General features: G+C 46.4%; 1 protein-coding gene, 2 long non-coding RNA genes and 2 pseudogenes across 3 annotated transcripts; 2 read left to right on the forward strand and 3 right to left on the reverse strand.

Moving 5' to 3' along the window:
- Nucleotides 1-24968: 24968 nt before the first annotated feature.
- Nucleotides 24969-34364, reverse strand: LOC132658754 (uncharacterized). Its single transcript, XR_009598751.1, has 3 exons — nt 28080-34364; nt 27888-27989; nt 24969-25592 (listed from the first exon to the last, which is right to left on the reverse strand). It is a non-coding gene; the product is annotated as an uncharacterized LOC132658754 (long non-coding RNA).
- Nucleotides 34365-41609: 7245 nt separating this feature from the next.
- Nucleotides 41610-50806, forward strand: LOC114111456 (uncharacterized). Its single transcript, XR_003587481.3, has 3 exons — nt 41610-41810; nt 46340-46508; nt 49208-50806. It is a non-coding gene; the product is annotated as an uncharacterized LOC114111456 (long non-coding RNA).
- LOC101112202 (heat shock transcription factor, X-linked member 3-like) lies at nt 45406-46799 on the reverse strand (annotated as a pseudogene).
- Nucleotides 50807-52034: 1228 nt separating the features above from the next.
- LOC114111435 (melanoma-associated antigen 10-like) lies at nt 52035-52823 on the reverse strand (annotated as a pseudogene).
- A 3340-nt stretch (nt 52824-56163) lies between these two features.
- On the forward strand, nt 56164-57856 carry LOC114111334 (melanoma-associated antigen 10-like). The gene is made up of 2 exons (XM_027963102.2): nt 56164-56258; nt 56609-57856. Exon 2 carries the CDS (start codon nt 56629-56631, stop codon nt 57412-57414), a length of 786 nt encoding a protein of 261 aa, XP_027818903.1. The 5' UTR covers nt 56164-56258; nt 56609-56628; the 3' UTR covers nt 57415-57856.
- The last annotated feature ends 14233 nt before the right edge of the window (nt 57857-72089 follow it).

Below are 72089 nucleotides of genomic sequence, written 5' to 3' on the forward strand. Positions count from 1 at the left end.
GTTCACTGGAATGGGAAAATTTAATTTAGATGACCATTATACTACTGTGGACAAGAATCCCTAGGAAGAAATGAGGTAACCCTCATAGTCAACAAAGGAGTCCAAAATGCAATATTTGGGTGCAGTCTCAAAAATGACAGAATGATCTCTGTTCATCTATAAGACAAACTATTCAATTTCACAGTAATCCAAGTCTATGCCCCAATCACTAATGTTGAAGAAGTTGAAGCTGAACAGTTCTATGATGACCTATAAGATCTTCTAGAACTAACACCCCACCCCCCACCAATGTCCTTTTCATCATAAGGGACTGGAATGTGAAAGTAGGAAGTCAAGAGACACCTGTAATAATTGGCAAGTTTGGCCTTGGAGTACAAAATGAAGAAGGGCAAAGGCTAACAGATTGCCAAGAGAATGCATTGGTCATAGCAAACACCCTCTTCAAATAACACAAGAGATAACTTTATACATGAACATCACCAGATGGTCAATACCGAAATCATATTGATTATATTCTTTGCAGCCAAAGATGGAGGAGCTCTACACAGTCAGTAAAAACAAGAAGAGGAGCCAACTGTGGCTCAGACCATGAACTCCTTATTATAAAACTCAGACTTAAATTGAAGAAAGTAGGGAAAACCATTAGACCATTCAAGTATAACCTAAATCAAATCCTTTATGATTACACAGTGGAAGTGACAAATAGATTTAAGGGATTAGATCTGATAGACAGAGTGCCTGAAGAACTATGAAAAGAGGTTCATGACATTGTACAGGAGGCAGTGATCAAGACCATCTCCAAGAAAAAGAAAAGCAAAAAGGCAAAATGGTTGTCTGAGGACATCTTACAAACACCTGAGGAAAGAAGAAAAGCTAAAGGCAGAGGGAAAAAGGAAAGATATTCCTATTTGAATGTAGAGTTCCAAAGAATAGCAATGAGAGATAAGAAATCCTTCCTCAGTTATCAAAGCAAAGAAATAGAGGAAAACAAAAGAATGGGAAAGACTAGAGATCCCTTAAGAAAATTAGGGATATCAAGGGAACATTTCATGCAAAGATGGGCACAATAAAGGACAGAAATGTTATGGACTTAACAGAAGCAGAAGATATTTTAAAAAGGTGGCAAGAATACACAGAAGAACTGTACAAAAAATATATTCATGACCCAGATAACCACAGTGGTGTGATCACTGACCTAGAGCCAGACATCCTGGAACATGAAGTGAAGTGGGCCTTAGAAACATCAGTACAAACAAAGCTAGTGGAGGCGATGGAATTCCACTTGAGCTATTTCATATCCTGAAACATGATGCTGTTAAAGTGCTGCACTCAAGATGCCAGCAAACCTGGAAAACTCAGCAGTGGCCACCAGACTGGGAAAGGTCAGTTTTCATTTGAATCCCAAAGAAAGGCAATGCCAAAGAATGTTCATTACCACACAATTGCACTCATGTCACATGCTAGCAAAGTAATGCTCAAAATTCTCCAAACCAGGCTTCAACAGTACATGAACTGAGAACTTCCAGATGTTCAAGCAGGATTCAGAAAAGGCAGAGGAAGCAGATATCAAATTGCCAACATTCATTGGATCAGGGAGACTCTAAACATTTTCATGTTTTAATTTTGTTGTTAGTATTGGTGTTCTTGTTTTTGTTTGTTCTCTGTAATGAAATGAAAGCGAAAAGTGAAAGTCCCTCAGTCTTATCCAACTCTTTGCTATCCGATGGACTATACAATCCATAGAATTCTCCAGGCCAGTATATTGGAGTGGGTAGCACTTCCCTTCTCCAGGGGATCTTCCCGACCCAGGAACTGAACACCGGGGTCTCCTGCATTGCAGGCAGATTCTTTACCATGACTAAAATTTCAGTTTGGAAAGAACTTTGTGTTTGTGGACTGTGTAGAGACAGTTGTGGTGCCACGGTGAGAGATCAGAGAGAGGAAGACAAGATTTAGAGTCACTGAAATCATCTCAATGAGAGGTGATAAAAACTCGAATGAAGAAGTAGCATGGAGATGCAAACAGCAGATTCAGGGGAATTTTATGATTCCCAGGTGGCACTAGTGATAAGGAACTCGTCTGCCATTGCAGGAGACCTAAAAGATGCAAGTTCAATCCTTGAGTCAGGAAGATGCCCTAGAGGAGGGCACAGCAACCTACTGTAGTATTCTTGCCCAGAGAATCCCATGGACAGAGGAGCTTGGTGGGCTATGGTCCACAGCTTCGCGAAGAGTCAGACACAATGGAAGTGACTTAGCACAGCACATAATAGAATAGATTTGGTGAATATTTGGCTCTTGCAGAGAGGGAAAGAAAAGAAACGATGGCCAGGATTCTGTTCCATGAGCCCCAGCTGAGTGGCGTCACTATTGACTGAAGGTGGAGCAAGTGTGGGAGCAGCTGGGAGGAAACTAGTTCAGTTTAACCACAGTCAGCCCTCTATATCTACAGGTTCCACATCTGCAGATTTAACCAAGTGTAGATTAACAATATGTGAAAAAAAAAATCCAGAAACTTCCACAAAGCAAAACTTGAATTTGCCATACTTTGCTAACTATTTACATAGAATTTACATTATACTTACAAGCATTTCCATAGCATTTACACTGTATTAGATATTGTAACTAATCTAGAGCTTATTTAAAGTACACAGGAGGATGTGCAAATACTATGTCACTTGATATAAGGGACTTCAGCATCCTCAGATTTTGGTATCTGGGGGGTCCTGGAGCCAATTCCCTGCATATACCAAATGATGACTGTACTAAGTTTGAGAAGTCTATGAAATAGATGTCATACAGATAGTTGGATATATGTGTCTGAAGTTCTCAGGATATTTCAGAACTAGGAACATATATTTGGGAATTATGTGTGTACATTACAGGTCACACTTTGGAACTACATAAAAATAACCAAGGCAGATTTACGATGATCACGGAAGATGGTCAAGAAAGGGGCAGTTCATTTAAGGCAAAAATAATATTTAAGGTAGAAATTAAGGTCACTTAAGGAAAAAAATAACCTGAGATAAAATAATAAGAGATAAGAGAACCAGGAGAATAAGAGACTGAGAAAGTTCAAAAGAGGTTAGAGATCAAGAAGGAGAGAAGAAAGAGAAAAGAGATGCAAAATATTACAAAAGTAACAGAGAACTTAGTAATGAATCGACTCTTTCCTATCCCATTTCTCTTACATCCAGATATGATGCCATGTTTCAAGTTCAGGTGATTAGAAAAATAATAGTAAAATTAACAGAATTAGGAACACAGAAAGAATTAATAGCTTGGGAAGAAAGCAGATGAGTTTCAGTTGGGACATACTAATTCTGAAATGCAATCAGGACACTAATCTCTGAGAAAATCTCAGAAGAAAGATCAGATATGGAAGTTAATATTTGAAAATCATCTATATGAAGGTGTTAGTAAAATCAGTGAAATTTTCATGGAAGAGAATATAAAAAGTGAGGAGGAAAAGAGGTATGCAAAAGTAAAGAGGAAAAGAAGGTATGCAAATGGCCAATAAGCATATGAAAATGTGCTCAACATAGAGTCATTGGAGAAATGCAAATCAAAACACAAAGAGATACTACTTCATATCCACTACAATAGCTATATTCAAAAAGACTGACAATATTAAGTGTCGGTGAAGATATGGGACAAAATGGAACCCCCTCCCCCCACATTGCCAGTGGGAATGTAAAATGGTACAGTTGCTTTGGAGAAGCCAGGCAGTTTCTATGGAAAACAATTTGGCAGTTCCTCAAAAAGTTAAATATAAAGTAGCCATATGACCCAGCAGTTCCACTCCTATGTATCTATCCAAGAGAAATGAAAATGTATGTGCAATAAAATTTTTTACACAAATATTCATAGCAGCACTATTTATAACAGCCAAAAAGGGACAACTCAAGTGTCCACCAACTAGTGAATGACTTAAAAAAATCTGGAATAGCCATTCACTTAAATATTATTTAGCTGTAAAAATATATTTTATTCTTAAAAATTGTTTTGTGAAGGACATTGTCAGAAAAATGAAAAGAGAAATCACAGACTAGGAGAAATATTTGCAATATAGTTTGGATAAAAGACTTGTACCTTAAATATACAAAGATTACTTAAAACTCCATAGAAAGAAAACAATCCAATTTAAGAATGGGCAAAGAATCTGAACACTTTACCAGAAAAAGACATATAGATGGCAAATAAGTATATGAAAAGATGCTCCATATCATGTATAACTAAGGAATTACAAATTAAAACAATAATGAAATATTACTATGTATTATCTGTTGTTGTTATTCACTAATTTGTGCCTGACTCTTTGTGACTCCATGGGCTGCAGCATGCCTGGCTCCTCTGTCCTCCACTATCTCCCAGAATTTGCTCAAACTCATATCTATTTAGTCAGTGATGCCATCCAACCATCTCATCTTCTGTCATCCCCTTCTCCTCCTGCTCTCCATACTTCCCAGCATCAGGGTCTTTACTATGAGTTGGTTCTTTGCATCAAGTGGCCAAAGTATTGGAGCTTCAGCTGCAGCATCATTCCTTCCAATGAATATTCAGGGCTGATCTCCTTCAGAATGGACTGGTTGGATCTCCTTGCAGTCCAAGGGACTCTCAAGAGTCTTCTCCAACACCACAGTTCAAAAGCATCAATTCTTCAACATTCAGCCTTCTTCATGGTCCAACTCTCACATGCATACATGACTACTGGAAAAACCATAGCTTGGACTATGCACTATTAGAATGGCTAAAATTTAAACAACTGAGAACAGCAAATGTTAGAAGTATGTAGAGCAACTAGAACTCCCATTCATCACTGGTGGGAATACAATATGGAATAGCCAATTTGAAGGAGAATTTGGCATTTTCTTACAAAACCAAGCATACACTTACTATATGATCCAGCAATTATGCTCCTTGGTATTTACCCAAACATGTTGAAAACAGGTCCACACAAAAACCTCCACACAGATGTTTATAGCAGCTTTATTCATAATTTTCCAAATTTGGAAACAAGTAAGATGTCCTTCAGTTAGTGTATGGATAAATAAACTGTGGTCTATCCAGACAAATGAATATTCAGCTCAGTTGCTCAGTTGTGTCTGACTGTTTGCGATCCCATGGACGGCAGCACACCAGGCTTCCCTGTCCGTCACCAATTCCTGGAAGTTGCCCAAACTCATGTCTATCAAGTCAGTGATGCCATCCATACATCTCATCCTCTGTCATCCCCTTCTTCTCCTGCCTTCAATCTTTCCCAACATCAGGGTCTTTTCCAATGAATCAATTCTTCACATCATGTGATCAAAGTTATCAGAGCTTCAGCTTCAGCATCTTTCCTTCCAATGAATATTCAGGACTGATTTCCTTTAGGGACTGACTGGCTTGATCTCCTTGCAGTCCAAGGGACTCTCAAGAGTCTTCTCTAAAAGCGCAGTTCAAAACCTCAATTCTTCAGTGCTCAGCTTTCTTTATGGTCCAACTCTCACATCCATACATGACAACTGGAAAAACCATAGCTTTGACTAGATGGACCTTTGTTGGCAAAGTAATGTCTCTGCTTTTTAATATGTTGTCTAGGTTTGTCATAGCTTTTTTTTCCCAAGGAGCAAGCATCTTTTACTATATAGTCCTAAAAGAGAAATGAGCTATCAAGGCATGAAAAGACACGGAGGAACCTTAAATGCATATTACTAAGTAAGAGAAAACAATCTGAAAAGGCTACATACTGTATGATTCCAACTACATGACATTGTGGAAAAGATAAAACCATGGAAACAGTTAAAAAAAAAATCAGTGGTTGCCAGAGGTTCTGGGGGAGAGAAGCACTATACCAAAAATCCCCTGTGCTCCAACTACTCATCAAAACTTTTCCATTATGATATTGTAATCGTGGACACTGTAGTGGCTCAGATGGTAAAGTGTCTGCCTGCAATGCAGGAGGCCTGGGTTCAATCCCTGGGTCAGGAAGACCCCCTGGAGAAGGAAATGGCAACCCATTCTAGTATTCTTGCCTGCAAAATTCCATGGATGGAGGAGTCTGGTAGGCTACAGTCCATGAGGTCGAAAAGAGTCTGACACGACTGAGCAACTTCACTTTATGTATTTGTGAAAACACACAGAACTGTACAACACACAGAGTGAACCCTCATGTAAATTATGAATTTACAAAGCAAATTAGAATCACAAAGATGTAGAAAACATGGGGGTAAAATTGTGCTGTTTAAAAACATTTCCTCCAATGATTTTAGAGTGTCCAAGTAGTTTCATGAACAACTCCTTTATAATTTACAAGGGACAGATAATTTCCATCCTCTAAAAGTAGTTTAGTTAACAAATGAACCACACCAATGCAAGATGTTAGTGGAGAAAACTATGGTCAGAGGAGTAAGAAGAGAGGAGTATATGGGAACTCTGTACTATCTGCTCACTTTCTGTAAAACTAAAACTCTTCTAAAAATAAAAGTCTACTAATTTTACAAAAGTTAAAGAAAGACTGACATACTAGTCCATGTTGAAACAGAGTGAGCCTTGTAAACATTACCTTAACTGTGAGAATCCAGTCACAAAAGAATACATATCCTATGATTCCATTTATTAATACAAGAAAAGTCCAGAGTAGGCAAATCTATGGTGACAAAAAGCAGATTAGTAGTTGCCTAGGACTTAGGCAGAATAAAGGGAACATGCAGAGTGAGACTGCTAATGGCTATAGAGTTTCGTTTGGGGATTTTGAAATTGTTCTAAATTTTTTGGTGATGATTCTGGTGATGGTTGTGAATACACAGCTCCGTGAACATTCTACAACCACGTTAAATGGATGAATTGTATAGTATATGCACTAAATTTCAAGAAATCTTGATACTGTTAATGAATTTGAAAATCTCAATAAAATGGATGATTTCTTAGGTAACTTAGCAAATTAGAATCACAAAGATGTAGAAAACATGGGGGTAAAACTGTGCTGTTTAAAAACATTTCCTCCAATGATTTTAGAGTGTCCAAGTAGTTTCATGAACAACTCCTTTATAATTTACAAGGGACAGATAATTTCCATCCTCTAAAAGTAGTTTCCAGCATACAGGAAAGAAGAAACTAGGCCCCATTCATTTTATAAAGCTAAAGTTATCCTGCCCACAAAACATAATTAATACATGTACTAAACACAGAGAAAACTTAATGTCAGTTAAGAACATAGATGCAAAAATCCTAAACAAAATACCAGCAAATCAAATTCAGCAAGACAAAAATAATACTACAACATAAGCAAAGGATTATTATTTTAGGAGTGCAATTTTATATTAGAATATATAGATATATATTATAGCACAACACTTAGCCAAATGAGAAAACCGCCGTGTATGACAAAGAATATCTTAAATTTCGGTATCAGAACAGAAAATTGGACAAGAGTTCAGTTCAGCTCAGTCTCTCAGTCGTGTCCGACTCTTTGTGACCCCATGAACTGCAGCATGTCAGGCCTCCCTGTTCATCACCAACTCCCTGAGTCTACCTAAACCCATGTCCACTGAGTCGGTGTTGCCATCCAGCCATCTCATCCTCTGTCATCCCCTTCTCCTCCTGCCCTCAATCTTTCCTAGCATCAGGGGCTTTTCAAATGAGTCAGCTCTTTGCATCAGGTGGACAAAATATTGGAGTTTCAGCTTCAACATCAGTCCTTCCAATGAACACCCACAACTGATCTCCTTTAGGATGGACTGGTTGGATCTCTTTGCAGTCCAAGGGGCTCTCAACAGTCTTCTACAACACCACAGTTCAAAAGCATCAATTCTTTGGCACTCAGCTTTCTTTACGGTCCAACTCTCACATCCATACATGGCAACTGGAAAAACCATAGCCTTGACTAGATGGGCCTTTGTTGGCAAAGTAACGTCTCTGCTTTTTAATATGCTGTCTAGGTTGGTCATAACTTTCCTTCCAAGGAGTAAGCGTCTTTCAATTTCATGGCTGCAATTACCATCTGCAATGATTTTGGAGCCCCCCAAAATAAAGTCAGCCACTGTTCCTACTGTCTCCCCATCTATTTGCCATGAATGATGGGACCAGATGCCATGATCTTAGTTTGCTGAATGTCGAGCTTTAAGCCAACTTTCTCACTCTCCTCTTTCACTTTCATCAAGAGACTCTTTAGTTCTTCTTCACTTTCTGCCATAAGGGTGGTGTCATTTGCATATCTGAGGTTATTGATATTTCTTCTAGCAATCTTGATTCCAGCTTGTGCTTCCTCCAGCTCAGCATTTCTCATGATGTACTCTGCATATAAATTAAATAAGCAGGGTGACTGCTTATAAATTGCATATAAATTAAATAAACAGCCTTGACATACTCCTTTTCCTATTTACAACCAGTCTGTTGTTCCATGTCCAGTTCAAACTGTTGCTTCCTGACTTGAATACAGGTTTGTCAAGAGGTGGGTCAGGTGGTCTGATATTCCCATCTCTTTCAGAATTTTCCACAGTTTATTGTGATCCACACAGTCAAAGGCTTTGGCATAGTCAATAAAGCAGAAATAGATGTTTTTCTGGAACTCTCTTGCTTTTTCCATGATCCAATGGATGTTGGCAATTTGATCTCTGGTTCCTCCGCCTTTTCTAAAAACAGTTTGAACATCTGGAAGTTCATAGTTCACGTATTGCTAAAGCCAGGCTTGGAGAATTTTGAGCATTACTTGACTAGCTTATGAGATGAGTGCAATTGTATGGTAGTTTGAGCATTCTTTGGCATTGCCTTTCTTTGGGATTAGATGAAAACTGACCGTTTCCAGTCCTGTGGCCACTGCTGAGTTTTCCAAATTTGCTGGCATATTGAGTGCAGCACTTTCACAGCATCCTCTTTTAGGATTTGAAATAGCTCAACTGGAATTCCATCACCTCCACTAGTTTTGTTTATAGTGATGCTTCCTAAGGCCCACTTGACTCACATTCCAGGATGTTTGGCTCTAGATGAGTATGAGTGATCACACCATTGTGATTATCTGGACAAAGATCTTCATGACCCAGATAATCACTATGGTGTGGACAAGAATAAAGAGTAGAAAAAAGTTCAGTTTTAATAGCAACCAAATAAATGTACAGTTTAAAATAAGATACTAATTCTTTGCAGTCAAATTGGGAAAAGATTCAGTGATATCAAGAATTCAGATGAAAAGGGCATACCCTGCCACTAATATGAGAATTATTATAGGGCAATTTAGCTATATTCATCAAAGGCCTGAAAAATGTATGGAACAATTGCACATCTAGGTATTTATTCAAAAGAAGCAATCGGGGGTTTTTGCAAAGATTTAGCCACAGAATGCTCATCTCTACGTTTTTATATTAGGGAAAAATAATCTAAATGTCTAACAATAGCGAGCTGGTCAAATAAATTGTAGTTTCACACAATGAAATGCTATGTAACCACTGAAGGTGTAGGATAATAAACTTTAAAGAAAGTTCAGAATATATTAAATAAAAAGCTTTATGAAAGAAAATACAGAGTACAGAGAAAAGAGTGAAGGATTTTAATAAAATGTTCATAATGATTACCTCTGAGAGGTAAAATTATGGGTGACATTTATGTCCTTTTTCATTTTCCTTTTTATGTACCTGTGATTTCTACATAGTCTATAAAAATATATTACTTTGATAAAGAAAAATTCAATAAAAGAATAACTTTTAATGTTATGCTCTTTAACTGAGAAGTTCCACTTCTAGAAATTTATTCTGATAGGCATATTGTCACTGAAAGATTCATGTACAAGAACATACATTCTGATAATAACCAAAGAAAAAAAGGAGACCAATCAAATGTCTAGCAATAGTAATTATAAAGTATGACATAACTCTAGTTGTAGTTATAGAATAAAATACTGGGCACCTATTACAAATCATGAGGTAGAAGAATATTTAAGTCATAAAACATTCAGTGAAAAGAGCTGATTATAAAACATTAAATAGAATACGAAGCAAATTTGTTTAAAAACTAAGTAGAAAAAAGACTGGAAAGAAATATACCCAAAATGAACATCAGTTCTGGTTCTCTCCAAGTGATAGGACCACAGGTAATTTGTTGATTTTCATCTTTCTGCATTTTGTACTTTTTCTACAATGTAATTTTATTTTTATTTTTAAAATACTTATTTATTTGGCTGTGCTGGGTCTTAGTTGTGTCATGTGCGATCTCCGATCTTTGTTGTAGCCTGAGAGATCTTTAGCTGTGGCATTCGAACTCTTAGTTGCTGCATGTGGGATCTAGTTCCGTGACCAGGGATTGAACCTGGGGGCCCTGCATTGGGAGTGTGGAGTCCTAGTCAGTGGACCACCAGGCAAGTCCCTACAATACACTTTTAAACTCCAGAAAATAATTTAAATTTGCATTTAAGTAGCAAGGAGAGAGAAAATGTAAAACAATGTAACTATTCTCTTTGCTGCCATCGTGCTGTGAGGCATTTAAGTTTAAGCATGTTGGTATTCCATAACTGAATCCAAGAACTGGTCCTGTTATGAGTGGGAAGGATATAGATTAAAATAAATTAGAAAAGGGGTAATATATTAATGTGATATCTATGTAATTTTAAAACATTTAGAAAAATTACATATGACTCTTCATGAATCACATGATTCATGAACATGAATCACATAATTTTTTAAAAGTATAAACATAGAAAACTTCAGAAACCAATACATGAACACATTTTCAGTAGTGTACAGCTTTGCGACCCTATGGACTGTAGCCTGCCAGACTCCTCTGTCCATGGGATTTCTCAGGCAACAATACTGGAGTGGGTTGTCATTGCCTCCTCCAGGGGATCTTCCAGATCCAGGGATCAAACCCGCATCTCCTGTGTCTCTTGCATTGCAGGTTCTTTACCTGCTGAGCCATCAGGGAAGCCCCAATATCAACACACTAAGAATAGTTAATTTCTGTTGGTATGAACATAGGTGGTTTCTTTTGTGGGTATGATTTGCTATTTTTTTATTTTCCAAAAGCTTCTGCACAACAAAGGAAAATATAAGCAAGGTGAAAAGACAGCCTTCTGAATGGGAGAAAATAATAGCAAATGAAGCAACTGACAAACAACTAATCTCAAAAATATACAAGCAACTTATGCAGCTCAACTCCAGAAAAATAAACGACCCAATCAAAAAATGGGCCAAAGAACTAAATAGACATTTCTCCAAAGAAGACATACGGATGGCTAACAAACACATGAAAAGATGCTCAACATCACTCATTATTAGAGAAATGCAAATCAAAACCACAATGAGGTACCACTTCACACCAGTCAGAATGGCTGCGATCCAAAAATCTGCAAGCAATAAATGCTGGAGAGGGTGTGGAGAAAAGGAACCCTCCTACACTGTTGGTGGGAATGCAAACTAGTACAGCCACTATGGAGAACAGTGTGGAGATTCCTTAAAAATTGCAAATAGAACTACCTTATGACCCAGCAATCCCACTGCTGGGCATACACACCGAGGAAACCAGAATTGAAAGAGACACATGTACCCCAATGTTCATCGCAGCACTGTTTATAATAGCCAGGACATGGAAACAACCTAGATGTCCATCAGCAGATGAATGGATAAGAAAGCTGTGGTACATATACACAATGGAGTATTACTCAGCCGTTAAAAAGAATTCATTTGAATCAGTTCTGATGAGATGGATGAAACTGGAGCCGATTATACAGAGTGAAGTAAGCCAGAAAGAAAAACACCAATACAGTATACTAACACATATATATGGAATTTAGGAAGATGGCAATGACGACCCTGTATGCAAGACAGGGAAAGAGACACAGATGTGTATAACGGACTTTTGGACTCAGAGGAGAGGGAGAGGGTGGGATGATGTGGGAGAATGACATTCTAACATGTATACTATCATGTGAATTGAATCGCCAGTCTATGTCTGACGCAGGATGCAGCATGCTTGGGGCTGGTGCATGGGGATGACCCAGAAAGATGTTATGCGGAGGGAGGTGGGAGGGGGGTTCATGTTTGGGAATGCATGTAAGAATTAAAGATTTTAAAATTTAAAAAATAAAAAACTAAAAAATAAGTAAATAAATAAATAAATAAATAAAACCAAATGATAGAGCTACAGATATTTGGATTCGCTGGTTCGGGAACAGTGGGGACTCATCTGATATGTTTCTGAGACTGTGGGAGAGCCCAGTCAGTTCTGGGTCAGGAGGAAGCATCTGTGACTATCGCTTTCCTTTACAGTCTGTGGGGCTGAACCATGGGGCACTGCTGGTGAAATAATGCAGTGACGTTAGCCTCTCCATTCCATTGTCTGCCAGGGAACCCCCCAGCCTATGCCAACAGCCACACAAATCAGTCTCAGATCTCCAGGCCTTTAGAACCTCTAGTCACGCAGAGCTTCAGGTCAGAAGCATTTCCTTCCCTGCCATGGCCCCCTTCTCTAGCTCTTCTGCAATCTGCCCCCTGTCCTGGCCCTGGCACCGTTGACTGCAAACTCTAGGAGGGTCGGGACTGTGGCTTAGCTCAAATCTTGCCCCGTGCCTGCCATAGCATCAATTAACATTTATGAGACTTTGAAGGGCAGGCAGGTATGAAACAGCATCTTGGTGCCCAGTTTGTGAGTAGAGAGGACAAGGATACCCGCATCGCATCCCAGAAGTCTTTCCTCCTCATAGGAAAGCACAATGCAGCCCTCTACTGGTGATGGTATGGCTACGGTAATTTCATGGGTAAGTGTGCCACCTAGTGGAATGGGGTAGACATGGGCAGTGATAAAAGTAGGTCAAAATAGAAATTAAATGATTCAAACAGATCTCTGAAATAAAAATACACAACTCATCATAAAAACTAGAGCAGTGGGGACCAGATGTCTGTGCAAGGACAGGGTAGCAACAAAGTCAATATGGCATCAATACGCAAACTTACCTGTGACATGATAGGTTTCCTTTGATTCATAGTGAAGGAACACATCCCATGGGCTTATAAATTAACCATCAGTTCAGTTCAGTTCAGTTCAGTCGCTCAGTCGTGTCCGACTCTTTGCAACCCCATGAACTGCAGCACGATTCATGGTACTTGCTCAAGGTTTCTATGGATGCTATGTCACTCCCATAACTTTAGGATTATTCTACCATTTTCAGCATTGTTTCTGTTAGTGAGGAGATGATGGAATTAGTCTATCATAAGAAGTATATAAAGGGAGAAACCTCCTTGGCCAAAAGTTCATATAACAAAAGATATGCAAACAATAGTTTTTTCAATGAAACAAATCAAAATATTTTCTGGGTATCCCAAGCCACTGTGTTCTTAGTAACAAACTTCTAGGGGCAGAAAAACTGAGGTCAAAATTGCACAGCCTTTATATTTTCTTCTTCAAATATAAGTCAAATCATGGCTGTCAAATATCACAGAAAAATCCTCCATTTACCCCACATCAGAATGGACTGAGGCCCTACTGCTCAAGCTCACACATAGCACATCTGAGAGCATGCATGGGGGAAACTGCTCAGAGCTGGCCTGTGTGAACTGATGCCCTCTCTTTCAAGGCAATAAACTGGAAATGGCCAAACTGGATGTAGAGTTCCATGGAACTTCATAGACTTCATGATGCCAAAAGTACTATACACAGCTTGAGAAGCACATTCTGAACAAGTGTCTTTGAACCTCTGAAAGGTGAGGCAAAGCATTTTTTTTTTAAATTGAGCCAGGCAAAATCTTAGCCAGAAGGGCAAAAAAAAATCTGAGGAATTGAAGAGGTAACACCTCTTTTAAAAATTATTATTATTTATTTAGTCTGTACCAAGTGGCTTATAGGATCTTAGTTCTCTGACCAGGGATTGAATCCAGGCCACAGCACTGAAAGTGCTGAGTCAATCACTAGATCCTCAGGGAAGTCCCATCACCTGCTTTTAAACATCAGCACAATGACAAAGCCCACAGTAAAGTTGGACAACCTCCATAACAACTTTCATTCAGATCGTTGCAAGCTGCTGATTGATCTCTCAGTCTTCATTTCAAACTGGCCAAACCTACACATTCTAGCCATATTGATAGTTGTAGAATCTAACTCTGGCCATTCTAAATGGCCATTTCTTCTCTAGCTGCTGTTAAAAAACTTCCAGTGCTTCCAAATTTCCTGTCGAAAACATGGGAGCACCTCAGTATATATTCAGTTCAGTTCAGTCGCTCAGTCATGTCTGACTCTTTGCGACCCCATGAACTGCAGCAAACCAGGCCTCCCTGTCCATCACCAACTCCTAGAGTCCACCCAAACCCATGTCCATCGAGTTGATGATGCCATCCAACCATCTCATCTTCTGTTGTCCCCTTCTCCTCCTGCCCTCAATCTTTCCCAGCATCAGGGGCTTTTCAAATGAGTCAGCTCTTTGCATCAGGTGGACAAAATACTGGAGTTTCAGCTTCAACATCAGTCCTTCCAATGAACACCCAAGACTGATCTCCTTTAGGATGGACTGGTTGGATCTCTTTGCAGTCCAAGGGGCTCTCAACAGTGTTCTCCAACACCACAGTTCAAAAGCATCAATTATTCGGTACTCAGCTTTCTTTATACTCCAACTCTCACATCCATACATGACTACTGGAAAAACCATAGCCTTGACTAGATGGACCTTTGTTGGCAAAGTAATGTCTCTGCTTTTTAATATGCTGTCTAGGTTGGTCATAACTTTCCTTCCAAGAAGTAAGCATCTTTTAATTTCATAGCTGCAATCACCATCTGCAGTGATTTTGGAACCCAGAAAAATAAAGGCAGCCACTGTTTCCACTGTTTCCCCATCTATTTGCCATGAGGTGATGGGACCGGATGCTATAATCTTGGTTTTCTGAATGTTGAGCTTTAAGCCAACTTTTTCACTTTCATCAAGAGGCTCTTTTGTTCTTCACTTTCTGCCGTAAGGGTGGTGTCATTTGCATATCTTAGGTTATTGATATTTCTCCCAGGAATCTTGATTCTAGCTTGTGCTTCCTCCAGCCCAGTGTTTCTCATGATGTACTCTGCATATAAGTTAAATAAGCAGGGTGACAATATACAGCCTTGACGTACTCCTTTTCCTATTTAGAACCAGTCTGTTGTTCCATGTCCAGTTCAAACTGTTGCTTCCTTACCTGCATACAGGTTTCTCAAGAGGCAGGTCAGGTGGTCTGGTATTCCCATCTCTTTCAGAATTTTCCACAGTTTATTGTGATCCACACAGTCAAAGGCTTTGACATAGTCAATAAAGCATAAATAGATGTTTTTCTGGAACTCTCTTGCTTTGCCATGAGGTAATGGGACCAGATCAAGACTAAAGACTTAAGAGCCTCTTGATGAAAGTGAAAGAGGAGAGTGAAAAAGTTGGCTTAAAGCTCAACATTCAGAAAACTAAGATCATGGCATCCAGTCCTATCACTTCATGGCAAAGCAAGAGAGTTCCAGAAAAACATCTATTTATGCTTTATTGACATCTCGATGATCCAGCAGATGTTGGCAATTTGAGCTCTGGTTCCTCTGCTTTTTCTAAAACCAGCTTGAACATCTGGAATTTCACGGTTCATGTATTGCTGAAGCCTGGGTTGGAGAATTTTAAGCATCACTTTACTAGCTTATGAGATGAGTGCAATTGTGTGGTAGTTTGAGCATTCTTTGGCATTGTCTTTCTTTGGGATTGTAATGAAAACTGACCTTTTCCAGTATGTATTCAAGATCCTTCAAAACGTGGTCCCAACCTAACTTCCCAAGCATATTTGACATAATCACCCCATAATGAGTCTGTGCTCCAGCCAAATTAAAATGTTCACTGTTCAAGTGTACATATATTTTCTCACTTCTCTAACAGGGAAAAAATCAGGTCACCATAAAAGGCCATTAGGATGATTCCCAAGTGCTGTGAAAAGCATGCCTGGAAGAGAAGCATCTTCAGATGTAACATCACATAATGCATTGCCTTCGGAAATAAAGAGTCAAGAGTTTATACATCTCAATAACTGACCTGGATTATTTTCATTCTTCTGGTACTCACTTCTTCCAAACTTCCCAGAGCTTTTTTACTTTTGATGTTTCATTGAAAGTGAAAGTCACTCAGTCATGTATGGCTCTTTGTGACCCCATGGACTATGCAGTCCATGGAATTCTCCAGGCCAGAATACTGGAATGGGTAGCTTTTCCCCTTCTCCAGGGATCATCTTCTAAACCCAGGAATTGAACCCAGGTCTCCCGCATTGCAGGCTGATTCTTTACCAGCTGAGCCACAAGGGAAGCCCAAGAATACTGGAGTGGGTAGCCTGTCCCTTCTCCAGGGGATCTTCCAGTATCGAACTGGAGTCTCTTTTATCAAGGATAAAGGTGATTTATCAAGGATAACTGGGGATTCTTTTCTCAACTGAGCTATGATATTTCATTGGTCCTACTTAAAAAAAATTGTTTTGTAAAACTCACTGACCCTAAACCTAAAATGCTGGAATTTTTTTAAAAAATTAAAGCCAATTAAGATGGATTTGGTTTTGAGAATTTTAGAGCAATTTTGGGAGATCCCATGATACACCCCAGAACACCCCCAAAATGGAGTGGAGAATCATGGTCTTGGCAAATATGTTTGCCTCTCCATACTGTATTATTTCCATCTATAGAATGAGAACTAACGATGTCCCTACTCTCTCCCAAGTCTCTCAGACTGGAAATTATGAGAATATATACTGTATATAAAGAACTTTGTTTTTGAAGAATGAAGGAGTCATATATTATCCAGATAAAACAATTTAACTATAAATCCCCTTATGATAGTAAACATTCTAATAAAATATGAGACACTATCCCATTGTTTGATAACACAAAAGTATAAAATAATTTCCAACTGTGGAAAGACATTCATGTTACTGAACTTACTGAATTTGGAGCCCACAGTGCTTGGGAAAGTGTGCATCCAACATCCAAACAGAATTGTTCTGGGAAGGAAGCAGACTATGGACAGCTTTAGCTTGTGAACAGAGGAGTTCCTTCTGAGGTACGGCTGGGAGTTCAGGAACTTAAAATAACTTGTCTCAGTTTCAACTTGTTTCCCTGTTGAAATGTTTCTTTCTGCAGAGAGATTAGAAGTGAAACCCTGGGAGGAGAGGCTGGAAAACAAACATAAGGTTCCCTTGACAGGAGCACATTTTGTCCCCACAAAGCTAGTTTTGTTTGTAGTCACAATTCAGCAAATTCTTTTTGATATAATTCTTTTATTGCAACTGTCTCAAAGAGTTTGAACTTCTGCAAATAGCAGACTGTGGAGAATTCCAATATTAGACTATAACTGTGGCTACAAGAGTCCTACAAGTCACCAGGGAATCTCAGACCAAAGGAAGGTGACAGATCATGCAAGCTACTGTCCTGCCTTCAGGCTGTACAAGAAGCCCGCCCCAAGTACACTGGAAAAGAGTCCAAGTCATTCTAAAAGGGTTACAAGAAGGAATCCAAAGACTGTAAATCTATCTTAAAGCCAAGAAAGCACTTTAGAGATCATTTCCTGTAGCCTTTTTGCAGATAGCAGAGGTTTCTGCTAATTTTATGTAGGCCAAATGTTAAGAAGAAATTACTTGGTAGCCTCAGATGAAAATAACTAATGTGAAATAAATAATACATGTGTATAATCTCAATAAGATTAAATAACTTTTAAAGATTTTATAATATTTTTTACATATAAAAAAAGTCAGCATAAATTAGTCAGCTCATCCGATAGTGCCAAACAGTCCCTCCTGCTTCCCCATCGCATACAGCAAGAGCTTAGGTGATTAGATGCTTCCAGCTCTTACCAGAATCACAAGTGATTTTGACCCTTCAGGGGAAGAAGCATCCCAAAGACCCAAAGAAGCCATGAGGGGTGGACAAGCACTTGGTTTCCCTTAGGAATTTCCATGTGTTTAGAGAAGGGGATCTTGTTTAAACCAAGCCCATTTTCAGAGCCCACTGGACATCCAAACAGGAAGTTGCACATTTCCCAGACTAGAAGAAGGACAGAACTAAATGCACAACGGAGCTCTGGGTTTCTGAAGACTTCATTGCTCTTCCCTTGTTGGTAACAGGAGAGCAGAAGTTCCAGGTATCCTGGGGCTCTGTGTATGGGCTGGCAGACAAGCATAAGGGAAAGCTATCCCATCTCTGAAAGAACTCTGAATGCAGAAGCTCAAAGGCCATCTGTCTGGGACGCTGAAAAGATTACTGTATTAGATGAAATGTGGGATTAGATCTCTACCAGTCCGGGGACTTTAGACTAAAATTGGGTGAAAAAATAGGGCTCACACCCATTTCTGATATGCTGCGTTTTAAAATTTACAAATGACTTTCTCTCCCACTATTAGAGTTGATCTTCACAACAGACTTATGAAGCCAATGTTGTTAGGATGAGTGTAGAGATGAGGAAATTTATGCAGAGGTGAGTCGGTGGCCCAAGGTCATGTGGCTGGTGAATCATAGAGCTAAGATCCAAACACATCTTTTATGGAAACACAAGGCCTGGGAACAGAAGATAGTCTTTTGTTTTTCTGAAGCCCTATCACCCTTTCTGGAGAGCCTCTAGAGTGGAGACCTTGCAGAAGACACAATTTAATTTTCTCTTGAAACATTCTGCACAGCTGTGCAAGATACACACAAGGGTGTCTGTGGCACTGTGGCAGAAAGCATGATAATTAGCTGAGGAAATTATTCTTGAGGGGGTTCCTCTTCCCTGGTAGATTCCTAAGCATAAAGCCCTCTATCTCCAAAGAAGGACATGGTGCCTGTGATTTATTGCGAGTGTCTATGTCTGAGTCCTTGAGAAGAACACAAAGGATTATTTATGTTTTACTAGAAGAGTGAATATACCAAGGGGAAAGGATTTTGAGTAGCAGCTCTATAGTAGGCTTCTAAAGACCAGAAAGAAGTAGTGCCTCACTCATTCAGAGCCCAAATTACAGAAGTTAGGATTGATATTTGTCTTTGTACTCTCTGTAAACAACTAGTTTCTAACCTAATTAGTCTGGTACTCACTTAAATAACTCCTTACCTTTGCCACCCAAAAACAGAGGTTGGGGAAATTATGTAATCATGTAATAGTTTCCCTGAATCTCAGTCATATCTATTTATTTGTCTTTAAGAGAGTTTCTTCTTGAAAAGCAGCGATGAATCTCAGTGAAAAGAAATCTCCTAAAATGTCTCCCTTCAGCAATTACTGCAGTTCATGTAAAAGTTTCATTTGAAAATACTTAGGGAACAGGTGGACTTTTGATTACAAATGTGATGGGCTAGCTAGTAGTACACTAATACTCCCAACAAAAATAACTAAGAATTGCAGATAAAATTTAAAAACATCTATTTGAACGCACCAGAGCATGATGAGGCAACCAGGGCTTGGGGAGAGAGGCAATGACACTCTGTAGCCATTTTTCCTTCAGAATGTTTGCTGATTCTGGGCATGAGGTAAGTGAGTGTTGATATGAGTAAGAACAAGGACTAAGGGCTCTCTGGTAAGAGGAGGGAACCCAGCAGAGCACTGGGTAGAAAGAAGGAGGGGGAACTGAGCCCACTATTCTGCCAGATTTTCCCTCCCAGATATTTACTGAACTCTGAAACTGCATTAACCAAAAAACAAAAACAAACAAACAAACAAAAAGATTACCAAACTAGAATTTTACATCTAGCAAAAGCATCTTTCAAAAAAAGAAGGCAAGGTTTTTTTTCATAAATATGTTCCCCACTTTACAGAGAAGGGAGTGCAGAGAGGGAAAGTGACTCGCCCACAAACTATACTGAAGAAGTAGTTGAGCCAGGATTTGAACCCTAGAGGCCTGGTAGTAAAAACGAAGGCAAGATTTTAAGAAGCAATGGCATCATGTTTTCAGTTCAGTTCAGTTCAGTTCAGTAGCTCAGTCGTGTCCGACTCTTTGTGATCCCATGAATCACAGCACGCCAGGCCTCCCTGTCCATCATCAGCTTCCAGAGTTTAATCAAACTCATGTCCATCGAGTCAGTGATGCCATCTAGCCATCTTATCCTCTGTCATCCCGTTCTCCTCCTGCCCCCAATCCCTCCCAGCATGAGGGTCTTTTCAAATGAGTCAACTCTTCTCATGAGGTGGCCAAAGTATTGGAGTTTCAGCTTTAGCATCAGTCCTTCCAATGAACACCCAGGACTGATTTCCTTTAGGATGGACTGGTTGGATCTCCTTGCAGTCCAAGGGACTATCAAGAGCCTTCTCCAACACCACAGTTCAAAAGCATCAATTCTATGGCACTCAGCTTTCTTCACAATCCAACTCTCACATCCATACATGACCACTGGAAAAACCATAGCCTTGAATAGACGGACCTTTGTTGGCAAAGTAATGTCTCTGCTTTTTAATATGCTATCTAGGTTGGTCATAACTTTTCTTCCAAGGAGTAAGCGTCTTTTAATTTCATGGCTGCAATCACCATCTGCAGTGATTTTGAACCCAGAAAAATAAAGTCAGCCACTGTTTCCACTGTTTCCCCATCTATTTGCCATGAGGTGATGTGACTGGATGCCATGATCTTAGTTTTCTGAATGTTGAGTTTTAAGCCAACTTTTTCAATTTCATCAAGAGGCTCCTTAGTTCTTCACTTTCTGCCGTAAGGGTGGTGTTATCTGCATATCTCAGGTTATTGATATTTCTTCCGGCAATCTTGATTCCAGCTTGTGCTTCTTCCAGCCCAGCGTTTCTCATGATGTACTCTGCATATAAGCTAAATAAGCAGGGTGACAATATACAGCCTTGACGTACTCCTTTTCCTATTTGGAACCAGTCCGTTGTTCCATGTCCAGTTCGAACTGTTGCTTCCTGACCTGCATACAGATTTCTCAAGAGGCAGGTCAGGTGGTCTGATATTCCCATCTCTTTCAGAATTTTCCACAGTTTATTGTGATCCACACAGTCAAAGGCTTTGGCATAGTCAATAAAGCAGAAATAGATGTTTTTTTTCTGGAACTCTCTTGATTTTTGATGATCCAGCGGATGTTGGCAATTTGATCTCTGGTTCCTCTGCCTTTTCTAAAACCAGCTTGAACATCTGGAAGTTCACGGTTCACATATTGCTGAAGCCTGGCTTGGAGAATTTTGAGCATTACTTTACTAGCATGTGAGATTAGTGCAATTGTGCGGTAGTTTGAGCATTCTTTGGCATTGCCTTTCTTTGGGATTGGAATGAAAACTGCCCTTTTCCAGACCTGTGGCCACTGCTGGGTTTTCCAAATTTCCTGGCATATTGAGTATGGCACTTTCACAGCATCATCTTTCAGGATTTGAAATAGCTCAACTGGAATTCCATCACCTCCACTAGCTTTGTTCGTAGTGATGCTTTCTAAGGCCCACTTGACTTCACATTCCAAGATGTCTGACTCTAGGTGAATGATCATACCATCGTGATTATCTGGGTCGTGACGCTTTTTTGTACAGTTCTGTGTATTCTTGCCACATCTTTTTAATATCTTCTGCTTATGTTAGGTCCATACAATTTCTGTCCTTTATTGAGCCCATCTTTGCATGCAATGTTCTCTTGGTATCTCTAATTTTCTTGAAGAGATCTCTAGTCTTTCCCATTCTGTTGTTTTCCTCTATTTCTTTGCATTGATCGCTGAGGAAGGCTTTCTTATCTCTCCTTGCTATTCTTTGGAATTCTGCATTCAAATGCTTATATCTTTCCTTTTCTCCTTTGCTTTTCACTTATCTTGTTTTCATAGCTATTTGTAAGGCCTCCCCAGACTTTTTTTGCATTTCTTTTCTTTTTATTTTTTTTTTAGTTTTTTATTTTTTAAATTTTAATATATTTAATTCTTACATGCGTTCCCAAACATGAACCCCCTCCCACCTCCCTCCCCATAACATCTCTCTGGGTCATCCCCATGCACCAGCCCCAAGCACGCTGCATCCTGTGTCAGACAAAGACTGGCGATTCAATTCTTACATGATAGTATACATGTTAGAATGTCATTCTCCCAAATCATCCCACCCTCTCCCTCTCCCTCTGAGTCCAAAAGTCCGTTATACACATCTGTGTCTCTTTCCCTGTCTTGCATACAGGGTCGTCATTGCCATCTTCCTAAATTCCATATATATGTGTTAGTATACTGTATTGGTGTTTTTCTTTCTGGCTTACTTCACTCTGTATAATCGGCTCCAGTTTCATCCATCTCATCAGAACTGATTCAAATGGATTCTTTTTTATTGGCTGAGTAATACTCCATTGTGTATATGTACCACAGCTTTCTTATCCATTCATCTGCTGATGGACATCTAGGTTGTTTCCATGTCCTGGCTATTATAAACAGCGCTGCAATGAACATTGGGGTACATGTGTCTCTTTCAATTCTGGTTTCCTCGGTGTGTATGCCCAGCAGTGGGATTGCTGGGTCATAAGGTAGTTCTATTTGCAATTTTTTAAGGAATCTCCACACTGTTCTCCATAGTGGCTGTACTAGTTTGCATTCCCACCAACAGTGTAGGAGGGTTCCCTTTCTCCACACCCTCTCCAGCATTTATTGCTTGCAGATTTTTGGATCTCAGCCATTCTGACTGGTGTGAAGTGGTACCTCATTGTGGTTTTGATTTGCATTTCTCTAATAATGAGTGATGTTGAGCATCTTTTCATGTGTTTGTTAGCCGTCCGTATGTCTTCTTTGGAGAAATGTCTATTTAGTTCTTTGGCCCATTTTTTGTCTTGGTCACTGTCTCCTGTACAATGTCATGAACCTCCGTCCATAGTTCATCAGGCACTCTATCTATATCTATATCTAATCCCTTAAATCTATTTCTCACTTCCACTGTATAATCATAAGGGATTTGATTTAGGTCATACCTGAATGGTCTAGTGGTTTTACACACTTTCTTCAGCTACAGTAGAAAAACAAACTAAGAAAGAACAAAACAGAAATGCTAGAAGTGAAAAGCACAGTAGACGAAATAAAGAATACCTTCAATGGGCTCATCACGAATCTCAGCACAGACAAAGAAGGAATCAGTGAACTCAAGGATCCATCAACAAAAATTACCCAAACTGAAAGTGAAGTGAAAGTCACTCAGTCATGCCCGACTCTTTGCGATCCATGGAATTCTCTAGGCCAGAATACTGGAGTGGGTAGCCTTTCCCTTATCCAGGGGATCCTCTCAACCCAGGGACTGAACCCAGGTCTCCTGCACTACAGGCAGATTCTTTACCAGCTGAGCCACAAGGGAAGCCCACCCAAACTGAAACACAAAGAAAATTTAGAAGAATATCCAAGATAATATAAGACAGTCTAGCATGAATGTAGTTGGAATCCAAGAAGACCGAGGGATGAGAGATTAAGTTTATAATTTTTTATTTTATGACAGCATAATGGGTGAGAATTCCCCCAAATTAAATGACAGACAACAAACCACAAATACAGAGGTTAAGAGCCCCCAATAAAACTCCCCTTGGCATATCACATTCAAACTAGTGAAAATGAAAGATAAGAGAAAAATCTTGAAAGCAACCAGAGAAAAAAGAAACTTTACATGGAAAGAAAAAATAAGAATTACATCAAATTTCTCATCAGAAACTATGCAACTCAGAAGTCTATACCCAGAAAATATCTTAAAAAAAATTTAAGGTGCCATTGTTGGTGCTAGTGTAAACTAGTACAGCTACTTTGGAAAACACTTTGGCAGATAGTTCCTTAAAATATGAAACATAGTGCATTTTACTTCTGTTCTAAAAGGTACAGTAATCTGATGAGTAGTTTCACATTAAAAAAAATCATCACCTTGAACAAAAATATATTCAATAATTATAAATAAGCACAAGAAAAGATATTTACTCAAGAAAAGTAAAAACAAAACAACTTCTAATAAATATATACATGTAACAATTTTATTCATAAGAGATAAAAACTAGAAAGAAACCAAATGTCCCTCAATTGGTGAATGGATAAAGAAAATGTGGTACATCTACACCCAGCAATAAAAAGGAGTGGCCTCCTGGTATATATAACCATATGGTTGCATCTCAGATACATTTAGTTAAGTGAGAGGAGCCAGAACCAAAGGACTACATACTATATGTTTCTACTTACTTGACAATCTGGAAAAGGTAAAAGTGTAGGGATAGAGATCAGACCAGTGGCTACCAAGGCTTAGGAATGGGGGAGGGGTGATATACAAAGAAGCAGACCAGGAAATCTGGGGGGATGAGGCAACGCTTCTCTACCTAGATTGCGGTGATGGATCCATAGTTTTCTGCTTCAGTCCAAACTCATGAAATTGTATAGCATAGAAGTGTGCTCTAGGTAAGTAAATAGATAAACAAACCAAAATAAGATCCCCCTGCACATCATCCTAAGTGACAGCATGTGCTACCAAGGATGGACAGTAACTGGAACTCATGCTGCTGGTGGTCATATAAACTGTTACAGGCACTATGGAAAGCTACTTGGCAATATCTGCTAAGGAAACATATGTACATTGTACAAATCATCAATTCCACCTCTAGACATATATGCAACAGAAGCATATATTTACCAATGAAATTAAATACCAGGCTATTCTTAGCAGCTTTATTTGTATTAGCAAAAACCTGGACACTATGCCAATATCCACAAACAGTGGAATGGATAATCAACTACAGTGTAGTCATAAATGGAATACTGTATGGCAATGAAAATAAGGGAAATACTGCTCATATGACACCCTCCATGAATCTCACAAGCAATAAGAGTATGTAATGTAGGATTACATTTACATAATCAAAGATGTTACAAGTCAGAACGGTGGGGTCTCAAAGAGTTGGAGACAACTGAGAGATGTTCACTCAGGCTTGGAAAGGATCACAGGGATTCTAGCAATGTTCTATTACTTTACATACGTGCTGGTTATTGGTGGGTCAACTTTGTGAAAAACCATTAATCTGTTTACTTAATATTTGTGCATTTTTCCTATTTGCAAAGTATACTTCCATTTTAAAAGTTTTAAAAGCAGAGTATGTATATTTCTTTTTCTTTCCTTTTTATTTATTTATTTTTTAAAGGTTAAGTTTGCTGATCAAAGATTCTTTGATTCCAGGGGAGAGGAGTGAGAATCATACTGAAAACTTTTGTTCCTGATTGGATAGAAGGATGGAAGCTGCTTTTGACTACTTGCTTGATCATGAATGGTGCCAAAGGCTACACAACAAACAGTGGAGGTAGGAACTGTATTTCCATTTTTAGAGGTGGGGAAGACCCAAGGACAAGAAGGTGAGTGGTTTCAACTATGATCTGTGATTTGGCATTTCTAGAATGACAATCTTTGGGAACATCAGAGAGTAAAAAGGCCTCTAAAGAGCATCCAGTCCAGCCTCTTTAGTTTACAAAAGGGGAAAATGTGCTCCAGAAGAGAAAGGGATCATTCAGGATTATCCATCTACTGAAAGAAAGGGGACTAGAGCTTTAGTCTCCTAAGTATCCTCCAGTACATGACCAACCTGTGTCATGACCAGCATTTACAGACAGATCATCAAAACTCTTTAAGGAAGGGAGGGAGAAGAGTATTAAACTGGGAGTTGAAAGACCTGGATCCTAGCCTGGTTTTGTCAAGGAAGCTTATCTTCACCTTTCGGTTTCAATGTCTCCACCTGTGAAATACAAGGTGACAATACAAAAATCAACAAGAGATAGCAAGTTTTGGGTCCATGACAGAGGCAGATCCAGGTTGTGTGGGACCCGAAGCTTTATAATACTTAAGGCCCTATTTAAGGATAAGAATACAAAATTACCAATACAAAATTAGGAACAAAAGTGAATATTTAAAATGAGAGAAGAAATATAATAGAGCACACATTTGAAAAAAGTCGACAAATGCTAGACGTATCTCAAAATTAAAGAAAAATGACATAATGGATAAAAGCATAAATGCCCGACACACCTCTGTAATAGTGCCACTTTTCTGTTATAGTTGGAGACTCAGTTCAGTTCAGTTCAGTTCAGTTGCTCAGTGATGTCCAACTCTTTGTGACCCCATAAACTGCAGCACACCAGGCCTCACTGTCCATCACCAACTCTCGGAGTTTACCCAAACTCATGTCCATTGAGTCGGTGGTGCCATCCAACCATCTCATTCTCTGTTGTCCCCTTCTCCTCCTGCCTTCAATCTTTCCCAACATCAGGGGCTTTTCAAATGAGTCAGCTTTTCACATCAGGTGGCCAAAGTATTGGAGTTTCAGCTTCTACATCAGTCCTTCCAATGAACACCCACGACTGATCTCCTTTAGGATGGACTGGTTGTATCTCCTTGCAGTCCAAGGGACTCTCAAGAGTCTTCTCCAACACCACAGTTCAAAAGCATCAATTCTTTGGCACTCAGCTTTCTTTATGATCCAAATCTCACATCCATACATGACTACTGGAAAAACCATAGCCTTGACTAGATGGACCTTTGTTGACAAAGTAATGTCTCTGCTTTTGAATATGCTGTCTAGGTTGGTCATAACTTTCCTTCTAAGGAGTAAGCGTCTTTTAATTTCATGGTTGTAATCAACCATCTGCAGTGATTTTGGAGACTCAGAGGACTCAGCATACAGTTGCACTCACAGCTAAGATGTAAGTACAGCAATGCAATAAGGACGCAAAGGTGGATCACAGGGAGAAAGACAGGCAGAGCCTGGAAGAATCCATGCGCAGACTTCCTTATGCTCTCTCCCTCCCTTGGGGGGCTACAGAGAGGATACCCTTCCCTCAGCAAGGAAAATGCACTGACAGGTGTGCAATGTTTCTGCCCAGGGCAGCCCAGATCCAGAGCCCACAGCTTTTCTTCAGGGCTGGTCACATAGACAGCATCTGCCTACTGTACACTGGAATCCCGGACTCCCAGAAGGAAAATGGAGTTTGGCATAAAGCCCTCTGTATAAATGGTCTAAGCACAGTTTTCTGTTAACTGGGGACATTCTGAGAGCCACGATGCTAGATGCCAGCAGAAGGTCACTCTTATAAGCAGCCCTTTCTATGAACAGCAGTCTCAGGCCTGCTACATTAATTCATCTGCACACACACCCCTCAATGTTTGGGGTCTTATTTCATGTCTGTGCCCACAATGTCAGGGATTCTGAAGAACATCTTTCCCCCCAAGCCCCATCCAAATAGAAATATAAATATATCTTGTGTTTATAATTGCATACACTGCACACTGAGTATCCTCCTGACAGGACAGACCGTGTGTTCATTGGCTTTACATATCTGATTCATGACTGAAAGACTTTCCCATAGACTAGCTTCTAGCTCCATGTAGTGTGACCTGTGAGGCTCCCTCACCGTCAGCATACTTCTGGTACCTAGTGCTGTGAAGCACAGTAACATCACAATGTTCCCTCCAGCCTCAGACCTCTTGTCCTGATACTGCACACAGGCATGGTGAGTTTGAGTATTCCTGGAAGCTCTTTCAATACAGGACAGCTAGGAATAACTTGAATGTGTACAGAAGTGGTTGGGAGCCCCTAAAATATGTTTCTCCAAATCCAAACTACTTTCTCCTGATTTAATCTCCCCTTAGACAGATTCCCAATGTGCCCATGGTCACTGTATAGCCACCCAATACAAGACTAAGAAGGATGGAGGCAGCAGAATGGACACAGAGATGCCCTGAGCCAACTGTGGCTAAACCACCGTTCGTTGATTTTACAGACCAGACGCTGGCATATACCATAATGCTAGGGCCCCTTCCAGGCCTGGAACTGCCAATGACTCTGAAGCTTAATCTTAAACTTCATTAGCTTTCCTGTTCATTTCTGTCTGGTCCAGAGAGTTACTGAAGGGAAACCAAACACTGAGAAAAGACTTATGACTACGATAACAAGGTAGAAGGGAGGAGGGTATCTAACCAGAAGCAAGGATAAGGCAATCAGGACGAATTCCAGATAACCAGAATGCAAAAGTACCTGGGAGTGGGACTTCCTTGGTGGTCCAGTGGTTAAGACTCCTTGCTTCCACTGCAGGGAAATGGGTTCGATCCCTGGCCAGGGAACTAAGATTCCACATGCCTGAGAGCAAGGCCAAAATAAATAAATAAAAATTAAAAAGACATCTACATTTACTGAGGGCTCAAAAAATAAAAAAAAAATAAAAAGTACCTGGGAGTGAGTGACTAGCATGTGACCTAAAGAATGGAAAGATGGCTTGAGCTGGGACATCATATAAGGACCCAAACTACACAGCTGTCTTTCCTCCATGGCTGAGGTGAGAAGCCCGGCATGATGTTAGGTAGACACTGAGTGGTAGCAGGAGGAAGCAGTTCAGGGGAGGCGGGCTTCTTGAACCAGCATCAGAGAAGAACCATGCTGGGCCAGCATAGCATCGAGTCAAGTAACGCAGAAACCAAAAAGACAAAGACAAAGACAACCCTCTGAGTCTGTCAACACTGAATTCCCTGATGGTACAGTCATAGCATCCAATATGTACCGAGCTTGAAAGGACCTTCTAGGTCCCATGTTCCACGCCACAGCCTCTTTGGGGACAGGGCCAGTCACTAGTGCAGGGGCCAGGGCTGGCCCCTTGGGGGTGGACTCCTATCTCACTATCATCCACACCCCACCCACTCTGTAGTGTGCCACTCAGAGCCCACCTCCCTCTTCTTGCAGGGAGAGGCATTCTAGCACTTCAGATGTTTCTACAGAGAGTGGTCCTGAGTCCAATGAGATTACTGACATACTTGCCTTGCTTACCCACCTCGCACACACTGATGCCTGGGCAGGGCCTATCTCATCACCTACTGAGTCCAGAGTGGTACAGCAGAGTTGATGAGTGCCAAGTGACTCAAATATAAAGAAAGCTGAATGCAGAAGAATTGATGCTTTTGAACTGTGGTGTTGGAGAAGACTCTTGAGAGTCCCTTAGACTGCAAGGAGATCCAACCAGTCCATCCTAAAGGAGATCAGTCCTGGGTGTTCATTGGAAGGACTGATGTTGAAGCTGAAACTCTAATACTTTGGCCACCTGATGTGAAAAGCTGACTCATTTGAAAAGACCCTGATGCTGGGAAAGATTGAGGGCAGGAGGAGAAGGGGATGACAGAGGATGAGATGGTTGGATGGTATCACCGACTCGATGGACATGGGTTTGGGTGAACTCTGGGAGTTGGTGATGGACAGGGAGGCCTGTCGTGCTGCGGTTCATGGGGTCACAAAGAGTCGGATACAACTGAGCGACTGAACTGAACTAAACTGAAGTGACTTGAAGCCAACAGTCAGCACCTAGTCAGTGTCTCCTCTGGCAGAAGCATCTCTGGGGACAGTACCAAGGTAAACTGGGCGGGGTCTTTATCCTCAGAGGGATTGCAGTCTAGCTGGGGTAACAGTGCATGCATGCACATGTGCACACGCGCATACACAGAAACAGAAACAGAAATCGCCCAGGGTAACCTTGCACAAAAGGAGTACTATAGAGAGCGTTCTGGAAGACTGCACACGCACATACATACACACAAACAGAAACTGCCCAAGGTAACCTTGCGCAAAAAGAGTACTATAGAGAGCATTCTGGAAGGTTGCATGCACATACACACACACACAAACTCATACACACAGAAACCGCCCAAGGTATCCTTTCACAAAATGAGTACTATAGAGAGGGTTCTGGAAGTTGTGGGGAGGAAGGAACAGTCCTGAAGTCAGCCTCAGAGGCTTCAGGAGGACACAGGAAGTGAGGAGAGAGGGATTTGCTGGGCACACTGGGAGTCGGGCTGCGGGAGTGGAGGCGAGTCCATGACCATTGGGGAGACAGGGGGAAGTGCTCCTGCGAGGAAGGGAGGAAGGCCCATGGTGGGGGTCAGAGCCCTGAGAAGCATGGAGGGCGAGGGCTGATCCTGGGCCCAGAACTGTTTTCACTGACCTCATTTGACAGACGGGCAAGATGAGGCCAAAAGCTGCAGGCACTCAAACACCAAGCTGTGGGAGTCAGGGGTTGCCTCAGGGAAAGCTGCGGTTTAGGATTCCTGGTTATGCTACCAGGGGACCTGAGTGGGAGGGGCTGGAGAAGGATTAGTAAACTGCCTGTGTCATGTCAGGACAGACCCCAGGTTAAGAGCACTCAGGAAGCACTGGACAGACAGGGTAATCTTCCAGAAACTTCTTCTTAAGGATTCTATCTGAGACTCCTCTACTCCTAACTGCTGATTTTATGCCAGGGGGAACTGAGTGGGAGAGAGGTGGCTGGCAAAAAAGACTCTTACGCTTCATCAAAGGTGTGCAAGGAAGGCTCAGGCACAAGCCATCCACATGTACCTGAGGTGACCCAAACGCTCTGGGGATGTGACGGGAAGGCAATGCACTCTGGATCAGTACCCCAGACACACTGAGCTCTATGGCTCCTGGCAACCATCCCTGGCATCCTTCCTCAGAGATTCCAGATTCTAGGAGCTGCGCCTTTCTGTCCGCCTGTCTAGGGCTTGTCAGCAATTTCCCCCTCTTCTCCACCTTTGTAGTCCCTAGGCCAGGCACCAAGGAGGTGCTCACACACCAGAGAGGGAGGGGATTAATGAAGGAAAAAGGTGACCGGTGGCCGTTGACAGAGCTATTGATGGGCCAGTGTCGCCAGACTGTCAGCGTCTTGAGGAGGGGGCGGTTGGGCACACTCCGCCTGGGCTTCCCAGGTGCCTGATGCTAAAGAAGCCCATTGACAAGTCCTGGGAACACGCGTCCCCTAGACTGTTCTCTTCACTGACTGACCACCAAAGGAACACCTCTGTGTTTGGATCCAGCCTCCCTGGTGTTCAGTCTCACCTCGCTTCCTCAGATGGTGCACATGCCACCTCCAGCCCCATGGGAAAGTGGTCATCCTTCTGAATGAAGGGCTCAGGCAATGCCACCGAGCACACTGTTCTCCTGCCATATTCCACAAAGGATACCTGACATTTCAACACACTGGCTACTCTAGCGACTGGGCTTTTGTCTCCTTGCTAAAGTGGGTCCACTTTAGCTATGATGTTACTGAATTGAAACAGACAAAGACTGACAAGCAAAGCCCTATGGTCTGTCAAAGCAGCCAGTCTTCTGGACACACACCAGAGGAGTCCCAACAGAGTGCAGAAGACAACACTCTACCAACTCTGAACCTGGAGCACTCAACTCAGCAATGGACGGAAAGGGTGGAGGCCACTTACATGAAGGTATCTTCCTAGATGCCATGTCATTAAGATTATCAAAAAAGGACATGGATGCCAGACACACCAACAGCTGTCCACAATTCTGAACCTTCACTTAGACCTAGAGTGTGGAGACAGGCCTCAGCCAGGGTCTGAAAGCAGGTCACTTGTTTCCATCAGAAATTCCCTTAGAAAAGTGTCCGTTACCTTACATTGTGGCTCAGATGGTAAAGAATCTGCCTGCAATGCAGAAGACCCAGGTTCAATCCCTGGGTTGGAAAGATTCCCTGGAGAAAGGAATGGCCATCCACTCCAGTATTCTTGCCTGGGAAATTACTTGCCTGGTCAGAGAAGCCTGGTGGATTACAGTCCATGGGGTTGCATAGAGTCGGACACAACTCATTGACTAACACTTTTGCTATGATCCAGACTACAACCAAACCAAAGTGGAACTCTTCTTGACAAAGTTGAACAGCCTCTTAACCCAAATTGTGTTCTTCAGAAAATATTGTACAGATGTTTCAGACACTCGCAGTTGAGAAACAAATACTTTCTGTCTCCTTCATATCTCAGGTCAGTTTCCAGATCTGTATACTTGAGGATGTTGCCCTTAATAGAAACATTCATTCAACACAGATTTATATTTTATGACACAATCAGAATAACAGTAAAAACTCTGAATCAAAGGATGTGAAAGGTCAAAGGCAGTCTGTGATCAGACCCTTGCTTTTCAAAATGCTATCCACGTACCAGACACTTAGGCATCAACTGGGATCTGGTCAGAAGCACAGAATCTCAGGTCCACCTCAGAACATCTGAATCAGAAGCCACATTTGACAAGATCACTGAGGGATCTGAATTCACACTGAAATCTGAGATCTAGTTTTCAAACCGTGTTCTCTGGCACATTTTGGGGGCCTCTATGAGGAGTGGGCCGGGAAGAGATTAGGAAGAAGGCGGATGGGGAGGAGGCCTCGCTTCAGCTGAGCAGCCTGCCTCTGATCTGTTTGGGAGGCTGAAACCCACACCACCCCCCAGTTAGATATCCCATGGACACAAAGGTTGGAGAATCACTGTTCTGGACCAATCATCTCGTTTTCTACATGCACAACTGGCAACTTCCAAATAGCATAAGGGAATTTCACCAAAGTCACATTATAGTCCCTTGAACACTGTTAGAGGATTCTTAAATTTACAAAGTCTGGGAATTAAAAAAAAAAATCTTTATAGGCAGTGTTGCTGGAATAACCTCCCAACTGCAGAAGTAGAGGCAAAGACAGACCCTGAGCCCCAGTGGGAGACATCATGACGTCCAAGGTTGTGCCCTGGAAAAGCCCTGTGACATGAGCGTCATCTTGTGCTACCTGGTTTTCAGCAGAGGAGAGACACACCCAGAGATAGCAAGTGCCAAGGCTACACAGCAGGAGAAGAGCTGATGTCCAAACCCAGGTCCCTGGACCCGAAAGCCCAGGTTCTGGATCATGTCATTCACATCATGAGCACAAATAGGCAGCCCCTCTGTGTGCCCTATGCATTGGCCCAGCCTATGAGCTACATGGACACACATCCACTCAAAAAAGGAGCCATCCACCCTCACGGACCTGTGGGATACAAACAATGGGCTTCTGTGCCAATGCCTGGGCTCCTGCTATAGGCTCAAGGCACGGAACATGCAAATTCAGTTGCTATATCTTTGTGGTAATGAGAGTTAAGAATCCATTGCTATGTATCTGACATCTCCATGCCTTGGGAAAGTTAGAAGGATTAAGAAGGCAGAAATGGTCAAAGGAGGAAAAGGAAATGAAATACTTCACAATGTATTACATATTAGGTTTAGCGCCTCATTTTTATTTTCACACCCTCCAAGCACTGCATTGAGCTTTCTGCCATGGAAGCTCTTATTGCTAACCACCTTTAATTAAAACTGAAGCTGCAAAAAAAAAAAAAAAAAAAAAGACAATCCAATCAAAAAATGGTCAGAACACCTGAATCGACATTTCTTCAAAGAAGACACAGATGGCCAAAAGGCACATGAAAAGAGGCTCAACATTCTTAATTATCAGACAAATGCAAATCAAAACTCCAAGGAAGTATCACCTTACACTGGACAGAATGGCCATAATTAAAAAACCTACCAAGAATAAATGCTGGGGAGGGTGTAGAGAAAAGGCAACCCTTGTACACTGTTGGTTGAAAAGTAAATTGGTACAGTCAACATGAAGAACAGTATGGAGGTTCCTTAAACAATTACAAACAGAACTACCATATGATCCAGCAATCCCACTCCTGGATATATACCAGGAAAATACAAAAACTTTTGAGAGACAAAAATTTTCTCAAACTTCTGTTTGAGAAGATACATGCATCCCAATGTTCATTGCAGGACTATTTATAATAGCCAAGATATGGAAGCAATGTAAATGTCCATCACCAGCTAAACAAGATAAAGAAAATGTGGTACACACGCACACAAGACACACACACAGACAGAGACACAGACACACACACAGACACACACACACACAGAGGAATACTACCCAGCCATGAAAAATAATGAAGGAATACCATTTGCAGAAACATGGGTGGACCTAGAGATTATCATACTAAGTGGAGTATGTCAGAAAGAGAAAGATAAATGTCCTATGATATTAATTATATGTGGAATCTAAAAAGATGATACAAATGAAATTATTTGCAAAGCAGACACAGACTCAGAGAATAAACTTTTGGTTACCAAAGGGGAAAAGCAGGGGAAGGGATAAGTTAGGAGTTTGGGATTAACAGATACACACCACTATATATAAAATAGTAGTACTGTGGTGCTGGAGAAGAGTCTTGAGAGTCCCTTGGACAGCAAGGAGACCAAGTCAGTCAGTTCTAAAGAAATCAACCCTGAATATCCATTGGAAGGACTGATGCTAAAGCTGAAACTCCAATATTTTGGCCACCTGATATGAAGAGCCAGCTTACTGGAAAAGACCCTGATGCTGGGAAAGACTGAAGACAGAAGGAGAAGAGACTGCTAGAGGGTGAGATGATTGGATGGCATCACTGACTCAACAGACATGAGTTTGAGCAAACTCTGGGAGAGAGTCAAGGACAGGGAAGCCTGGTGTGCTGCAGCCCATGGGGTCACAACGTCGAACATGACTGAGTGACTGAACAACAATGTATAAAATACATAATTAAGGTCCTACTGTATAGAACAGGGAACTATACTCAATATCTGCAATAACTTACAATGGAAAAGAATCTGGAAGTGTTTATGTAGTGAATCACCTTGATGTACACCAGAAACGATGGACATAACATTGTTAACCAACTATGTGAAAGTGAGGGAGAGTCACTCAGTGGTGTCCGACTCTTTGTGACGCCATGAACTCTACAGTATACAGTTCATGGAATTCTCCAGGCCAGAACAGAGGAGTGGGTAGCCTTTCCCTTCTCCAGGGATCTTTCCCATCCAGGAATCAAACTGGGGTTTCTTGCATTGCAGGCTGATTCTTTACCAACTGAGTTATGAGGGAAGTCCTAACTATATTTCAATTAAAAAAAAAAAAAAGTGAAGTTGGAAGAGCGGGCCAGCAGATGGCACAACGAGCAGGCAGCACATTACTGTCAAACTCCAGTTTCATTTCAGACACAAAGCTGGCCCCTTTCCTAAAGCCTCCTCCAAGTGTCATCTGGGGACTCTAGGTGGGCAATACAACAGGCCAAGGCCACCCTCCCCATATCATCTTGTCTTCACTGCCTGCACTACTCCTTCTAAGGCAGTAAGCAAGGGGCCCACACTGCTAAACTCCTGGCGCTTGAAGCTGCCACAGCTCAGGCCACTGGGGAGCTGGTCTGGGCAAAGCTGCACCACGTCTTCCTTCTCTGCACAATGCATCAGCAGCAGCCACTCTGCTCAGCCTGGGGGACACTGGGTGCCACAGGGGGCAAATCAACCTACTGCTGGGGGCCAGGAGAATCTGGGCCCAACGCCCTCACCTCTGTGTGTGTTCAGTCGCTAAGTCATGTCCTACTCTTTGTGACCCCATGGAATGCAGCATGCCAGGCTTCCCTGTCCTCCACCATCTCCCAGTTTGCTCAAATTCACATATTCACCTGTGCACCCCTCTGGTCTATCTGCTGTCTGACCCTGTGTATGGGAGGCACACAAAGCTTTGTCCAATCACTGTCTAACCAAATAACTGAATCAATGAATTCTTCATGGGCAGAGAGGCAATTTAGAGTTGGTGATGGTATCTAACCATCTCCCGACAATAACTCTCAGAACATAAAGACCTAATGTCATATCTCTAAACCTCATTCTGGATGCAAGAACAAGAATTGGAGACCTCATCACAAGCCAGGAGAAGTCAGCCTGTGGAAGAAGGTGCCCATGCCCAGTTCAGTGAGGACAGGCACCAGCTGCCAGAGCCACTCATCCTGGAAAGAGCCATGCCGGTCACCTGACTCACCTGTGCGCCCCTCTTGTCTATCTGCTGCCTGACCCTGTGTATGGGAGGCACACAAAGCTTTGTCCAATCACTGACTAACAAAATCACTGAATCAATGAATTCTTCTCGGGCAGAGAGGCAATGGCTTGCCTTTAAAACTGCAAGTGAGGGCATTAATCAACTGTATGCAGGGCAAAGACCAGATGACTTAGAGTCGCCCCTGAGTGGGACCCAGGCTAGTATCCCAGGCCCTTTCCCATGACCTTGATCCAGCTACACACCTGGGCTCAGTTCCCCCCATGGGTCTGACCCTTCTGAGGGCCCTTCCCCCATTTCCCAGCCAAGGAGACCCTCTTCACTATGAGACCCAGCCCAGATGACACTCCCATCTAAAAAGCCCTTGATGTGAGTCAGTGTTTGGTTCCCCACGCTTCATGCTCCCCAACCTCTGCTTTGTTTCAGGCTCTGAACTTTACAGATCTGCCTGGAAGATGTGCTCCAGCCTCTCTACCCCCGAGCCCTGAGTGATACAGGGGTGAGTGGAGACCTGACGCCCTGCACGGTGGAGGAGCCTGTTGCAGGACAGGTGTCCTTGGACTTGAATGTGCTTTGCCTCGTGAGGTCTGGCACTCAGACCTGCCCTCTCCCATCAGGCTGTGCTTACACCGGGGCCAGCTGATGGCCAGGTGGCCAGCACACTGGAAGCAGCTCTCCTGCCCAACCCAGCAGTTGTCTCATGCGAAAGACGCCAAGAGCCCCTCCCACCAGGCTGAGAGCAGGGCAGAGCGTGGTGCCACCCAGCCAAAGGCACTTGGAATCCTGTGTGTACACACAGCCACCGCTCAGGCACCAATTCCTGGTTTTAGTTCTCCCGCTTGGTCAGTAGCGATCACGAGCCTCAGGCACTGTGACGGCTCGACCACCGGGGCCCACCGTGGACACCTCCAACGCCTGTCTGTGCTCTGCACCTCCCGACAGGCTGGCAGGAACTGTCAGGTCAACATCACAGGTGCAGGGATGCCCTGCCCACCCTGCCTGCTCCCTGTCCCCTTAGTGGTGAGTCCCCAGACAGCCTCCAGCACCAATTCCCCCCCACCCCACCTCTGGGAACAACCTCATGAAGGACCCATCCCGAGGTGGCTGGCCCTGGAGTGGTCTGAGGAGAGGTGGCAAGATGGGGCCTTGGTACGTGGTTGACATCCCCTGCCCCACTGGTTATGAGATCCCCTCCTGGGGGTAGTCAGGTGCACTCAGCCCTGGGCTCAAGGCCACAGCCCAGCTGCTAGAACTTTCACTGGGCTGGCAGGGGGAGACGAATTCCCTGGCAAGTGAGAAGATCCAGGAGTGTGGGACAAGGGGGAAATAGAGGGAAGTGACCTCTTTGCTGTGCTGTCCACAGGGGGCTGAGCAGCTCAGGGTGAAGAACAGTGAGAACCAGGGGCAGGGGAGCCAGGGTCTCCCCGGTATCTGACAAAGCTCCAGGCAGTGGACAAACATCAGCCCAGGATTCTACAGGATTGGCTGAACCACAAAGACACGGAACATTCCACTAAGGCAGGCCTGACCTGCTGGCATCGGAGGTCCTCTTGGGAAAACCTGCATCCCTGACATGAAGGCCAGGGAGACCGGGAGGCAGGCCCTTGAAGACCAGGACTACACAGACGTCTCTGAACTTCGGAGCCTGCAGCAGCAGCCCATCCCCCCACCCAATAAATAGCTGGTGCCCTCCCACCCCCACCCCCAAGGGAGCAAATGGGACTGGAGCCCTCCCTCACAGGTGCCCTCCATCCCAGGAGGCAGAGGAGCTCCCCGTCCCGAGTTGTGGCAGGACCCACAGCACTACCAGCAGGAGAGCCCAGGAACCATGGGAAGAGGTGGTCACATACTGCCCGGCCACCAAGCAGAGCGAAGTCACCACACAACACAGGCCAGGCTCGCCAGGCCTCATGATGGAGGAGATGGACGACACCCCCACTCCCTGTCCCCACTGCCCAGGGATTGCAGCAGAGCTTGCAGGGTTGCACTGAGTGGTCAGGAACCAGGGGCCATGATGAGGACTGCCGCCGCCCAGAAGACCGTACCCACAGAGCGGGGCAGGTGGTCAGTACAACACGGCCTCCTGGGGGCTCAATGGATGGGCAACGGATTAAGGTATGCTCCAAAATGACGCTGAGGCCAAGGGCAGCCACCCCAGTAAACAGGTCAAGATCCCTCGTCCAGGTTCGGCCCCCAAGCCAATTCTCAGATCTGGAACCGAGAAACAGGGATAAGGTGGGCCCCTGGGGGAAGGACGCTGCAGCACCACAGCACACAAACAAGGGAAAGACCCCAGCTCTTCCCAAAGGGACCTCAGGCTCTTGGTCAGTGACCCCATCTAGGGAGGTGGGACCTTCAGAGGCATGGATGTTGCCAGACACAGGGTCAACTTGACACTGATGTGACAGACCCAGTTAACTCTGACTCTGCAGTCACTTTGGGAGGACCCCCTGGGCTGGGCTTTCTGAGCAGAGGGGGTCAAGGGGCAAGGGACACAAGGCCAGTCCCGAGGAATCATCAGTGGGTCTTGAGCTGGGAGAGCCTGGAATGCAGTAGCCCCCAGAGCCACGTGCGGGGCTTAGTGAGACCTGGGCGAACATGTGATATGAGTGAAAGATGGTAAGGCCAAAGGGAAACCCTGTGTAAATTCCAGCGAGTAAAAGAAAGGCACAGAAAAAGAGGAGGGGATACATGTCCCACTGATGAACTGGAGGACCTTCTCACCCTGGTGGCGCCTCATGGGCATTCTCTGCTCCTGATGCTCACACCCTCTCTGTGCTTAGCCAAGTCTCCATGGTGTGCACGCAAGTACTCAAACGGTAGCCAGATGGGGCTCTCGCCCAGAGCACAGGAGTCCAATCACTGAAGTCTTCCCACCATGGGTATGGGATGGCAATGTTCCTCCAGACAAGCCCTCCCTGCTCCTTGATATCAGAAACAAAACAGCTGGACCCATTCAGTGGGCTGCTGGTGTCCAGAAGCCTGGTGTCCAGAAGCCCCCTCCAGTGCTGGGGGGCCTGGGGCCCGAGTCATGGCCAACCTGTTCAGATGGAGGACAGTGAAGAGCACATAGTCCCCAGAGTTCAGGAGAGATGGAGACACGCAAACCAGCATCTCCTGCTCCCGGGTCAGATGCGATAAAAAGGCCTGTGATGTGAATGTGAGCGGGGCAGCACCAGAAGCTCACATAAACTCCTGAGGTCCCCCTGGGCGGTGCCCCATCCCCTGGGAGGTACCCCATCCCCTGGGCAGGCAGCACCCGAGAAGTGGCAGCGAAGTGGACACCCGTGTCCTCTCAAGGAACTGCAGTGAAACTGAGATAAAATCAGAAATGCTGTCGGTTCTCAGGCTGGCCCCTCGATCTGGGCTACATGGAGAGGGGCAGAGCCAATAGGAGCTGCCCCGGGGACAGAGAGGAAGGTTGGTTGATGTCCCAGAGCTCCATGACTGCTCCTGGGCTTGTCCTGGCCTGGAACTGAAGCTAGGCAGGGACCAAGGGACTGACACGGACGTGAAGGAGCCCTCTCTCACAGGCAGAGTGCTGGACGCCAGGGCAGTGTCTCCTCTGGGACTGCTCGCCCCAGGTGCCAAGCCTGGGGATGGACTGCAGCCCCCAGTGGGAGGGCCTGAGGGACACGCGCTGACCTCTGGGGCACTTACGGCTCCAAGAGACCAGGTGAATACTGAGTCTGTCGCTAGCCTGCAAACAGAAGAGGGAAAATCTGAAACACAAAAAATCCAGGGCAGGATGAGTGTCCAGACCCTGAAAGAAGTGCCCACAACTCAGCACAGAAAAGATACACAGCTCAGCAGAGAGATGGGCAACAGGCATTTCAGAGAGGAAACCACATTGGCCAAGGAGGACCCAAGGGAAACTGAGAATCTGGGTTGAGCCCGCCCCAGGTCAGTGCTGCCTGCAAATGCACAGCAGGAGCAAAGTGGAAACCCTCACCAAGCCTCAGAGACCCAGGTGGGGTGGGAGGCAGCACTCCCCATGGCTCGGTCCTCACATCTGGACACGTGAGGAGAGCTGGGGCCAGCAGCAGGGAAGGGATGGGTGCAGAGAAACACCATGGAGCAGGTCCTCACAACTGCTCCCATCAACAGCCACACATCATAGGTCTCCAGTTCACTGGGCAAGGTCTACTTCAAAACCAGGATTTGCTCCAGTTTCATCCACCTCATTAGAACTGATTCAAATGTATTCTTTTTAACGATAACCCTGTATGGGAGACAGCAAAAATGACACAGATGTATATAACAGTCTTTTAGACTCGGTGGGAGAGGGAGAGGGTGGGAGAATGGCATTGGAACATGTATAATATCATATAAAAATAATTAATAAATTAATGTAAAAAAAAACAGGATTTGAGAGGAACAGCAGCAGCCCACCCACCATTCACAGGACCCTCCCTCATTATTTGAAACCACTATGAGGAGATTCTGGGGTGTCTGGAGACTGCTGGTAACCACTCTTGGGGTGAGGAGCAAGGCGCCAGCATGAGGGAGTTGGGTCTGGTGACCTCTCAGGTCCTGGCATTGCTGAGGCCTGAAATCCAGGAGGCAGCCTCTGCCCCTCAACTTGTGGCTGGGAGGCTTCTGCAAGGAAAGAGCAGGCTGCACGCTGGAAGGGAAAGCACTGCTCCACCGACTCAACATTCCCACAGCAGCAGTTGTGTGGGTGCCCAGGTAACTGCAACCAGTGAGACACTGACCCTGCCTTCCTGGGACTCGGCTAACCTCAGTTGGTGGGGGGCGGGGGGGGGGGCGGTCCACACTTGTGCACAGCAGCCACAGCCTGGGAGGAAGAGGGGGGCAAAGGCAGGCTGCAGGAAGATGCAGGGTGCCCCAGAACTACCAGATGAGAGCATCTGACACTCGGGCAGACGGAGAAAGGGATGTTAAGGTCCTGCCTGGAAGGAGGACAGTAGGTGGTCAGGAGAAGAGGAGCCAGTGGTCCAGGGGCAGAACTGCATGTGAAAGTGTCGGGTCCTGGAGGAGCTCTGTGCAGATGGCATGGCCAGCACAGCCACCCAGGGTGCTGGGCGACAAGGAAGGAGACCTAGGACCACCGGAAGCCCCACCAGGGCACCATGGACATGTTGGGGCTGAAAGAGGAGAGGGCTCGGCTGTGCTTTCCATCCGGGGTTGATGAGGACAGATGGGCATGCAGTGTGACCAGAACCATGGTATGTGAAACACCGGTGGGAGGAGGAGAGACAGCAGGGGTTCAGGCTGGTGGGGGGCGGGGCTAGGCTGACAGCACCCACCGCAGGCCATGCAGTCTGAGCTCAGCCAGTAGCAGTGGGGACAGGAAGAGGAGAATTTACTCTGGTCAGGCACTTGGGAGGCAGGGACACAGCAGGGAGGGTGGCAGAGTCAGGTGGCTGCCCTGGGTGGGCTGAGCCCCCAGAAGAGAGGAAGAGGACAGGAAACAGTTTTGAAGGTGAAGTTGCCTTTCTCTGGGACATCTCAGGTCCCAGGGGCAGCAAGAAACGCAGTGAGGATTGTCCTTCTCATCTGCAAAAAAACCCAGATAAAGACTTGCTCAGCACTGGGCCAGCAGCCGGAGGGTGGCTTGGAGGGGAGAGGGCCTGGGCTTTCTGCCCAGAGATGCGCAATTCTGCCCAGAGGCCCCGCCTCTCTCCGCTTCCCTGGCTCCTGGGGTCCACGCTGAAGCTCGGATGCGGTCGCTGTCACTTTGCCTCTCGCCGAGTCTCTCGGACTGGACGCCTACGGCAAAGACTCAAAAGGGCACGGTCTGGCCTACGCCACTGAGTGGGTCAGTCCTAGCCTCCGTGCATTCCTAGCACCCACAGCTCCATCCCTGTCAGCCCCGCCCCGCTCCCCCGGTGGCTCCACCCCGCCCCAGCCCTGCCCGGCCCCGCCCCAGCCCTGCCCGGCCCTACCCGGCCCCGCCCCAGCCCTGCCCGGCCCTACCCGGCCCCGCCCCAGCCCTGCCTCCTTCTCCAGAAGCTCCTCCTCACCCACGTGTTTCCCACACCTCAGCCACAGACTTCTCGCCCTGCTCCTCCCATCTCCTCCCCTCTTTTCCGCCCGCCCGACCGCTCACTTCTGGTCCTCCCCTGGGTCCTGCTCCAGGCCGCGGGTCTCGAGGCTCCTCCTGGCCTGACCTTCCAGGCGCCTCAGAGCGTGGCGGATCCTATTTCGTCTCCAAGGGGACAGGGCTGGCTGGGGAATGCGCGTTTGTTCCTACGTGCGTGTCTACATAACTGCGTGCCTACGTGAGTACGCACCCTGGTGGCTCAGAGGTTAAAGCGTCTGCCCGCAAGGCGGGAGACCCGGGTTCAATCCCTGGGTCGGGAGGATCCCCTGGCCAAGGAAATGGCAACCCACTCCAGTATTCTTGCCTGGAGAATCCCATGGAGGGAGGAGCCTGGTGGGCCCCAGTCCATGGGGTCACAAAGAGTCGGACACGACTGAGTCAAACTAGTAGTACGTGAGTACAGGAAGCCATACACACCGGAAATCAGGGGCTTCAGTGTTTGTGGACGCGACGGGACGAAGGCCAGTCAGCGCTGTCACCTGTCAGTGGTCTCGGGCCCCGGTGGTGGACCACTGTCCTGCCTAGTGGCCGCAGCCCGGCCATCCCAAAGCGCCTGGGACTAGCTCTGCTTGCAGGAAGGCGGGACCTGCCTCGTGCGCTGATCATACCTCCGGGCGGGGGTTCCTGGCTCTGGGACAAGGAGTGACTGCCGGATGGCCACGCCGCACTTCCGGTCCCCTCCATGGTCACAGTCCCCGCCCCTTTCCTTCCACGTGGTCGTGACTTCCTTCCAGCCTCCAGCTCCGCCCCCAGACTGTGACTTCACGTGAGCCCCACCTGATCCCTGCGAGCCGCCCCCACCAGGCAGGCCCTGCCCCTGCAGGACTCAGTTGCTTGTCCATGGTTCCCCTCCTGGTGGGGCTCAGCCACGAGTCCATGGAGGGCAGCCCACTGACTGTGGTGGCCCCCAGATCCTTCCAGAGTGGCAGTGTGAGGGGAGGAGTCATTTTCTCTTGTTCCTTGTGGCATCTCCTGGGCTATAAATCACTATCATTCCTGGGGGATGCATGCTGAGGCATCGTGGGGTCCCTGTCCCAGCCGCGTGAGAACAGGCCAGCTACTGTGATGAGCAGAACCCACCCTGAAGAAACCTGCACGTGTGTTTCACATCCGTTGGGCCCTCCTGGGTCCCCGTGGTGTGAGGCTCCTGCTGAGAAGAAAACTGGTGGCCTGTTGTCCAACATTGCTGTCTTGTCGCAGTGATTTTCTCCCTGTTGCTCTGGTCCTTGGGCAGGTGAAGATGCCCAGACAAGCAGGCAGAAGAGTGTTTTCTCCTCTGGCCACCAAGCAGGCACCCTCTGCTTCCAGAGGTAGGAGTGCTTGCAGCCCCTTCTTGCTCAGGCATCCCACCCACACAGTTGAGCTTCGGTGGCGCCCAGGAGGGAGGGGTTGGGTTGGCTGAGACAATGAGTGGCGGAAACTGGGCAAGCCTGGGATCCTGTCACATACCCCAGTAGAAGACATAGCAATGGCCACACCCCAGGGGCCAGCCAGGCTCCCTGGTAACTCATCCAGACCCAGTGAGGAGGGTGACCCTTTGTCACCCAGCAGGTGGACAGAGATTCAGCGGGATGATGAATCTCAGGGCCCGCCAGTGTGTGAGGACATGGCACCCTTGCCTGTGGTTGGGGGAATGGTCATGGAGGAGCCTTTGTGGAAGGCTGTTTGCTGGTGTCTGTCAGCCCCTTGGGTGTGTGCCCTGTGCCCTGGGCCTCCTCCTGCATGGATCTTCCGTCAGTGAGTGTGTGGTCCCTTTGAGTGGCTGTATTGGCAGAATGAGTTTTCCCTTCCCTTCCATCAGGAGGGACAAATCAGTAACTTGTGGGACCCCCAACACTGGGAGGTGTAAGCAGATGCATGAAGTTGTGCAGAGGTGGAGGAGTGTGCCCAAGGCGCTGGGAGTGTAGAAGTCATCCCTCCACTCCTCACTTGCCCCTGCGGAGGGATGTCTGGACAGGGCTGACTCTCTGGCTTCATTTGCTGGCAGTCACATCAGGGTCACATGGGCTGGGTGACTCAGACTACAAACCATGCTGGTTCAGGAGGCCAGAAGCCAGGGTTGAGATGTTGGCTGACATTGGCTGTCATGAGGGCTGTGAGAACTGTGGCTCTGCTGTGCTCGGGGAAGGAAAGGCCAGGGAGGACCTGGGCTGGGAGCCTCTGGGACCTTGTCCCCGTCCTCACAGCCATGTGGAAATGGAGGCTCTGCAAGGCACTGAGATCCTGCTGAGGTTCAGGCCCGTGGCGCTGGTTCTCTGCCTCTCCCCCCTCCAGTAAACAGGGACCCCCTTCCAAGTACAAGGATAGAAGTGAGGATGGAGTTGCCTGTGGTCAGCTTCCCTGCAGTCATGGGCTATCTCTCTATCCCTCAGCACCTCCTCGGTGCCTCTTCAGCCGTGGGAAGGTGTGACAGTAACCTGGCAGGTTATTTGAGATTTGAATTCTGTGATCCCTGCATGGTGCCATCCCAGGCCCTGGCGAGGACAGGGAGAACACCCGACCCAGTAGTTCCTGCTCTCCTTTGTTCTTTCTGTAGGCCCTGGGCAGGGGCCAAGGCATCTGCTGACAGTGGAGGCAGTGGTGTGGGAAGGGCTGGGAGGAAGGTGGCTCCCAAACGCATGGGGAAGACACCTGGCAGGGCCGTCAAGGGCAGCCCCAGGGCCGAGGCCAGGTTGGTTAGCACAGATCTGTGCTCAGGAGGCCTGGGGTAACATGGGGGATCTGCAGAGTTGGCAGTGATGGGGCCTGGAGATGAGGGATGGGGTGGGTGTTGGGAGGAAGCCAAGCCCAGACTGTGCCTGTCTGTGCTGAGAAAGGACCAGAGCCCGACCACTGGGCTGCGAAACCAGGGGACCTGCCCTCCCTCCTCAGTGTTCCCAGGGTTTCATGGCCCTTTGTCTTGGAACTCACCATGTGCCTCTCTCCACCTGTCCCGCCCTCCTTCCTGACTTCCCTGCAGACTGCATGTGATGGACGGGTCCTCTGGGTTGCCACCCTCCTGTTAGTGGATAGCGTGGAGGCAGATGGAAAGAGCCAGCTGTCTGTGACCACCCCCTTCTGTGTCACCAGGCTTAGAGGATGCTCGAGCACATGGGGCTGATGTCTGGACCAGGGACTGTATGTTGGGCGCAGTGGCTGAATTCTAAATAAAGCTGTGAGGGCCGAGCAACACCGGCTGGTGTTCACCTTGTGGAAACCTTGTATTTGTCTTCAGGTATGGGGTCACGTGTTTGCAGGGCCCTTGGTGGTTGGGGTGACCCTGCTTTGCAGTGAGGCTCTTGGGGAAGCCCCTGGATTGGGAGCTGGTGACGCTCAGCTGCTGATCAGAAACTTGTGGCATCATCGAGGGACCCAGGAGGAGCCCCTTCTGCTTCAGGGTGCATGACTCATGGAAGGTGACACCCCCATGGTCAGGAGCCGGGCTGGGTCTTCTGCTGTGTGGCAGGCAAGGCCCAGGGACCCGCCTGTCCTGGGATGGCCTCAGCGCATGGCTTGGGAGCCACACTCTTGGCAGAACGTGTGAAATGCTGCTGCTTCAGGTGAAAAGGAACTGTGGGGACTGGACTGAGGCCTGCCTGGGGCGTGGGCTTCCAGCCTCATCTGGCTCACCCAGTGCCGTGTGAATAGCATGGACAGACAGAAAGAACACAGACTCGCAGCTCTCATTTGATTCTTTATTTACTCCCGTGGAGTTTTGGTGTACTTTATTAGAGCCAAAAATAGATTTTTGATTACAAAAGAGCGCTTTTGGGTGTCCCTGGGGACCTGGCAGCTCAGGGATTGGGCTTGTCCTTGAACTCCTCACAGAGGGCACACTTCTGAGGACTCCTCCTGCTCCTCCTCTGCTTCAGAGGCCTCATTTGGGGCCACAACTGAAACGGCTCCCCTCACGATGGAATCAGGTGTTGTACAAAGTCATCACTGGACCATAATCTGGGTACCTCAGGGAGCTCTTGGGCAGTTCCCCTGCACTGTCCCTTCCAGCAGTAGCCAGGGGTACAGACATGGCATTGCTGGATGTACCCTCTCCACTGGGGCAGCCCTGCTCGCTGGGGAGATGGCTTGACCTGGCCGCCCGACTACACTGTCCATAAACCAAATGCCAAGAACTCAAATGAGCACTGGCCAGGGGTTCCATGAACAGTTGAGGCTCCCTTCTGGACCTGCTTGTCAGCCTCTTTGGTGCACTAGTGATGGAATCAAGGAGAGCATCTGGTCACCACTGCTTGCTTCTTTTGGGGGTCGCTGTTGTGCCGGTGGCAGGCACAGTTCTTCTGGGGTCGCATTTCCTCTAGATGTTCTGCAGGAGGAGAGGCTTGTCTCTCTGGAACTTGGAGTAGTGATAGATCTGAAAGGAAATGAATCACTTCAGCCATTGCGGGGGAGAATAGCTTTTCCTCACAGCCCTCCTTCCCACCACTGTCCCGTCCTTGCCTAACTATGGAAACAAGGTCTTCTCATTCCTGGCAGGTGTTACGGGCACTCCCTGACATCAAGTGGCCTCTCAGGGTCTGGAGTCACCCCTGTGGATCCTGTCTAAGGGGATTCGTGGAACATGACAAGGCCTGCTTTCTCCTCTTTCCTTAACCACCCTCTCACGAGAAAAAAGTTCTCCTGGAAATTGAAATCCATCCAGCACTCGGCTTTTCTAGTCCAGGCTCCCCAGAAGGGCTTTCTACATTACCATCATCCTTTTCTTCCCTGCAGAGCAACCCGAATGGTGGATTTTACTGAACCCATGCAGGTTCAGTTCACGGATGAAACTTTTGATGCTGTCTTGAAGATCCTGTCTGTGCATGTGTGATGGAGGACCTCCATCTGGAAGAGATCTGCCTCAGTTAACACCATGTCTCCCTCGTCGTTCCAGTGCACAGAGGTGAAGGCCGCATCCTGCATGATCATCCAGAGCTTCCTGGGCAAGGACAGCCCAAGGACGGCATCGTTCACTTCCTCACTGGCTGTTGCTGGGTTCGGGCCCTGTGGGGTGGGTTGTCTTGGGGGCCCGGATCTGGGCTCTTGGGTTGGTCCCACCACTTCTCCAAAGCCTCCTCTGAATCCACATTTGGATCTGGGTGACATCAGGAGGGTGCCCTGCTGTGGGCTCTCCATCAGTGGATGGGGCGAGCGGGGCTGCTGCACATGGCTTGTTGGAACTCTGACTATCCATGGAGCCAGTCTAGTTTAGGAGCATTCTCTACCGAAGCAGTGAATGGTCCGGGCAGAAAGGCCTCAGAGCAGGGTGGTAGTGCCCAATAAATACTGTCTGGAGATTCTAGAATCTGGGTCATGGGCCAGGCAGCCAATTAAGTGGTCCACTTCCTTACTTGTTTCATGATGTCACAGAGGTGATGTGGAGAGGCAGCCCTGGCCCGGTGTGGGGAGGGGGTCTGGGGACAGAGATGTGATCCCCAGCTTGTCTCTTGTATGAAAGTACAGAAAAGTATGTTTCAGGTTGCCTGCACAGGCTCCCATCTGCTTCCATGTGCCTTGTTTCAGGGGGCCAGGCCCTGGATAGGTTGACAAACATGCCCCTGGCTCCACCCCTACCCTACCAACGGGCAGGCCTGTGGCTGCCTTCTGCTAAAGGGCCAGGCCCTGGTGAGTCCTGGTTCGGCTACCACCGAGAGACACCCCAGGGGTCAGATGGGCCCCTGGCGACTGTCCCTCCTGGAAGAGGGGGTCCATAGCAGGCTGGTTGGCCTAGCTTGAGTTGGTGATCCCACCCTCCCCCATCCCCAGGCCTTGTCCCTCTTCTGGCTTTGGTCTCTTCTGACTGGTGCTGCCAGTTGGTAGGTCCCACTCAGATGGCCCCAAAGTCAAGAGTCCTGTTTCCTGCCCCCATCGCCCCCCAGGTCAAGCTTTCTGCAGTGTAGAGCTGTGCTCAAGCACAGTGGTAGTGACCTCACGTTCCACATGACTGTTCCCCAAGCACCCGAGACACAGACTCCCCTTAGAGTTCTCACTTTGGGACCATCTGTGTGTATGCTTTTCCCATCCCCTTCCCAGAGTCTCAGACTCGGATTTAGCCTCCCTGGAGGCTGCCACAAAAGCCCTGTTTCCTCTTGACAGTGAGGTGGTTGGGCTTCTGCTATCCCCGGTCCTGGCCTCCCATGTCCAACTTGGGTATCTGTGGTTCCCTGCCATTTCAAGGACTTGGTTGGGTGTTCAAGATATAGCCTGTTCTGTTGAAAACAAGCACTTCACTGGTCCTCTACGAGGCCAGCTCTGATCTTCTCCGCCCATTCCCCTGTCCCCACTACCATTGTGGACCAGTTCTCCCTTACCCAGATGGCAGGAACATCGAATGATTTTGCTGGCTCACAGGTTAGGCGTTTTCCAAAGGGCCTCCTTTACACACACTCACTCCCAGGGACATGTCTGACTTATTGAGATAGATGTGACCAAAGGGAGCCCCCATCTACCTGTATTTGAAAATGCATGAGAGTCTGGGTATGGGACTGGACAAAACCCGAATGAGTCACTGGTGTTCACTGCATATGGATGATGGGGCAGTGGGTTTCGAGGTGCATGTTCTCTGACCTTTGTGGGCCACTGTTCTTCAAAGTCACCATGTAGGGGACAGACCGGCACCTTGGAAAGGTATGTGTGTTGAGTACCCTAGGGCACTGTCCACCTAGTTCTGCCACTCAGCAGGGTCATTTGCCCTGTGTGAGGGCCACAGCCTGGTGTCTGAAAGGGGAAAGCTAAGAGGGTGTGGAAGAGGCTCTCCCAGAGGCCCTTCGGCCTGAGGACTGGCAGCCAGAATGGAGCTCACAGGCCTTGACTTGAGCTTGCTCCCTGGCCTTTGCGCTCCTAAACAGGTTGATAAAGCTCCTTCAGGTTGGTTCACCTGACTGGGACATGACCCTGGAGGCTGTGATCTTCAGTGGGGGTCCCTGGTGGCTCCTCCAAAGGGACTGAAGACTGTGCTATCTGTGGGCAGCCTGGCTATTGTGGCCTTTCCTGCCCCCACCCCCACCCTACTCTGGGCCCCTCCTCACCCCCTGGGTCCTGAGGGAGCTGACTTTTCTGGTCCCCCTCCTCCAGGCACCATGTGGGCTTTGGCAGTGGGTTTTCGTGGCACTGAGGAGTTTTTGTCAGCTGTGGCTCAGGACAGCTCTGTTGTGCACACACAAGCCCTCATGATGGCCAAGGCCTGCCTTTCTCAGCCTCGTTCTCCTGCCCCTGTGCTCGGTGTCCCTTACCCTGGTGTCCCCAGCCCAGAGGCCCTCCAGCTGCTCCCCTCCCTCTCTGTGGTTGGGGAGACCTGGAGCCTTGGGGGTCGTGTTACTTTCCCTCCCATATCGGAGGAGGCTTCTATAGGGGCTTTATCCCAGTGGGCACTGGGGCCATAAGGTCAGACCCTCCCTCCCTCCTGCTCAGTGAGGAGCTGGCAAGCCTGGCAGGTTCATTTGGGCAGGAGGCCCCATGGCAGCAGCAGGGACAGGGCACCGCCCTCACGTGGGAGGCGCTGGGACTGGACAGAGATGCAGGGCCCTTGCAAAGTCAGTTCTCAGCAAACCACAGAGCAGCCCCACAGTGCTTCTGATTCTCCTTGTCCCCTTCATTCCACAGACCTGCTTTTTGTCACCTCAGAGGCATTGTGTAGCACTGAGAAGAGAATGGCATGAGAAGTCGGAAGGTTGGACCGCAGCCTGGGGTGTGTGGAAAGGGTTGGGGCTCCAGAGGAACTGAGACCAGTGCTCTGAGATCCCCACAGCCCTCATTTGCACGTGGTCCTTGGAAGGTCCCAAGCCCCATGGCCCAAGTTCTCCTGTGAAGCCCGCTGATTTGAGGAGCCCATTTGTTGGGCTGCAGGATGCGCCTGAGGGACAGGATGCAGCTGCCAGGGCTTGGTGGCCATTGCCTCTGTGATGTCGGGGCAGGAATCTGTCCCAATGTTGCCCCAAGACTGTCCTCCACTCTCTACTGTGGGAAGGAATTGGCTGCTTTGTGGTCCAGGGCTTGTCAGAGAATATACACTTCAATAAGGTGTGGAATAGCTAATCAGCCAAACAGGATGTTTCATAAATAAAACTAAGAAACTTTGCTACTTAGACCATAGTGGACCATAATGTTAGTAGCTCAGTCGTGTCTGACTTTGCTACTCCATGGACTGTAGCCTGCCCGTCTCCTCTGTCCATGGAATTCTCCGGGCAACAATGCTGGAGTGGGTTGTCATGCTCTTCTTCAGGTGATCTTCCTGACCCAGGAATCGAACCCAAGTCTCCCACAATGCAAGCAGAATCTTCATCATTTGAGCTACCAGGCAAGCCCCATTTCCATAGAAGACCTGTTAAATTTGGGTGTGGAGGAGTGTTCCAACAGGACTCAAGCTGCTCCAGGAAATAGAAGCAAGAACCACTCTTTGTCTGTGCCCCAGCTGGTCTTCCATCCAAGACATTACTTTCCTTCATTGCAGCCCCAAGGAAGGTCAAGTCCTTGAGTACAATGGCCAATTACAATCAAGATAATTGTAGGCTAATTAACACCTTGGGTTCTGGATCCCCCAGGGTCAGGAAAGAAAGGGTAGTTCCATGCATTTCTTGGGCACCACTTCAAGGGAGTGCGACCAAAGTTCTGCAGGATTCCTAGCAGATATGGGGTAGAAAACACCTCCTTTGCCCCTGTGATCAACAGCAATGCGACAAGAGTTATGACCCCTTCCTTCCTTCCCCAGAAAGAGATCTCTCTGGGCTTTATCCAAGATGGAAAAGGACACCTTACAGCAATGATCTGTTTCAGATTTTGCCATCACCCTGAAGACACACTGTCTGCAAGTCTGAGGGCTGCCACCAGCCAGCCTCATGATGATCACCTCCCACATAAGGAACCCAGCTTCCCAAAGCTGCAAAACACCTTGGCTCAGGCACTGACACTCGAGTGCTCCTCCTGGAGCCCCACTGCCCTGCCCCATGTTGCCTTGTTCAGTGCGACTAGGGGACGTCTCTCCACCTTCCTTGTGTGACTGCGGCTCCTAGACCTTTGCTCTAGGTGTGGGGGTGTCCTGCTTCTCCTAGTGTCCCCACTGCTAACACGGCCTTTCCTGTAGCAGATACTCCTTAAAGGTGTTCGGAACATATGAGCCAGTGAGCAGGGGCCTCAGATGAATTGTCTGCTACTTCCTTAAATAACCCAGGCAAATCCAAATAAAGATCATTTAGTTTTTGAGAATTGAAAGGTGGTTGCTGAATGAAAAGACGCTGGGATTCTTGGCCTCCAGAGGAGAAGAATTCAATCTGGGGCCAGAGACGAGGCTTGCTCAGAGCTTTTTTGTAATAAAGTTTTATTAAACTATAAAGGAGATTGAGAAAGCTTCTGACATAGGCATCAGAAGGAGGCAGAAAGAGTACCCCCCTGCTAGGCATCAGCTGGATGTTATATAGTCACTAGCAGTTTGTTAAAGAAAGGAATGTCTTAAAACTCAGAATGGCACCAGGCCCCTCACCCATAAGATGCATTTTGGGATAATCTTGGCACCACATGATTCATCCCGGGCCATAAAATGATTGGCTTGAATCTTGTAGAAGGGCAGATTACCATACAAATAGTTTCGTCCACATAGATTAGGGGAACAATATCTGAGTATAACATATTGGTTTGTCAAGTAGGTTCTGAGCCATTAGGTGAACCTATTTGAAGACAGAGTCTGGGGTAAATGCATAGTACATTAACATAGTTTAAGACAAACATTTCCATAAGAAAAATGCATTGGTTAACTTAAGGTTTGAGAATAGTTAACTTCAGGTGAAACCAGGTGTCATTATGGCAACACAGCAGTTTAAGAGAAACCTCCTTTTACATTTGTATAGAGAAGGAAAAAATATCACTAGTTTGTTTCCTTCTGCCTTTTAAGAAAGATAAAAATGTCGGACACTTGCAGCTTATTTCCTCTGTTTGGAGACCCCTGGCCTTCCTGCCTGTTACCCTCTCAGAATGACACACAAGAAGGACAGAAGGATGAATTCACTACAATTACTGTTATCATCTAATTCTTTCCCCATCAATATTACTGCTAAGTAAGCTCACATTTCCAAAATAGTTCTGATTCCAATTCGATTGTGTCCCTTTCAGGGTCACAAAACAAAATGGAAGAGTTTCCAATCTCTTACAAAACAGCAAAACTCTTGTTCTTGAACTGGGTAAGCACAAACACATTGTGATCAACATCATTCACCAAGCTAACACACTGACGTTTAGCCTTTTGTGAAAACAATCAAAGCTTGAAAATTTTCTAAGGAAAACAGATGAATCTCCATGTCATCATAGAGAACAGAAGCCCAAAGATGGTATGAACTGGTTCCCCCAACTGGCCCGGGCCCTTACTTCTGAGAAGGCTGACTACTCCCTCTTCACTCACAGAGGGAATGATCAACCTGGCTGCTGCTCTGGCTCAGGCCCCCTATTCCTCCTCCCTTGCAGCCTCTGCAGACAGGAGTGGGAAGGCCCTCAAAGCCCTCTGTTTGACCCTGAGCACAAATGCCATGACTTGCCACTTGCTGGTCTCCACATAGGCCCAGGGACCCCACAGGCACTCATAGCGAGCAGGGTGGCTGTCAGGCACCTGCTGGTACTCCAGGTATCCCTCTTACAGCCACACTTGTGTCAGCAGCTCCCTGGGCTCCCCCAAAGACACTGTGCTCACTTCCAACACACACCACCCCATCCTGCTCAGTGCTCCCAAGACTGCCTCCTCAGGGGCCAGGTCTTCATTCTGCATGATCAGGCTGAGGACCAGCACCAGGAGGCCGGCCTTGGGCAGGCTCTGCCCACTGCTCAGTATCTCATCACAGGTGAGGCCCAAGGTGAGGACCACGATGTAGATGTGTTCCCTGAGGTCCAACTCCTTCATCTCCATGCCAACGACCACCTGTAGGCACTCTGAGGCTTGAGTGAAGACCACTGGGAAGTGCTCCTTGTTATCCCTGAGGGCCTTCTTCAGCATTTCCGCTTGGGAGGTCAGCTGTTTGGGCAGATACTTGAGGAGAAAGAACTTCACCAGGTTAGCCACCATCTCATTCAGAGCTTCCTGGGGCAAGGCCTCTGCAAGGGCAGAGCAGGAGACTGTGGGGGAAGAGGCTGAGGGGGATGCAGCCTCCCCCGCCTCAGCCCCAAAGAGCTGTGCCTCCACAGGGCCCTGGGCCTTGCCTGGGTCCTGAAGGTCTTCCTTGAGCCTGCTCAGCTCAATCATCTCGACCACAAGCATGATGCCTGCAATCAAACCACAGAGTGAGGCATGGGGGCAAATGGGGACATATGAGGACCATGGGCCTGGATGGTGGATAGAGGGGCTGTGAACAGCCTCACCTGAGAACCACAGGCCTGGGCAGCCACAGGCCACTTGCAGGTCTCCTCTTGAAAGGTGCTCTCAGACCTCACAGGGGCATGCCTCTGGAGTGGCCAGTCCCCTGGCTACCTGAAGGAGGAAGTGAGGTGGCTCCCTAGGGTGTGGTCAGCACAGCCCGAGATTTCTGGGACTGACAAGGTAAGAAAATTAGGCCCTTGTGGGATCCCCTCTGTTCTGGGATGGGGAGCCCTTGGTGTACACTCAGGGCACCCTTCTCACCTTGACTCCCAGCACTGCCTGGACCTCCTCTGCTCTCTGAACTCAGGACCTGGGCCTCAGATGTCTGCCTTTGCCTCCTGGTTCCTGCAGCTCCTGTGAGAGAAATGGAGGGGGCACCTCGGTGGTATCCTGTGGCCCAGCCCTGAGCATTCTCTGACGGTATGAGGGGAGGACTCTGTGAGGTCCCCTCAGTTGTGTGGTGGGAGGTCCCCTCGGGGCTCCCTTGTAGTGCACACCTTTCCCCTGGCGCAACCTGGTCCCTCCCCTCTAGGGACCTGCAGGGAAACTCAGAACAAGACCTGAGACTGAACAGAAACCGCTGAGGGGCCCCACATGTGGCAGCACCTGCCCAGGGTCTCCTGCAGCTTCTAGGCTGGGGAGATGTTCAGTCCTCTGCTCCTCCTCATGTCCTGCCTGGCCTCCCAGCACTGACCACAGAGGCGCGGGTCTGCTCAGTCTTCCATTGGGGTTGGGGAGTCCAGCCTCTGCTGACCTGAAGCCTCTCTGCCCTCTGCCTGGAAAACCTCACCTCCTGAGGTCCCTAAGCCAGAGGTCAAGAAACTGCTCACCCAACTCTGGGCCCTCCAAAACCCTCTTGCAAGGGCCAAGATCCCTCCCTGTTGGGGTCTAACCACCTCAGTCCTTCCTTGCATGGAGCCTAGACTCCAGACAAGACTTGGAAGTGTACTGTCTGCCATTTGGAGGTTCCACTGCTTTCAACAGGTCCCCGGTCTCTCTGACAGGGATGTCAGGCAATGCGGCACAAGGTCGTCCTGCCCGGGGCCTACCAGGGTTCCCTCTGTTCTGAGATCTGGCTATCCTCAGTCCTCCCTCAGGGTCCTCACCTTGACTTCCAGTAGGACCTAGGCTCTGTCCTCTCCCCACCATAGTCCCTGCTCCTCACACCAGGTCCCCAGTCTCACAGAACTGGATGTCAGGAAATCAGGACAGACCTAGTGCGCACTTCTCACCCCGAGGGCTCCCAGGGCCGATGGCAGGGACAGGGATTTGTGGGGTTCCATCAGTCTTACCTTGGAATCCCTAGAATCTTCACTTGAGGTCCCTTCAGTCTTCCCTCAGGGACCTCACCTTATCTCCAGGTACAACTTCAGAGTCTTTCCTCTCCCCTCCCCTACAGGACCTCAGTCTTTCTGAGATTTGGATGCCAGTAAGTCCGTTCTCCATACTAGGACACCAGTCTGAAAGCCGGATATTAGGAAGTCAGACCCCTGTACCAGGTTCCCCAGTCTCTCTGAGACCCAGATGTCAGGAAATGCAGCATGTGTTCTTCTGCCCTGTGTCCTCCCAGAGCCCACTCTGCTCTGGGGTCCAGGGTCCCCTCAGTCCTCCCTCAGAGTCCTCACCTTGACTCTCAAAAGAACTGAGATCTTCCCCTCTGCCCATCTGAGGCCCTGCCCCTTCTAACAGTTGCCTAATGTCTCTGAGACACAAATACAGAAATCAGAACAGGCTGCCAAGTGCTCCTCCTACCACCAGGGTGGCCCAGGGCTGACAGCAGGGGCAGGGATCAGTGGGGTTCTTCATATCCTCCCTCAGGGACCTCATCTTGATCGCTGGCAGATCTGGGGATGCCCCTTGTGTCGACCAGAGGCGGGACCCTCACATCAAGGCTCAGGGAGCACTGAGGGTGGATGAGCATATGCTGCATTTCCTGACATCTGTGTCTCAGAGAAAGTGGGGACCTGGGAAAGGGGGTGTAGCCTCAGGTGAGCAGAGGGAAGAAGCCCAGCTCCTCCAGGGTTTCAATTGGAGGACCCTGAGGGACGACTGAGGGGGACCCTGGACCCCAATCAGAGGAGACCTCAGAAAAGCCTGTAGCTGCTGTTGGTCCTTGTCGGCCCTGGGATACGATGAGCCCAAAATGCATGGTTGCACTTCCTGACATCCGGGTCTCTGACTGGGGACCTCGCATATGGGGCGGGGCCTCAGGGGGGTGCCAATTCCCAGGTCCTGTGGGGTTGAAGACCCTGAGGACCCTGAAGAGGGACTAGAGGACCCCGGATCCCTAATCAGAGGAGACCTCAGAGAAGCCCGTCTCTGTTGTCAGTCCAGGGCAACCGTGCGGGCAGGATGAGCACCACAGGCATGCACTGACTTCCTCACATCCGGGTCTTCAAGAGACTGGGGTCCTGGTATAAGGGGCGGGGCTTCAGTTGCGGAGAGGCGAGAATCCAGGTCCTGCGCGGAGGCAAGGTGAGGTGCCTGAAGGAGGACTGGGGGCACCCTGAGTGAGGACCGACAGAACCCCACAGATCCCCGCCCCTGTAGTTGGCCCTGGGAGACTTTGTGGTGAGAAGAGCACACTCGGCCTGTCTGACTTCCTAACGTGCGGGTCTCAGAGGGACTGGAGGCCTTGTGAAACTGGCGAGGTCTCAAAATGGCGGACAGGACAATCACCGGTCCTGCCTGGAGTCCAGGCTCCATGCGAGGAAGGACTGAGGTGGTTAGACCCCAACAGAGAGGGATCTTGATCCTTGCAAGAGGGTCTTGGAGGGCCCAGAGTGGGGTGAGCAGGGTGAGCAGTTTCTTGATCTCTGGCTTAGGGACCTCGGGAGGTGAGGTTTTACGGGTGGAGGCTTCAGGCTGGCAGAGGCTGGACTGAGCGGATCCCCTCCCCTGTGGTCAGTGCTGGGAGGCCAGTCAGGACGTAAGGAGGAGCTGAGGACCGAGCATCTCCCTAGCCTAGGACCCGCGCGAAGCCCTGGGCAGGTGCGGCCGCATGTGGGGTCCCTCAGCGCTTTCTGTTCAGGCTTGCGTCTTGTTCTGAGTTTCCTTGTACTCCTCCAAAGGGGACGGTCCAGACCATGCCGGGGGAAAGGTGAGCACTACAAGGGACCCACCACACAACTGGGTGTATTCACAGAGTCCACCCCCTCCTACCAGCACAGAAGGCCCAGGGCTGTGCCACAGTACAGCCCTTAGCTGTCACCTCCATTTCTCTCACAGGAGCTCTAGGATCCAGGAGGTGAAGCCAGAGGTCTGAAGCCTGTGTTCTGAGTTCAGAGAGCAGAGGAGATCCAGGCAGTATCAGGAGTCAAGGTGAGAGGGTGCCCTGAAGTGAACCAGAGGCTCCCTATCCCACAACAGAGGGGCGCCCCAGAAGGCCCCAATTCCTCCCACTTTGTTGGCCCCAGAAATCTTGGGCTGTGCTGACCGCACCCTGGGGAGCCACCTCACTTCCTCTTTCGGGTAGCCAGGGGACTGGCCTCCCAGGAGGAGCGCTCCTGTGAGGTCTGAGAGCACCCCTCAAGGGGAGACCTGTAAGTGGCCTGTGTCATACCATCCAGGGTACGTTTCTTAGCTGAGGCCGCTCTCACCTCCTCTCTCCCCGAGGCCCTTGGTCCCCATCTGTTACCTCTGCCTCACTTCCGTGTCTTGTTTGACCTCAGGCGTTGTGCTCGTGGTCAAGATGAGTGAACTCAGCAGACCCGAGGAAGACCTTCAGGAGCCAGGAGAGGCCCAGGGCCCTGTAGAGGTGCAGCTCTTGGCGGCTGAGGTGGGGGAGGCCCCACGTGACTTGGCCTCCTACCCCCCAGCATCCTGCTCCACTCCTGTGGAGCCCTTGCCCCGAGAAATTCTGAATGAGATGATGGCTAACCTTATGAAGTTCCTGCTCCTCAAGTATCGAGCCAAGAAGCTGACCTCCCTGGCAGAAATGCTGAATAATGTCTTCAGGGATAACCAGGAGCACTTCCCGGTGGTCTTCAGTCAAGCCTTAGAGTACCTGCAGCTGGCCTTTGGTGTGGAGGTGAAGGAGGTGGATCCCACAGAGCACATCTACGTCTTGGTCCCCACCCTGGGCCTCACCTGTGATGAGATGCTGAGCGATGGGCAGGGCCTGCCCAAGGCCGGCCTCCTGGTGCTGGTCCTCAGCGTGATCATGTGTAGTGGAGACCCGGCCCCTGAGGAGGCAGTCTGGGGAGCACTCAGCAGGATGGGGGTGTATGTTGGGAGCGAGCACTGTTTCTTTGGGGAGCCCAGGGAGCTGCTGACCCAAGTGTGGGTGTGGGAGAGGTACCTGGAGTACCAGCAGGTGCCTGACAGTGACCCTGCTCGCTACGAGTTCCTGTGGGGTCCCCGGGCCTATGCGGAGACCAGCAAAGAGCAAGTCATGGCATTTGTGCTCAGGGTCACACAAAGGGTTTTGAGGGCCTTCTCACTCCTGTCTGCAGAGGCTGCGAGGGAGGAGGAATAGGGGGCCTGAGCCAGAGCAGCAGCCAGGTTGATCTTCCCTCTGTGAGTGAAGAGGGAGTAGTCAGCCTTCAGTCAGAAGTGGGGGCCCGGGCCAGTTGGGGGAACCAGTGTGTAGCATCTTTGGGTTCATGTTCTCTGTGATGACATGGGGATTCATCTCTGTTTCCTTTAGAAATTTTTCAAAGTTTGGTTTCAGAGAAGGCTAAAGAAACGTCAGTATCTTAGCTTTGTGAATGATATTGATCCCAGCGTATTTTTGGTTACTCAGTTCAAAAACAAGAGTTTTGCTGTTTTGTGAAAGAGATTGGGAAGTCTTCCATTTTGTTTTGTGATCCTGAACAGAATACAATGGAATAGGAATTAGAACTGTTTTGAAAACGTGAACTTATGTAGCAATAGTATTGAATGGAGAAGAATTAGATAATAAAAGTAATTATAGTGAATTCATGCTTATGTCCTTCTTGTATCTCATTCACAAAAACTAAATTATCTGTTTATTGAATTTTCCTTGGTTGTTAAAGAAAGTAGCCGACAATCTGAGACCCTGCTCACTGGCTCATTTATTCCAAAGACTGTACAGATTCTCTGCTCCGTGAAAGGCTGTTAGCCGTGGAGACACTAGGAGAAGCAGGACACCCCACGCTTTCAGCGATGGTCTAGAGCTGCAGTCACATGAGGTTTGTCTTGGGGGTGAGGGGAATCTCTGAAATGGATCATTGCTGTGAGGTGTCCTTTTGCTTTTTGGATAAACCCCAGAGACATCTCTTTCTAGGACAGGAAGAAGGGGTCCTGGCTCTTGTCCCATAGCTGTTGACCGCAGAGATGAAATAGGTGTTTTCCACCCACCATCTGCTAGGAATCCTAGAGAAATGTGAATCTTGCTCTTTTATGTATGGCCCAGTATTCCCTGTGCCCTCCTGTCTCTGCCCTGGGAAGCTGATTACCAAGTACATTGAAATAACAGTCTATTTGGTCATCTGGACTTTATTACTTTCACTTGTGAGCATGGTCTAGATTTCATTTGGATGAAATGAGTGGAGAGAAGCTACAAAAGTAGACAGGACCTGCTGTGTGACTAGAATCCTGGGATCTTTGAGTGAGCTGTGCCCAGCTGGAGACACTGCTCTCCACCCTGAAACACACACAAACACTGAAATTGAATAATATATCACCGGGGAGGAAAACACACAGAACAGCAATTCTGAGTGGTTTTCTATTTCATTTTCTATTGAGCTGCCAATTCTCTGAGGTGTCTTAAAAGAAAACAATTCCAGAGGAGAGGGACAGAGTCTGAGATCCGAATCACACGAGAAATAAGCAGCAGCCAGGAGAGATGCAGCGTCCGCCAGCCCCCGGGTTCAGGCAGGGTGAGAAGTGTGGAGGCAGCAGAGACACAGGGTGAGGCTGTGCCTGGCATCGAAAGGCAGGAGCGACTTCCGGCCCTAAGGAGGTGGTGAGGTCACTGCAGTGGGGGGTGCAGATGGGTGCGGGGGGCCGAGGGGGCAGCTCTGTGCTGAGTGCCAGAGAACAACGGGAACAGGAGACGTGATTCTGCCCACATATGTGCAGGTGCCAGAGAGTCAGTGGACTCTTGGAAAAGGGGGAGAATTTCAAGACCCATGTGACCTGCTCAGACTCTCCTCCCAAAACAAAGGAGATTTTTAACCGGTGCTCTTTGTTGAGCATCTGCTAGGCAGTGTGCAGTTGGAGAGATGTCAGGTGCTCGGCCACCTCTTGTCTTCCTCTCTCCCTGCACACATGGGGGACACCACCCTGCCAGGCCTCTTCACTTAGGAAGGGTCATGTGATGACCTGTGACCAGTGAATTTTGAGCAGAAGCATTTTTGTCAGGACCATTTGTTTTGAAGGGACACAGGCCCCTGGGGGTTGATCCTCAAGTCAGGACAACACACAGACATAGACCACTCGGAGTGTGGTTCCTCTCCCAGAGACTAAAGTCCTGCGCCTCTGACCCTTGAGAGAGGCTGCCCCACAGGGAGCTGGCTGCAGGAATCCCACCCACCTCCCCCAGAGACCCACAGCCTGCCCCTGCCCGCCATGAGCTGCACTGTCAGCCCCCTCGGGGCTGTTGCTCAGTCTCCATCAGGAGGGCAGCAGCCAGCTGCCAAAGGCCCCTGTTGGGGTTGGGGGCATCCTCCTCATGGGTCCCAGCCCCGAGGCCCCCTACCCCTGCTGCCCACAGTGTCCTGTCTCCCCGGAACCTGGCCTTGGGTTTTGTCCTGCCTGCCCCCCCACCCTGCCCCATGCACTGGCAGTGGATTAGGCCCTGGTCCTGATGACCTCGTGTGTGTAACTTTATTTGGAAATCCCAGAGCAGCATCCCCTTCCACGGTGCTTCAGGTGGAGCCAGCAGGACTTGATGCAGCCCCTGGGCAAGTCTCCTCATGGTGGGTCAGTAGTAATCATTGCCATGGAAGTGCGGGGCACATCTCTCAGATCCTGAGGTGTATCAGACCGTTCCCTGTGGAATCCCTGTGGAACATGTTGGAGTAAACTCAGGATCTTTTGAATGTGACTGTGAAGTCCTGGCTTTTGAGCCTGAGTGTGAGAGGCAGAGGGGTGTCCAGTCAGCCACCGGCAGAGCCAGCTAGGACTTTGGTGTCCCCAGTCAGGCTCTTCAAGCAGAGGACAAGCTCTAGAAGATGCCTGGGAGGACGCTCACCCAGGTGCCAGAGGCCCCAGACTCCAACGAGGATTCAGAAAGGAATCAGGCAGGAGCAGAATCTGGGGTCCCAGGGATACAGGCTGCAAAGAGGGTCAACAGCCCCAGAGACATGGAAGCAGCAAGCCCCTGGAGATCTCATCAGACCTGCCCGGGGCTGGCCGGGAGAGGGAGGGGGGAGCAGATGCCGCTGCAGATGAGCTGCCACCCTGGCCTCCATGAGGACATCTGTGCTGTGGGGCCAAGGCTGGGACCACAGCCTCAGAGGGCACTCCAGCATGTATATGTGACAGCTCTCGTAACAGGTACTCCTCATGCGCCTTATTGGATATGACTGCTAGGTGTGGATGGGTTCTTGCTCTGGGTACATAAGAACCTCAGGGCTTTGATTGCTAGGAGGCCCAAACTGCCCCCTACCCCCACCGACTTATCTGGAGGTCATTTCCAGGATCCAGCATCTTCTGAAGCAGTCTCTGTGTGGACACACACCACCCTGTTCCCCAGCTAATCTTGCCCAGGGCATCACAGATTGGACAGGCACCTCCCCTGGCTTAAGGAGTCTCAGTGAATGTTCTGTTCCTCTGAGAAGTCCCTGTGTTTCCTTATGGCTTCTCTGGAGGCTCAGTGTTAAAGAATCTGCCTGCAATGTGGGAGATGCAAGTTCGATCCCTGGGTGGGAAGATACTCTCGAGGAGGAAAAGGCATCCCACTCCACTATTCTTACCTGGGAAATCCCATGGACAGAGGAGCTGGGGTAGCGGGGGTGTGCCACAGTCCATGGTGTCACAAAGAGTCAGACACGACTGATCGACTGAGCACTCACATGTACGCACGACTAAAGGTTTGCTCTGGACCCTTGTATCCTTTGCAAGACACTTACCCCTGCCTGGATCTTGACAGACTTCTGTGGCAAATAATAGTGGCAGATGTCTTAAAGTGGTTTTTGAGCAAGTACAGGGTTCCAGGTCTATACCTGGCCTCGGTTGGTGGCTTTTGCCATATCCAGGCAAAACATCTATGAGGTTGGATCAGGGCAGCGTTTGTGGGACTTGACAAAAAGTGGATCCAGAGATGTTTCTGTGTGGAAGAGGCCTGGTTAGTATATTATATGGGATTGGAGGTTAAGGGAGAGGGAAAGTCGAAGCTAATTTAGCAAGGGTTGTTCCACACTTAGTTCCTGTGCTTGTGTTTGGTTTCCTTTCTATTTCCTTTTTTAACATACTCAGCATGTTTTGCCCAAAATTTCCTTGCCTTTTTCATTTTGAAAACAGACTTTATTTTCACCTTTTCCTTTATAACCCGTTTAACCCTTGTAAACCTTTAAGATTTGGAAAAAAAAAAAAAAACTGTGAAAATAGCAGAAATCTCTCACGCCCCACACCCAGTCTCCCCTATTCCTAATATCAATATGATACATTTAATACAATTAATGATGAAGTATTGATGCATTATTTGTTATCAACTAAAGCCCATGCTTTACTCAGATTTCTATAGGGTTACCCGTTCCCAGATCCTGGCAAGGAAACTACCCTAACATTTAGTTGTAATGTCTCCTTGGGTTCCTCTTAGCTTTAACATTTCTTTGTTTTGGATGATCTTGGCAGTTTTGAGGAGTACTCGGTAGATGTTTTGTACCATGTCCCTTGACTGGTGTTTGTCTGATATTTTACTCATGACTAGTCTAGGATTACAAGTTTGGGGGAGGAATTTTACAGATGTAAAATCCTATTCTCATCACATTGAATCAAGTGTATATATTATTAGCACAGTTGATCACTGATGATGCCCTCATTGACCATGTGGCTGAGGTAGTGCTTGTCAGGCGTATGTGACAAAGTGATTGTCTTATGTCCCCTTTCCACCCTGTCCTCTTTGGAAGAAAGTCACGATGTGCAGTCCATGCTTCAGGGGTGGGGAGTTATGCTCCACTTTCTACAAGTGGGAGTGTCTGCATAAACTGGAATTTTTCTGTGTGGAACACTTGTCTATCCTTGTTTGTGTAATTAAGAAATTATTTTTGTTTCTCAGTATGGAATCATGGTATCTTTATTGCACTTTGGGTTAAAATCCAGTACAACTTTATATATTTTTATTTTCCAATTGTTCTCGGAGCTCTTCCTGTCATATCCCTTTGTATACACCTTTGTCATACCCCTGGAAATGTTGCTTCCTCTTTTGAAAGTTTTTTGAGCACTTTTTTTTTTTTTTAATTTTCACATCATACAAGATGCTCCAGTCTCATTTTCTATATTTCCGGTCCCAATTCTAGAATCATAAATTTTTCCATGGAGCCCTTGTTCCTTTTATTGTCAAATGCTATTGACAAAACTAGATCTGTGCACTAAGTGTGTTCATTGGTACTGAAGGGTTATTGCTTCTGGGCACCCGTTGGTTGACAGGGCAAAGAATTATATGTGTACTTCTTATCCTGTGTTTATTTACATATCTAGAAATATTTTAGATGGTAACGATTTCATGGGTATGACACCAAAAACACAGGCCCAAAAAAGAAAAATGTGGATAAATTGGACCTCATTAAAAAAAAAAAAAAGTCTGTGCATCAAAGAACACAATCAAGGAAGCTACCATATGATCCAGCAATTCCACTTCTGAGTGTATAGTCAAAAGGAAATGAAAATAGGATACCGAAAAGATATCTGCATTCCTACATTTATCGCAACATTGTTCACAATAGCCAAAATATGGATACAACCTAAGCGTCCGTCAGTGGATGAATGGATAAAGAAGATGCAACATATTCAGTATACAGCCATGTGAGAGAAGGAAATCCTGCCATTTGCAACAACTTGGAAGGAGCTTGAGGGCATTATGCTAAGTAAAATAAGTGAGACAGAAAAAGATAAGTACGGTTTGTTATCATTTACACGTGGAATCTGAAAAGGACAAAGTGGGACTTCCCTGGCGGTCCAGTAGCTAAGACTCTGCACTTGCAATGCAGGGAGCATGGATTTGATCCCTGGTTAGGGAAGTAAGATCCCACACTGTTGTGCTGTTATTGTGTTATCTAACTACTTGGTCATCTAGGCGAATCCATTCAAGGGAAGTACACAACAGAGTGAGGAAACTAAATACCCCCCACTCTGTGTGAGAGGACCAGAAGGAGAGTCTCCTGGTAGCCAGAGTGAGGGCAGATAGTGGGGAAGAGCAAATGTGAGCAAGGGATCCCAGCAAGTTGTAGGAACTCCTGAGTTCCACCTGAGCTGTACATGCAGGAATCTCACCAGAGACAGAATATCAAAAGCATGGAGAACTGAACCAGTGCCCAAGGGGCAGGCTGGGCCCTGCGTGATTCACAAGCACTACGGATCTAAATATCACTGCATCAACCACAGCAAAACGCACATTGATTTCAAGCACATGTGAAACATTCAACAAGATAGAATCCTATATCCTCAAAACAAACTAAAAAAATTTAAATGATGCGGAGTATGTTCTCTGACAAGAAAAGAATCAAACTAGAAATCAAACAATATGGAAGGAGAAGGAAAGTCTCAAAACACTTGGAAATTAAACAACCATCCACAGGTAAAAGAGAGATTCTCAAGGAAGTGGAAACTGCACTGGAATGAATTAAAATGAAAGGGCCATGCATTGGAATTTATGGGATGCATCTAAATCAGTGTTAAGAGGGAAAATTACAGCATTTAATGTTTAGATTAAGAAAGAAGAAAGACCTCAATCAGTAATCTATGCTTCCACATTAAGTTAGAAAAAGAAGGAAAACTATACCCAGAGCAATCTGCAAACAAACACACCAAAAACAGAAGAGAAAAAAATTGAAATCAAAAGTAAAGAAAAAAAATCATCGGAAAAAAAAACTGGTTCATTGAAAAGATCAACAAAATTGATAAAACTCTAGCCAGATAAACAAAATCAAAAAAGAGAAGACAAATGACTAATATCAGAAATGAAATACTATCACTACAATCCTACAAGCCCTACACTAAAGATGTTGGAAGGATAAAAAGGAAACACTAAGAAAAAATCTATGTACTGTACATAAATTCAAGAACTTAAGTGGAATTTTAAAATTACTCAAAATCCAGAAACTACTCAACTCACCCCTGATGAAATGTATAATCTTTATAGTACTACAACTATTAGAAAATGGATGTCACATTTTAAAATTTTCTAAAAAGATAATCTTTAGACCTTCAGAAATATCAAAAAGCTCAAGCAGAAATTGTCACAACCAGCTTTATTAGAACTCTGAAAAATTGTCAAAAGTTAACAGCAACTAAGCTACCAAGATTGTGAGCTCCACTGGGTAAGGGTTACTGTCATGCTCTGTGGTCCTGGTGTCCACCATGGGCCTTGGCACTCAGTGGGAGATCAGAAAGTGTTCGCTAAATAATGTTTTATTCGCGGCTCCTGCAATCTGGTTGGATCAACTTTATTTGACCTCCAATACATTTAACTGGAGAAGGCGATGGCACCCCACTCTAGTAGTCTTGCCTGGAAAATCCCATGGACAGAGGAGCCTGGTGGGCTGCAGTCCACAGGGTTGCTAAGAGTCAGAAATGACTGAGCGACTTCACTTTCACTTTTCACTTTCATTTTTCACTTTCATGCATTGGAGAAGGAAATGGCAACCCACTCTGGTGTTCTTGCCTGGAGAATCCCAGGGACGGGGGAGCCTGGTGGGCTTCCATCTATAGGGCCGCACAGAGTCTGACATGACTGAAGCGACTTAGCAGCAGCATCAATACATTTAACAGGTCAACATGACCATAAACACAAACAGGAGCAGTGACACAAGTATATCTCTGCAAACATCTGTAGCAGAGGTGCCTGACACTGACATACCAACAGAGACAGAACTATTTTAGCCCATGGGTAGCTTTAAAAATTTCCTTTTTTTTTTTTCCATGAAAATCTGATCACTGCTGTGAAAGAACAAAATGATGGCAAGAAAGAGCTCCTCACAGAATGACAAGCTGAGCCCTTGTCCTCCAAGTGCTGGGAGAACCGAAGTGGCATTTATAGGAGGAAATGACCAACCAGGCACAATAGGAAGGCTATTTAGGTTTGGAGGAGTACAATATTCTGATGACTTCCGGAAGTATAAAACCCAGTCCTTTCCTAAAATATCATCTGGCACATTCATGACACGGAGACCTTTGACTCTTCTAACAGGATAAACGTCCTGGCCCTTCCCTGATAGTGTATGCATCAAATGTCAGTACACAAGAAACAAGTGCCCACAGAGTCCAAATTCCAGGCCTGGCCTTCCTGTCACTATTACACAAAAGTGAGTGTATGAAACGAGTATTTAGTAATTGTTTCACTTTTGCTTAAATCAAAACGACCTGAGACTGTGTTTGGTTAGCAAATCCACCCTTCAATGGCACCCCACTCCAGTACTCTTGCCTGGAAAATCCCATGGGCAGAGGAGCCTGGTGGGCTGCAGTCCATGGGGTCACATAGAGTCGGACATGACTGAAGTGACTTAGCAGCAGCAGCAACAGAGAGGTCAAGTCAGTAAGGTGATAGATACCTGAGCACAAAAGTAGGCCTAAGACCAAAATTCAGATGCAAATGCAATGGTGCACATGACCACAGGTTAGAGAGTCCATAATACACAACGAGGATGCTCAGCTGGTGTTTTCAGCTCCTCATCAGGACTTCATGCTTTCCTGGGTTTGGGGCCATGATGTCGAGCAGTCACTGGATGGAGTTTGATCTGAAAGAAGAAAGAGAACACAGGTGAACTGAAAGTGTGTCTTATTGAAACAACTTGATCTCAAAATGAGTAAAGGATTGTTCTTAGATGGGAGTTTAAATGGTGCCCTTCTTTTGAGGTATTCATAAGTACCTCACAGACTGAGAACATTTAAGCCTTTCTCATAGCCAGTGAGGATAGTATATAAGAAAACAGATCCAAATCCCACTCCCAAAAGGAACTGAGGAAGATGAGAGAGCCCAGGTGTGATCATGTCACTCTGCTGCTTAATTCTCTACCATCCATAAAATAAAAGCTTCCCAGGTGGCGCCAGTGGAAATGAACCTGCCTGCCAATGGCAGAGACATAGAGATGCAGGTTTGATCCCTGGGTTGGGAAGATCTCCTGGAGAAGGAAATGGTAACCCACTCCAGTATTCTTGCCTGGAGAATCCCATGGACAGAGGAGCCTGGAAGACTACAGTCCATAGGGTCGCAAAGAGTCTGACACGACTGAAGCGACTTAGCATGTAAAATAAGGTCCACACCTCTTCCTCTGATATTCAGGGTCCCTCGAATAGGACAGAAACCCCCATGTATTCTCTATTTACACCATGATCCCAGTTATTGTTTCCCATGTTGGAAGATTTCTGTTTCACTGCAGGAAATAGGGCTGAATATTTTTTCTTGGGTTGTAATCTGTGTGACAAGTTAGCCACAGTTAGCAGTGATTTCTGGCTGGTTATTTAGGAAATTTTTCAAGCGCTAGCTTCCTCTCTTCCTTATTTCTGCATCTGGGCTCAAGAGAGAAGAAAACCTGACAAACACTACTTCAGCTAGGTGACCAAGGTCAATATCAACGGTGATAAATCATGTTGATAGAATGTGCCCTTGATATGATGTGATAAGAATGGCACTTTGTGTCTCTGGTCTTCCTCCCCAAAACTCATTACCCAATTGAATACTTTGGACTAACCCTTCTTTTTATGATGACTGGATGTTGATTTTTATTAGATGCTTTTCTGTATCGATGTAGCTCTGATTTTTCTCACTCAATCTGTTATTTTAATGAGGCAATCCTGGGCTTATGCATTCCCAGATCCATCCCTCATTCCTCCTTGCTCTGTTCTAGATTATACAGGGGCCGACTCCAGCAGGCTGCAATCAAACTAGCCAGCAGTTGGCTGCCATTTTGGTTCAGCTAATCGGAAACACCAGCAAGAGATTAGAATCCTGGAAGACAGAACAGTCAAAGATTTTTTGCTTCCTCTGCATCAGGTGGCTTGTCCTTCAGTGGTTCCCTATTCTCCATGGCTCCAGCCACTCAACCATGAGGGAGACCCATCATGGCTCTGGATCCTGTTGAATCCAACACCCAGGTTCCAGTAACACTGTCTCCTTTCTTTGTCCTTCCATCCTAGGGGTGAGTGATTTACTTGTGTTGCTAATAATTGGGTTTCCCACTTCTCTCCTGCTTGGCTTCCTACCATGTTTGTAACCAACTCCATGCATTAAGTTCCCTCATGGTAAAAATTTACAGTGGTTTCTATTTTCCTGGACAATCCTTCACTGTTACATGCTGCCATTTATAATGACTGATCTTCTAGTGTGAAACTCCTTTGCATTCCTGGCATAAACCCAGCTCTGTCACCAGAAGTTAAATGTTTGTCTCTTCTGTAGTTAATAATAATAATAATAATAAAACAAAATACCCTGGGCTCTGAAACTTTCCGCAAATAATGTACCTTTCATCATCATCTTCACAGTCTTCTCAAAAATAATTTTTATACTCGCTAGTTTTGGGGCATATATTGAAAAATTCCAACAGCATAAGTAATAAAGTGATTTAGTCAACTTGTAAAACATAATTCAAGCAATATGCTGCTAAGTCACTTCAGTCGTGTCTGACTCTGTGCAACCCCACAGACGGCAGCCCACTAGGTTCCACCATCCCTGGGATTCTCCAGGCAAGAACACTGGAGTGGGTTGCCATTTCCTTCTCCAGTGCATGAAAGTGAAAAGTGAAAGTGAAGTTGCTCAGTCGCATCCGACTCTTGGCCACCCCATGGACTGCAGCCCATCAGGCTCCTCCATCCATGGGATTTTCCAGGCAAGAGTACTGGAGTGGGGACCATTGCCTTCTCCGTCAAGCAATATACATGGAGTTAAATAGCATGGCTTGTGCAACAGAGGCAAAATGGTGCTCCAAGGGAAATATATAGCCTTAAATAGATGTACAGAAAATAAGAGCTATTTAAATTACCCAAGAAATTCAAGAAGCTAGGTAATGAACATCACATGAAACCTTAAATAAGAGAAGGTAGGAAATAATGAAGATAAGTATAGAAATAACACATGTACACCCATGGCTGATTCATGTTGATATATGGCAAAAACAACTACAGTATTGTAAAGTAATTAGCCTCCAATTAAAATAAATTAATTAACTAAAAAATAAAAATAAAATGCAATACAAAAAAAAAAGAGAGAGAGAGAGAGAGAGAAAGCAGTAAGGCCAAAAAACAAATGCCAATTACTTGAAAATATTTATGAACAGACTTTTTTTAAAAAAATAATGACCAGATACTAAAGAAAAAAAGAACATGTAAACAATATAAGTTTAAACTGTGTAAACTATAGATGCCAAAAATATTTAAATGATGTAAATGCACAGCAAATATGATTATATGATTCCCTCAAGATAAGCAAATGGCGGACAAGGAAAAGTTTCTACATGTAAAAGTATTTCAGGTAATAAACTAAAACTGAATGAGAGAATTTGCAAATTACCCCTCTGCAATCTCCAGTGGGTAAAAGAAGGTGAGGATCATCAATGACTGCCAACTCAGCACAAAGGACATGAAACATTATGTTCTTCTTAATGGAATTACATGGCATCACCTAGGTAGCAGTCTTGTAAATAAACAAGTTAATCAAGCTTCTACCTGTAACTACCAATTTAAAGAACTGTTGAGGGCCCAAACGTGTTAAATGACATCTAACTGTTTCATTCAACATAATCTATATTATGGAAAACTTGAAAAATAAAAAAACCTGCTTTTTTTCACAACAAAAGCTACAAGAAAAAAAAGATGATGCAGGGGAAACCTATTGATTAAAAAAGACTCAAGGAACATTAAAAATATATATATATAGACAATATATAGATGGTATTTGTGATTCAAACAAACTAAAAAAAATAATGTATAAGGTAAATGTGAAAAATTACTAGATATTTGCTCTTGTTAAAACATTTAAATTTTTAGGAATGATCATTATTTGGGGTTTGTTTTATAAAAGATTCCTTGTCTTTTAGAATGCGTGCTGACATACTGAGAAACGAATCATCCTGATGTCTTGGACTACCTTCACATCAGTCCATTGGCAGAGATGTGGGGAAGGTGAGGGTACATTGGAACCAGACTGGCCATGCGCTGCAGATGACTGATGCTCACTGCCGAGTATATTGTGTCCCTTATACCATTCTCTACTGCTATATGTGTTTTACAGTATCTGTTATAATAATAAACTTTTATTATAAACATCATGCAATTAAACTTGAAATTCTGAGTGAAATGGACAATTTTTTTTAAAAAAAGACCAAATCAGTCCATAAAGAAACAGGAAACTTTAAACAATCCAAACTTTAACTGTAGTCAACACCCACGCTACCTTCAAATGTTCCAAGACAGGCAGTTAGGGTGGCCAGTTCTACCAATGGTCAGGGAAAACTAATCTCCATCTTATATAAACTCTTCTAAAGCACATACGAAAAAACTGGGAAATTATTTAACTTGTTTGCCCAGACCAGCTCTCCTTGACTATAAAACCAGATGAGTACCCCCACTCCTACCATGCAAAGAACACGTGAGCAAAGTTCACCCACACAGTAGCAAATATCCTAAGCAAACTAATAGCATATTCAATATAGCAGTGAATTACATGAACAGACAGGTTATGGCTAAAGAATGAAAATATGATTCAAACTAGAAAATAGCTCAAGTATAATTCTCCACAATAACAAATTAGGGGAAAACATTGAAGCCTGTCAATGGATGTGGGAATAGCTTCTGAAATCAATTCAACATGAGTGTGACTTTTAACAAATTGAGATTAGAAAAGAACTTCCATTTCCTAACATCTACAGCAAACATATGTGAAATGTTTGATGCGTTCCCATTAAAGACAGGAACATGTCAAAGATGCATGCTCTCCCTTGTACAATGCAAAAATTCACTGGAACACAGAGTTAGAACTGTGCATGTCAAAGGAAATAAGAAGTATGAATATTGAAAAAGATAATATTTTGTGACAATATGGTCATCCACACAGGGAATTCAAAGAAATCGATACATGGAGTACTCAAATTAATAAGAGATGAGAAAAAACTTTGTATGGAAGATTACTACAGTAAAACCAAGAGCCTTGCCACATACACAAAGCACTAACTATTTAGAAGATGTAATTTAAAAATGCCCTATTTGCAACACAAATCCAAAAATTACCTAAGAAGGCTAACAAAATATGTAAAATCTTAATAGAGGCTACAACACAAATTTATAGATAGATATGGAAAAAAGTCTCAAATAAATAGTCTCAAACAAAAAGTCTCTAGCAGTATACCATATTCATTTATGGGGGGAAACTGTTATAAAGATGTCAAGGCTGCTTAAACTATTTATAGATTTAGTGCTTTTCCTGTAGCTCTCAAGATGGTGGTGAAGTGTAGGCTGCCATCTTCTGTTCCCAAAATCTACCCTGGCAAACTAAAGAAGAGAAAATGAAGCAAATGAGAAGTACAATATCGACCACAAAAGCTAAATAACATAACAACCTCTGGAGGAGACTGAATTCTGTTTTGAATAGGATAATAAAATGCAGGAGGAGAGAGTGGGGGAGTTTCTGGGGTTAACAGCGTGAGAGATTCCTGCCCTGCCATCACAAGGCCAACAGCCGCCAGACCCTTTGGGCTCTGTTCTGTCCCTCAGGCGCATCCCGCAGCCCAACACACAGGGCTCCTCACACCTGCTCGCCTCCCAGGTGAAGAACAGAGGCCGTGGGGCTTGGGCATCTTCTCAGGATCACGTGCTAGTGAGGGCCGGGGTGAGCTCCAAGCCCTGGTCTCAATTCCTCTGGAGCCCCCGCCCTTCCCGCCCACCCCAGGCTGTGGCCCGACCTTCTGACTTCTCATGCCTTCCTCTTCTCAGTGCTACACGATGCCTCTGAGGTGAGAAAAGGCAGGCCCATGGAAGGAAGGGGTCAAGGAGAACCAGAAGCACCGTGGGGCTGCTCTGGGGTTTGCTGAGAACTGACTCTGTGGGGGGCCGGCATCTCTGTCCAGTCCCAGCACCTCCCGCATGAGGGCAGAGCCCTGTCCCTGCTGCTGCCATGGGGCCTCCTGCCCAGCTGAACCTGCCAGGCTGACCAGCTCCTCGCTGCTGCCCCTTCTGAAGGCTGCACAGGAGGATCTCCTGTCCTTCCCTACACAGAGCTTTCCAACTCCCTGCAGAAGTCCTCTGGCTGTCCCAGCCCTCCCTCTGCAACCCCTCCAACACCTAGAGTCCCTTTGCTTTGGATAGTAACCTTCAGACACCTGGTAATCCTGGGCAACTTCAACACATTCTCCAAATGTTTTCCTGTTGCATGTGTGAGTACTCTGATGTGCCGCATAATCAACTGGCTCTTTGGATATAAACCTGAAGTTTAAGAGAGGGATTTTTAAAACCCCCTAACATTCGCAGCTGGATTTCAATGGGGTGTCTTCTTTGAAACTGGCCACCGAAAACATGCCTAGATGAATGAGCTTACTAGGTGGTCAAAACCCAAGGCCTCCATCCTACATGCTAGATGAGGAAGGAACACAGAAGTGGAGCCAAGGTTTTCAGGGCTGAACTCTGAAAACTGTGGGATCCTCCTCTGAGGTGAAGAAATCGTTCCTTGGCAGCTCAGATTTTAAAAGAAAAAAGTAATTATCCATCTTTCTTGGCCTCTTGTCTGGTATCTGACTCACAGGAATGTCATGGTTGTCAGTGTGCCTAACGGTACCTGGGCAGGTGCTCAGGCAAGTCCAGTTGTGTGGAGGCAGCTGAAACTCCCAGGAGAAGATAGCCTTGCATCAAAAGAGACCATTCTCAGTCGACTGACATTACAGTCAGTATTACAGTCCGGATCGCAAAGGGAAGTACAGAAATGTGCTTTGTGGTGACATGTAAATCCACCTGACTGACATTTACATGCTTCTCTTAAGATTAATGTGACACCATGTTTGAAAACAACTGACATATAGGAGGCACTTAAGTATTTGGAGGATA

Source organism: Ovis aries, chromosome X (assembly GCF_016772045.2).
Source record: "Ovis aries strain OAR_USU_Benz2616 breed Rambouillet chromosome X, ARS-UI_Ramb_v3.0, whole genome shotgun sequence".
NCBI classification, from domain to species: domain Eukaryota; kingdom Metazoa; phylum Chordata; class Mammalia; order Artiodactyla; family Bovidae; genus Ovis; species Ovis aries.

Coding starts and splice junctions, on each gene's coding strand:
- LOC114111334 (XM_027963102.2), top strand. CDS start 56,629: ATGAGTGAACTCAGCAGACCCGAGGAAGACCTTCAGGAGCCAGGAGAG.